Below are 72,089 nucleotides of genomic sequence, written 5' to 3'. Positions count from 1 at the left end.
ATTTGACATTTTTTTCATTGAAATTTATCATGATTTTATATGGATTACAAGTAAACTGTTCCAGTATATACTGCTGTCCCATTCATTGTTCTTTTTTAGGAAACATATTCCAAAACAGAAGCCCAAGGGAGAGTTTAAGACACTGCTTCCTCAGATGGGTATCATTACCCAGCTATATCACTAGCAACTGAAACAGTGTACAAGGTCTATGACCCGGTAGAGAGTATTGGGAAGTCATGTAGTTGGCTTGAGATTGATAATGCCACACCTAGAACTTTGTGCGTTTTAGTGAGAATTCCATACGCCATTAAGCTTCTGAAATTACATATAGTTTATAATGGAAATCAAGAACATCATATGAACCATCTTATTGTATACAAGTGATTTATTTGTTTGAAAGTATGACCTTTCAGACATCTATGACTTGGGACTTTCTTCCATTCTGTTTTACATGTTAGTTCTGGTCGAAGACACTATTTGTTAAAGATGAGGAAAAGTGCTATAAAAATGAGCAACAATACCGACACATCTGCATAAACTTCATTTAGAGTAGTATTGTAGGAAGCAGGACTGCTGTAACAGAAGATCAGCCTTCAGGTTAATCATACTACTGAGAAGTGAATGGAGTATCTGTTAATCATTGGCTCTGAGGGTAATACTTGTTAAGTGGAAAGGTATGGCAATTATACCATTGGTAATACCACACTGTAGATCAATAAGTCAGCACCAGAACCAATGTGTTGTTATGTTTTGAGTATCCTAAAGGAAAAATTCTCAAATGGAGAAACAAGCAATTGAATGGGTTCAGCAGTTAAAGACTCCAAACAGTCCAAAACAGTTGTAATAGTTTTCTGTACATATTTCAACAATTGACTAATACACAGTAATTTGATTATACCTGTTTTTACAGTTTTCTTGAATAATTTTCAGGGTAGTGTTTATCAAACTCGAGAAGAATTATGCTTTTAAACTTCAGAGGGATGCAAAGAAATGACAGAATGCAAACAATTTAATCTTAAAATACCACACTAGGGACAGCCAGCAATGTGGATATAATATGAATAGCTTATCACAGGAACAGGAAATTCCTATTTTGCTAACAGATTCATGTGAATCTATGAAACATCAATCATATGAATTTACTTTGATGAAAATATAATTGATAACCCCTACAAAAAAAACCACACTCACTCAATGCGATTTTGTTTTAGGAATGAATTAAGAATGAGGACATATTTAAATAAGACTTTGTTGTTAATTATCCTACTATCACTAGTGCTGTCATAACAAAGAGCATCAAGTGTAAGTCTATTTGTAGACAGCCACAATCTAAAGACTGGCATATATAATTACTCAGTTATCAGGGGTATCGATTGTTGAGACTTTACCCAGGATGGTAAGAGATGTATTACAAGAAACAGTTTGTAAGGTATCTTCCTTTTTTGCATATTTTTTTGTACTTGTTTCATTAATTTGTATCTCTTAAAGTTAGTAGCACAACTTGATTTTAAACTACAAAGCCACAGTTGACTCACTTGACTTGAATTACTTAAATGTGTTTAGTTTTTATAGTTTAATGTTCAGACCTGTCTGTCTGTGCCTTTGTTGTGTACAGAAGTAAAAAGGAAAAATAATCATCCTTTAAATAATTTGTAGGCAGTAGTCTGTCTATAGTTTGTTACTTAGTTTTTTTAATTGATGGAGTAAGTCCACTAGGGCAAAGACCTCTTTTTAAAAGCTATACCCCAGTGGTTTATGATCTTATATGAATGTTTGACCAGGCTTCTGGGGAAATGCATCTACTTTTTCTCTAGAGTTCTTGCAACTGGTTAGAAAAATATCAGGATGAATCCTATAGATGGAGAAGATATGCTGTGCTAAACCAATGGAAATGGCAAACCAAATGTGACTAATACTAGTGGTGTATTTCTAACAGTCCTGAATGATTAGAGACTGGACAATATAATGTTGGAAGACAGACAGATGGGATTGAACTTGTTAAGGAGAGTCTAACAGAAAGGGGTGATGCAATGCAATAGGTAAATGAAGAAATGAAGGGAACAGAATTTTCTGTAGCTGCTATTTCCGTGGTCCCTCTTTTGAATTCAATCATGCAGAAGCAGCTTCAGAGAAACTTAGCCAAGGAGGGGTGTGAGTTCAGGCATCAGTCAAAGATGCAGAAAAGCAGGCTGCATGCATATGATATATGGCATTTTTTATTGGTAGACAAAAGTGTGTGCAACAACATTTGTGACAAAGAAAGAGACCTGTTAGAAGAATTGAAAGGAAAAAGAAGCATGCTATTAATAGATATTTTGTGTGGTAGAACCTAGATGTATTAGAGGGCAGAGCAGTTTTGTATCATTGCATTCAAATCTTTTCAGTTACTGGAGAAAAGCTGTCTGTCTATGGAATGGGTATGCTTTTTTGAATGGGTAAACTTACTTAGAGTGAACTTAGAGCTCTATCTTTTTAGGTTTTGTTTACAAAGTGAAATAATATAAATAATTCATTGAAATACAATTGTAGACTGGGGCTTGGGAAGTGTGGGCAACACTGTAATGTGTAAATAATGAATAGCAACTGGCAGCACTGCAGTGCATAAATAATGAATTGTAAAATAATCCCTATATTCTGAACTCAAAAAATGGATGCAAGGAAACAAATGAAGATTTTAGCACTTTTGTTCTATTTTAATGCATTCAGAACTTCATCAGAAAAACAAAGATGACTGTAAAAGCAGTGAAGAAATCATCCTTCCCAAGTCAGATGATCTTACTGATCAATCACAACCAGAATAGTTAACAAGTCCTTAAAATGATAGGAAGCTTTTACTAATACAACCAATACATAAAACTGTATATGTAGAGAAATATATATATATATATATATATATATATATATATATATATATATATATATTTATCTGCCATTCAGCCTCATGGCATTCAAGCAGAACATTGTAATTACCCACAAATCCTTCTATGCTTACTTAGTTCAACTCAAAAAAATAAAAGTTTTTTAAAGCATCACAACACAAAGAATGCTTTGCAAGGGCATTGTTTACATCTCTCATTTTAATATCCAGTGGGTGCTCATATATACATTTGGAAAGTTTCCTAACAGTCATTCCTGTATAAAAACTGGTACATGATTGACAGCTCGCTATGTAAACAACACAGCAAGAGTTGTGGTCATATCTGTTCCTAGCTGTAATGTTTTTGTCCACATCTTCAATGAACACACTTGAACAGTAACTTATGTATCTGCAATGCCTGTACTTTCTGCATTTAAAAGTGTCAAGTGTACCTGTTGCAATCGATGCAGAATTTTTATGCCTCTCCATGAAAACTATAATGTTTAAAGATATTTGGTAAATAAAACATGGTTTACTACCAATGGTAGTTACCATCTCGTGGTTCCCTTGGATACTTTTCCAGTTGTTTAATATAATGTCTTTAATAACTCCTATGCCATTAAAAAGTGGGAGAGGCAATATCCCTGTGAAACTGTTCAACTGATCAAAAGCAGTTTTTTCAGATGGGTTAGTGCACAGGGAATCTCATTTCTCATTGGTGCATCTGAGAATAGGTTTGACTTTCCCACCTCTCAGCATAACCACCTCTTGGACTATGTTGTCCAATAGCATCAAGAAATAACCTCTGTTTAAAAATATGACTTTGAATTTTTGAGCCTCAGACAAAAAGACAGTGCCGATGCTTGCCAGCCTGCTAAGCCATATGTACTGACCTTTGATTACTGACTTTTTCATGTGGAAAGGATGTAAGGTAGTGTTGTGCAAATAATTTTTGATAAACGTTTCTTTTCTATATATTTTAGTAACACACCAGCACTTTCATTGATTTTTAAATGGACATCCAAGTAGTTATTGTCCCTACATTTGCCACTGATGGTGGACTTCAAAAAATTATTACAATTTAGGTCCTCAAGAAACTAATCAAACTCAGCACTTGTATCCTCCAAATGAAAGTCAAATCATTAATAAATCTTTTATAGAACACAATTTTTACAAAGTGTTAATGTGTAATAATGAATTTGTTTCCCAACTGGCCATCAGCAAGTTAGCAAATACGGGGACTACACAGACACCCATAGCAACACCACTTTTTTGTCCATATATCTTTCCTTCAAACTTGAAAAAATATTGTCAAGAACAAGATCCAATAATTCACAAAAGTTGTTGATCCAAGATACATCTAAAGAGGTGTACTTTGCAAGATATTCTCTGACCACCTCAATTCCTTCATTTTGTTTAATGCAGGTGTAGTAGGAGTCCACATCAGTGCTTACAAATAAACAATCCTAATCTGAGCTATTTAAATCATTTAGAAGTTCCAATAAATTCCAGGAGTCTTTGAGGTAAAATAATGGCATCCATACAATTGGGTTCAATATATGATCAAGAAAGATGGAAATTTGTTCTGTTTTTGTAAAAATCAGCAGCAACTGTAGTTCTGAAAGGTGGGTTGGTTTTATCTTTGTGCAGTTTAGTAGGCCAAAAAGGTGTTCCATCTTTGAATGATCCATTCTGAGAAAAGTGTATGTCTCATAATTTATCTCATTCTGACAGAGGTCTTATAAATCATGTATTGTGCTTTTTAACCATCTCCTCTGAGACCTCTTCATAACATGAATCATCAGACTGCAATGTGTAAATGGACCATTTGTATGCTACAGTATCTGTAAGCACTACAGTACCACTCTTGTCCGCTTTCATGACATGAATATTATTGTTGCTCTTTGATCTTTTAAAGCCATTCTCTTGCATAATTATTGTTGTAAAATTTTGATTTATGTCCGATTTTTCTTCTATGATCATTTTGATAAGTCTCACAGAACATATGAAATGTTTGGTGTAAAGTGGAATTTTAGGTGCTCTTAGTAAAAATACTTGGTGTTAGTGCCTTGGTCATTAGGAATATCTCTCAGTACTTCAAATTAAGCTAGAAGGTGAATAGTTTCAACTGTGTTATAACCTTAACCAAATTAGCATTCTGTGTTGGAGTAAATGTAAAACCTTTACTTAAACAGATATCTGATGTTCATTCAGTTTGGCTAAGGTTAACTATGCAGTTCCTATCATTTAATAACATTTCATCTGTTTTCCCCTTCTTCTCCCTCTCCCCCTGCCTATTCACCTCCTGTTTCCTTGGCATTGAAAAGTCTTTGTGTTCAGATTGGGGGTGGGGGTAAAAGGAGTAGGTAATAAAATTAAAGGTTCATTGAAATTAGAATCATTTGTTTCACCTGAGGTGTTCATTGTTTAGTCCAGTCCTGGGCAAACCATGGTTATTGTGGTGTCATTGACATACGTCTATGAAAATGGCTCAACCTTGTTTGTATTTTTTTTGTGGACCCAGAAGGACACTTGGAAAATGATATCTGAACTCATTCTGACATGATTGTAACTCATATTTATATATGTGTATATTGTATGTTATTGTTTTATTCTGTTATATTGTTTTCTTGTCTTCATTTGGTTTTGATATAACCCTAATAAAAAGGAATTGAAAAAAAAAAAATGTATGCAGTTTCCATATGGTAAGCTTCAGCATCTTTCGCAAGAATTTTTTGCTTCCTGTTGATAATTGTAGAAGTAAACCTCCCAATTTTTGCTCTGATGCCATCAAACAAGCCCCTAAATAATGCAAATTCAACATCATGAACAATGGTTTCATTTAGTTTAACAAAATAGACTTAATCTGTGTTTGATATTGGCAACCAAAAGTTCCATTGTGTCAACCCCCGATCTATTAAGAAGCATATATAAATCACTGAAAAGCTTGTCTCCAGGGTTGACACCATTTGGAAATTTAAAATATGAAGACCAAAAGGTACTTGCTTAATTTTAATACATTCCTGCATGTACTGGACCTCATATTGTAAACTCTCAATTCTCAAAGCAAGCCTTTCAAGTTTAAACATGTTAATTTTACAACCACCAGGTTTAACTTGCACTGCCTGGTTAATATGTGACTTGCCAAGCAAAACACATACTGGCTTCACAAAATGGTTGGAAACATTATTAATCAACTCTTTAACATCAGTGCTCATACCTGGAAAGGTACCATCATTCCATTCTGTTGACAAATTGTTCACTGCTTTCTGAATCACACAATTCCGTAAAAATTTACGTTCCGTGTTACAACCATTGGAAAATGGGTGCGATGCTACTAAACTACCTTTGAAAGCTTTCAAAAAAATACACACCTCAGAAACAGCTGATGTCAAAAGAAGTCTGGGAGGAAGAATCAAGGAACATGTGAAAGATATTAAAAATAATAAAATAATAAGTCCACTTGCAGAACATTGTAATAAAAAACATGGGAGAAATTTCATGAATTTTAAAGTATCTGTTTTGGAACAAATTAATTCAAGTTATATAAGTGAGAATAGGATGAAATATCTCCTTAGGAAAAAAGGAATCAATTTTAATATTAAAATATAATACACTACAACCTATAGGAGTTAATAGAGAATGTCATTGGAAAAGTTTTATTTAGACTTGTCACTTTAAGAATGTATAATTTTTATTTAGGAAGTGTTTGTTTTAATTTATATATTTAATTGATTGCATTTGTTTTTGGTGAGTGTTCAATAGATTGATTAATTGGTTATGACATAAAGAGTGAATCTTTTTAACATGCAAAGTACTCTCTAAAGGCTGTTTCAGCCGAGCTGCAAGCAGATATCGTTCGTAATATGTTATGGTCAAGATTGGTTTGCTGCTATTTTATAAGCATATTGTTGGAATGAGTTTTCATGCTGCTATTTTGCAGAGTTGCACTAAATAATTTTGGCTGCCATCAATTCAAAAACTTCGAACTAAGAATAAACGGAATTATTCCCAGTTACAAGGAGTGTGGAGTCTTCTGGTTTGAGTGGTTCATTTTTTGGTGTCTTTCAAGTGGTTCATAAAGTTTTCCATGACCAGCAACTCCTTCATCTCCTTACCTCGCATTTTTCAGGAAGTGGGTATGGATCCGTCACAACGTGAAGGTGAAAATAATTTGCTACAAGGGACTAAAACAATGGTCAACTGTGAAGTGGACAATACAAATGCCTCTAAGTAATTTACTTGATATACAATCTAGTATTCTGAATAAATGGGATAAACATAGATGAGCATGACCACAAATTTATTTGCTACGGTAGGGAAATGGACAGAATTGTCAACTTTGTCGGCAGTGCAAGAACTTTGTAATCAAATAGAAACAACTAGTATATAAAGAGACATCAGTGTTCTATAATATACATAGCTCGCAAAGTTACCAAGAACTTAAATTCACACTCAGAGGACTTGAGGCTACTTCTACCCCTTTCAAACTCTCAGATAAGCAGTATTGCTTATTTCATGATCGGTGGATAGCGGCAGCTCATCGGTGCAGTAGTGAATGGGTCGCAATTCTAATTGAAAAGGATATGTTGAAAAGAAACCTGTTAAAAGAAGAGACTAAAAAGTTACGTATAGAAGTGGTCAAGCAAACATCTAATACTGCTCTTGAGTCTTTTTTGGGCAATATTAATGAGAGGCTTGCATCCCATGAGAAAGAACTGTTAAATCATAAAAAACTAAACTGCAAAGAGACTTACGTGATTATGACTGAAAAAAGGCTTTTTTGCTGTCTACCAATCAGCAAGCTTTACATGACCCTGTAAGATTTCAAAGAGATCAGGAAGTGAAGGGGCAACAATTTAGTTACTATATGTCAGGAGATAGTGTGGCGTCATCAATGGACGAAGGTGAAGAAGAAGAGCATTTTCCACAATTGCCAGCTCCGAAAGAAGGGGATTCCCATCAGAAAACATTTAGAGAACCAACTGGGTCCAAAAGTATGACTAAGAAAAGAACTTGGTTCAGACATAGGGCAAATAGAGAACAGAACTATGGACCATATAACAAACACAGTAAATGGACACATTAGTAAGGTACAGACAATAAATTTAGACTTCTATGTAGTAAATGTGCCTGGGTATATGTTGAATGATATTAAAGAATCTGTGCTACATAGGGGTTTGAAACTCATACCAACAGTTATGCTTAGATTATATTAATTAAAAAGCGATGTTTTTAAATTAGTACGAACGATGCATATTAAAGAGTACTTTTTTGGCTTAGGAAATGTTGATAGTAATATATTGAATGAGGCTATTGATTCAGCTTCTTATTGTAGTTTTTATTCCTGTGAATCGGAAATGGAAAGCAATGCATACAGTAAATTAGATACAAGTAAAATTAAAGTAAAAAGTAAGTTTATGCCGCCCTGTAAAAATGAAAGTATTTTGCGTTTTCAAACAGCAGTCAATTTAACATTAGATAAAGAAATATACGAGTTTAATAAAGCAAAGAAAATGCATAATTTGACCAAGCAAGAATGGTTGACATTGAAACAATTAAGTGAAAATAGTCACTTGGTTTTTAAACCTTCGGACAAAGGGGGAAAATTAGTAATTATGACAAATCAGGATTACTATGCAATGTGTATGGAAATTCTGGGAAACAAGGAAGTATATTGTACAGTTAATGAGGGGAAATATTATCAGGCTATTACTGAGTATGAACAATTATTACATAAGGGAGTGCACCTGAATTATTTCTTTATGACAGATGTTACTGACAAATTTTCTAGTAAAGCAAGTACAATAGCTAGATTTTATTGTGTCCCTAAGATATGTAAGAGCATAACACATCCCCCAGGTCAACCTATAGTGTCAGCCAGGGGCTATTTTACACATAATTTGGGTTGTTTCCTGCATGAATGCTTATTGAAAACAGCTGTTAAACTGCCATCTTATATTAAAGATTCATTTGACTTATTAAAGATACTGGAAAAGATATCTTGGGAACCAAACATGTATTTTCTGGTATTAGATGTTACAAGTTTATATACTAGTATACAACACAATTTAGGTAGGGAGGCATTGAGTTATTTCATGGGGGATAATCCAAAAAACACAATATATAAAAGAACTGGTGCATTTCTGCTTAGTTAAAAATATTTTTGAGTTTGATGGTATATTATACCAACAGCTACAAGGTACAGCTATGTGGGTGGCATTCACCCCTATGTATGCAAATTTGTTTATGGGGTTGGTAGAATATAGTCATATATATATATATATAGAAGTAAATTTTACAGAGATCATGTTTTAGAATCATAGATGACCTTATATTTATTTGCAAGGGGGGAAGAAATGAAATGAATACATTTATGGAATATATGAACAACAATAGATTTCAAATCAAATATGATGGATTACAGGAAGTCATAAGAGTAAATTAATTAGACTTAACCTAAGAAGGATTGAGTGATGGAAAAATAAAAACTCAAATTTATAGAAAGTTTCAACAGCCCAGTCACATGTTCCATGCATCAAGCTGCCATTCCACACATACATTAAAAGCTTTGCCACATGGTGAAATTTTGAGAAGAGACTATGCAGTGATTTGAAAGATGCTAAAAGAGAAGCTTCTAAAGTAGTTGATATCTTTATAGATAGAGGTTATATTGAAAGAGTAGTGATGGATAGTTATAACAGAACATTTGGACATAAAGAAACAGATCCCAGAAATAGAAATTTAGATAGCAGATGTATAGAAACACATAAGGGATGGGCTCAGGAGCAAACAATAGGTGTTGTGTCCAAATATACTACATACTCATACAAGGTGCAAAAATTGTTGGAAGACATTTGAAATATTATAAGAAGAGAAGTTTCCTTACTTTCAGATATTTAACTCAAATGTTCCTACCAAAGGGGTAGGAGTTTAAAGGATTTTCTAGTGCATATTACATATAAAAGACCAAAATACATTATAACGATTATAGAAATGGGATGTGGAACTATAGTATGTGGCAAATGTACAATTTGCCAATATATAATAACTGCATTTGAACAAATAAATGGAAAAAGGTTTGACACTAAAGGATGCCACACTTGCAAAAGTGTAGGAGTAATTTAAGCCATAAAGTGTGAGTGTAGTACATTTTATATTGGTGAAACTAAAAGAAGTCAGGGAGAAACAATCAAGGAACATGTGAGAGATATTAAAAATAACAAAATAATAAGTCCACTTGCAGTACATTGTAATAAAACACATGGGGGGAAATTCATGAATTTTAAAGTATCTGTTTTGGAACAAATTAATTCAAGTTATATAAGTGAGAATAGGATGAAATAGCTCCTTAGGAAAAAGGAATCAATTTTAATATTAAAATATAATGCACTACAACTGATAGGACTTAATAGAGAATGTCACTGGAAAAGTTTTATTTAGACATATCACTTTAAGAATGTATAATTTTTATTTAGGAAGTGTTTGTTTTAATTTGTATATTTAATTGATTGCATTTGTTTTTGGTGAGCGTTCAATAGATTGATTAATTGGTTATGATATAATGAGTGAAGCTTTTTAACATGCAAAGTACTCTGTAAAGGCTGTTAGCCAAGGGGCTAGGAGATATCAGTGTTGCCTTTCATTATTTCTTATGGTCAAGATTGGTTTGCTGGTTGGAGTGAGTTTTCTTGCTGCTATTTTGCTGAGTTGCACTAAATAATTTTCGCTGCTATCAATTCCAGAACTTCGAACTATGAATAAAAGGAATTATTTCCAGTTACAAGCAGTGTGGAGTCTTCTGGTTTGAGTGGTTTGCTTTTTGGCGTCTTTCAAGTAGTTCATATAATGGTTTCATTTAGTTTAACAAAATAGACTTAATCCTGTGTCTGATATTGGCAACCATTGTTTCAACCCCCGATCTATTAAAAAGCATAAATAAATCACTGAAAAGCTTGTCTCCAGGGTTGACACAATTTGGAAATTTATAAATATGTAGGCCAAAAGGCACTTGCTTAATTTTAATACATTCCTGCATGTACTGACCTCATATTGTAAACTCTCAATTCTCAAAGCAAGCCTTTCAAGTTTAAAAATGTTACTTTTACAACCACCAGGATTAACCTGCCCTGCCTGATTAATATGTGACTTGCCAAGCAAAACATATACTGGATTCTTAAAATGGTTGGAAACATTATTAATCAAATCTTTAACATCAGTGCTCATACCTGGAAAAGTACCATCATTCTGTTCTGTTGACAAATTGTTCACTGCTTTCTGAATCACACAATTCTGTAAATATTTCCGTTCCATGTTACAACCATTTGAAACTTGAGTGAGCTGCTACTAAACTACCTTTGAAAGCTTCCAAATAATTACACACCTCAGAAACAGCTGATGTCAATTTCTGGGTCATGATAACAAAATCTCAGGCACAGAATGAGTAGAAAGGTCCAGATTACAATCATGAGATGTAATGTCTCCCATAAAGCATGTCATTCTGCTGACCACAACAACCAGAACTCAAAAAAAAAAAAAAAAAAAAAAAAACAATGAAAAACAAACTTCTAAACTCAAAAAATGAGTGCAAGGAAACAAATGAAGACTTTAGTGCCTTTGTCCTATTTTAATGTGTACTAAACTACACTGTTATATCACAATCGCCTGCTTAACTGTGGCTGTAATATCAAATTTTATTGCTGTTTTCACTGTTTGGCAAACTTTATTTTTGTTTCTAATGTTTGTTAATTATTTACTGGTATTTTTTCACCATTTAAACACTATCTTTTTTGCCTGCTGTGGTTTTCCCACCAAGCAGTACTTAATGGATCTGTTAACTGTTTAAACTATTCTTTAGAGACTCCTGGCTAACTTTCTGCCGATTTAAATGTTTTTTTAGTATCTCAATGCTATTTTTATGCTGTGTTAAATATTCTTTAGTATTTCCACTGAAGCTGGGGTAGCTAGTAGCTGCAGCATAGTCCAGATCCAGGCCTGCTGCTTCTGGAACTGTTTGTAGTAGTTTGTTTGTTCTGAGCACTTTTTCTAGGTCATCTTGGATTGGAAAAGGCCTATCTGCACTTATAGGTTCATAGGTTCATAGGGGTTTACTAGGCTAACAGCCACAAGGGCCTTTTCAAGCCTAGTCATGCATCCAAAATCTCTGACAAGTTCTGATACCCTTAATAGTGTAAGCATGGCCCTGGAAGATGAGCCATTTACAGATTACCTGTGTCCATTAGAGAAATAAGTGCCAAATCAGGGATACATTTCCGATTTCTCATCCAGTTGTCCAAGTTGACTTGAATTGGTTAAGGAGGAAATCTGTTTCACATGGATAGGGAGCCTATTCCATAGACGGGATAGTCTCTGGGATACATACCTATCTCTCCAGAAGGTCCTCTTTATATCACAGGCAAGGTTTAAGGCTTTAGAACAGATAATTCTGGTGCTGTTTGTTTTGTGGATATGCAGGAGGTCCATCAGAGTGGGGTCTGACAATGCCCTGTATTCCAGGCATTTATCACTACTCAAAAGCCTGCAGGAGACAGAATACAAGGATAGGGCCTTGAGGCGGTCTGCGTAGGTCATATTACTTACACCCTATATTCTTTTAGTGAGGAGCCTCTGTGGACAGTCCAACTGTTGGATATGCCTCTTTAGGAACATTCTAAAGGGGCATTGTACTCAATGATAGGTCTGATGAATGCCGAATACAGTGGAACGATGACTTCCTTGGACTTAGATGCCATACCTTTCTTTATAAGTTGTGCAACATAGAATGATATCCTCACCACTGTAGACATGTGATGGTCAAAGGCTAGATTATTATCTATGTGTGTCCCTGACTACAGGGTCAGCTTGTAGGGGTGTGTTGTCACTGTGATAGTTACCAGAGATGAATGACTTCCCAAAGGGTATTATTATGCATTTCTTGGCAGTTAGTTTTACTCCATGGCTCTGACACCAGTTGTTTGTCTGTGTCAGCCCCTCCTGGAAAACATTTGTGTCAGTGTGCGATTCAATGACAGCTCCTAATTTGCAATCATCTGCAAATTTAGTCAGACAGACCACTGACATTGGCCTTAACTTCTGAGACGTAAATGCCAAAAAGGAGAGGTCCAAGGACTATTCACTGAGGCACTCCAGTCATGACTGGCCTCTTTGTAGAGGTGGACTCCCCAGTTCTAACTTCCTGGGTCCTCTCTGTGAGCCAGTTGTCTATCCACCAGGTAACATACAGGTTTGTACCTAACCTCTTGTCAACAATGCCTGAGTGGAGTATCGTGTCAAATGCCTTTGTCAGGTCAAGGTAAGCAGTGTGAGTGATTTTTCCCTCATCCATTGCTTTGGTGACCTTCTCAAAGAAGTCAACCAGGTTGAGTAGGCATGATCTACCTTTGACAAAACCAAACTGGGTTAGGTCCAGTGTCTGGAGGTTTATTATATCTTTGTGGATCATCTCCATGACAATTCTTTCCATGACTTTACATATAAGATTAGTCCAACTTATGAGTCTGTAGTTTCCATGGTCTATAGATGGCCAACCTTTGTGCAGAGAGATGACTGATGCCTTTCTCCACTAATGAGGCATGAAGCCTGGTTGGAGGCTACAGTTAAATAGTAATTCCAAAGGCCCTGATAGGTCATGTTTCATGCAATTTAAAAAGTCATCCTGGGATACTGTCTGGGCCCATTGATGGAGTGTTCTTGGTCTTAGAGAGAGCATTAAAGACCTGTTATCTATTGATAGCAGCAGGAGTTATATTGAATGATATTTCCTCAGGGAAAGTTGAGGGGGAGAGAGGGGTAAAGTTGGAGCTGAATTTATCAACCAGAAGGTCTGCTATATCTTCTGGCTCAGTATACATTTACAATGAGATCTGCACATAATTGTGTATTGCCTTTGAGGTTGTGGACAAGCTAAAGAATGCTTTGTGGTTGTCCTTGCCATTTGGCTTTGGCAGACTTTATTTGTCCTCTGAGTTGTTTTTTTTTTTTTATTTTTGGATTAGAGTACTTGTATCCTGCTGGGTGCTGCACCTCCTAATTTTTACCATGATTTTCTATCCCCTGTTTTTTTTACACTCCTATCACTGAGCAGTAATACCTTTAGATTTTCTTGGTTTTCATTTACTCTGTCAGAAGTGCTTTCAGTTTAGCATTGCCTGAAAAAGGCACTACAGGGGAGGACAATGTTTTAGATAATATTCAAAAGCCTAGAGAGGAGAGGTGCTGACCATCCTTGGCAAAGCTGTGTGTTCTGTTGACCATCTCCTTCCATGCTGACAAATACTGCACCCCCTTAAAATGACACCAGAAACTAAACCAAAAACTAAACCAATTATTAAAGTCAATCATCTTTTCTTCATATTGTGTGATCATCCTTGTAGAAGGCAAAATCCTGTTCAATCCTAGGCTCATACCAGCCTGAGAAACATATTTTGAGAGCTCCACAATGTCTCTCTTCATATAGTCCAGGGAGGTACGTCTCAGGTCATTTACTCCCACATGGACTATGACTGAGTTATTTTGGTAATTATGGTCCTATGACCTGAGTGCATGTTCATAGGTAAGTAGGTAGGTACTAGGATATCTGCCCGAAGGCATTTATAAGCCTAGCCAGAATGTGTTGGCTTTTGCCGCCCCCTTAGATTAGTTCCTTTTGCCTATCTCCAGCAGAGCCATTGAAGTGATCCCTGGGGTAAACTTTTTGTTTCCCACCCACTCGCCAAGGTTTCTCTTGAAGAGGGTTAGCGAGAAGCTCTGCCTAATGTAGAATGGAATCTTGTTCCAGACCATGGGAAGTCTCTCGGACAGGAATCTACCCCTCCAGCATGTCCTATTTATTGTTGTGGTGAGGTTTAGATCCCTGGCGCGTGTGGCTCGAGGGGATATGGTTTTCTTTACGTGGAGTATGTCCATCAATTCTGGGTTAGACATGGCCTTGTATGTCAAGCAGAGATCACCTCTGAGTAGGCAGTATGCAACCGAGTACAGCTGGAGTTTCTTCAGTCAAGCTGCATGGGGCATCTGCTTGAGGCCAGTGATCCTCTTGGTGAGGAACTTCTGTGGTCTTTCCAATTGTTGCAGGTGTCTTGTAAGGTACATCCCAAATGGGGCATTGTACTCTATGATGGGTCTGCTGAGTGATGCGTAGAGGGGCCCAATGACCTCTTTCGATCTGGATGCAAACCCTTTTGTGATTAGGTGGACCACATAGAAGGATTTTCTAACCACTTTGGCAATGTGATTATCAAAGGAGGGGTTACTATCTACTTGAGTCCCCAGATCCCTTATTACGTCTTCCGTATTTAGGGGGCTACCACCACCTATGTGGTAGTTTTTGGGTAATTTGTTTTTTCCAAAGGGGATGACTATGCACTTTTTGGCATTTAGCTTGAGACCATGGTTTTTGACACCAGGTATCTGTCTCTGTGACACCCTTTTGGAGGATGTCTGTGTCAGCTGGAGAGTCAATTATAGCCCCTAGTTTGCAGTCAGCTGCAAACTTGGTGAGCCATAGTCCTCCTGTGCTTGCCTGTAACTCTGAGAAGTATATGCTGAATAGGAGGGGTCCTAGGACTGAGCCCTGGGGAATGACACTTGTAACAGGTTTAGAGTCAGACCTAGCTCCTGCAACTCTTACCATGTGGGTTCTGCCCATGAGCCAGTTGGCAGCCCATCTCGTGACATAGGGGTTTATGTTCAGGCTGGTGAGCTTGTCTATAATACCTGAGTGGGGAATAGTGTCAAAGGCCTTTGCGAGGTCTTGGTAGGCTGTGTGGACCACCTTTCCCTCATCTATAGCCTTGGTAACTGTCTCAAAGAAGTCCACCAAGTTTAGGAGGCATGATCTGCACTTAACAAAACCGAACTGGGTTGCGTCCAGTGTTTGGAGGTTTCCAATGTCTCTATTAATGAGATCCATGATGATGCACTCCATAGCTTTGCAGACCAAGCTAGTCAGGCTTATAGGGTGAGGGTTCCTGGGTCCATTGTGGCTCCACCTTTGTGGAGTGGAATAACCATTGCTGTGCGCCACTCTGTGGGCAGGTACCCTGCGGAGAGGCTGAGTTTAAGCAGTGTGTTTAGGTGAGGGGTTAGTTCATCTTTGAGCTCATGTATGACGCAGCCTGGGACACCATCCGGTCCCATTGATGCTGTGTTTTTGGCTTTGGAAAGGGCTGTCTGTGGTTTCAGGGGCACTACATTCTTCTGATAAAGTTATGGGCTTTTTTGGGGGTGAGAGAGGGTGAAATTTGCACTGAACCTGTCTGCCAGGATGTTGGCTATATCAGTCAGTTCAGTGTATTTTGTGCCATTCTGCACTAACTCCGAGCAGATCTGAGAATTGCCACTTAGACTTTTGACATAGATAAAGAATGCCTTGTGGTTATCTTTGGAGTCCATGGCAATTTTTCTTTCGAAGCTAGCCTTGGATGATTTTGAGGGAATGTAGTTTCTTGCTGATACTGATCAGGGATGTCTTCCCTTCTTGGGATTTTACTCTTTTCTGTACTAGTTTCGTCCTTCTGTTGTATAGCTTGTTTATGGCAGGGGTCCACCAGACGGGTCTCCTTTTCTTGGAGGAGTGAGTCTTGGTTTTGTTTGGGATAGCACAATCCATGCATTCTTGTAGGTGCCCGTAGAATGCATTAGTAAAGGATTTTGCAGCTTGGACAGCGTTATCCTTTAGCATGGGGGCTTTGAAACTTCCTACCTCAGTCTTAAGTAACGTGAAGTTTGCTTTTGGAAAGTTTTTCGCGGTGGTTTTGTTGACCAGGGGTCATGGCAGAATGTGGATATCCAGAGTGATTAGTTTATGGTCAGATCTAACCAGCGAGGGGTAGACCTCCAGTGTGGAACACCAGTCGCCCATGTTGGTGATGACCAGGTCCAATATGTTGTCACCTCTGGTGGGGGTGTTAACCACTTGATCCAGGGCATTTGAGTTTATAAATTCTAGAAAATGGTGGGCCAAGGAGTTTGTACTTGAGTAGTTCTCCAAGTTAATGTTTGGATAATCGAAATCACCCAATATCCAGGTGTTTGGTAGGACCTTTGTTTCCCAGTGTTTCCAGGAATGCGGAGTGGGGGTCCTGGGACATGGTGGGTGATCTGTAGCAAGCTATAATTTGAATAGCAGTTTTGTCCATTGTTCGTTGCACCTGGATGATCTCTGAAGCATTGTGCTGTGCCACTAACTTGGAGATGTGGGTATCCTTGATGAATATGGATACTCCCCCATCTTTTGTATTTTGGTCCAGGTGTTGTGGCCAAAATGTATGGTATGAGTTGTAGCCTGGTAGTGCTGGAGTGCTCTCTGGATCCTTAAACCAGGTTTCTGTTACTGCACATATATCGATTTTCTCCATACTGAGGAGTGCCTCAAGTGCATGTATTTTGAGGTTTAAACTTTTGGCATTGAGCAGCATTACCCTCAGTTTTAACTTTTGTGTGACTCCTTAATTGACCTGATATAATTTCTGTCTGACTCACAAGAGACAGAGCTGTTGTCTCGTTTCAAGTATTAATATGCAATTAAAAGCAGAATACAAGTAAAACACAGTGTAAATAAAATAAATCACAGTATACAAAACAGAAAAAGGCAATAAAGTAATACAAAATACAAGAAAACAAAAGCAAACTAAACATTCCCTCACAGCAAGCTGTGCAGTGTCTGGGTGAGCCTTTCCAGTAAAGTCTTTACAAGTAACTTTTGTGACAATTGTGTTTGGTACCTGACTGGTAAAGGGAGGCCAGTGTAGGGCTTGGAATAAGCATTGTCATTGTGCTTTTGAATTTTGTTAAAGTTTTTTTCAAGTTTTAACTTCTGATATTTAGGCCCTTCATCTGAGCAGGCTTTTGCTTGTTTCTACCAAGCTGAACTTAAGTGGGCTACCAGCCACAACTATGAGCTGAGATCCCAGAAGTCTTGAGGTTTCTTAGTCTCCAAAAAAAAAAAAAAAACAACAACATAAGTTGCCTTCTTTTCTTTCTTTATTTTTTTTTTTGCTTATTTATACTGTTTACTGCACTTTTTTATTGCCTGCCACCTATTTTTATACTCTATTTACTGTGTACTAAACTACACTCCTATACTGCAATTGCCTGCTACACTATGCCTGTAAAATCACATTTTATTGCTATTTTCACTGTTTAGCAAGCATTCTTGTTGTTTACACTACTTAAGTATTTACTGATATTTTGTCACTGTTTTGAAGCTATCTGTTCTGCCTGCTCTGGTTTTCTCACCAAGCAGTGCTTAATTAACTGATCTGTTAACTGTTTAAATTATTTTTCAGAGTCTTCTGACTGATTTTCTGCCATTTCAAACATTTTTTCAGTGTCTCACTGCTATTTTACCTGCTGTGTTAATACTCTCTAATGTTTCCCACTGAAACTAGGGTAGGTAGTACCTGTAGCATAGTCCAGATTCAGGAATGCTGCTTCTGGAACTGTTTGTAGTGGCTTGTTTGTTCTGAGCATGTTTTTCAGGCCATCTTGGATTGGAAGTGCCTTATCTGCACTTTTGTGAGAGAAGTGCATTTGATTGGCACCTCACTGGTAAAGGGAGGCCAGTCTGGAGCTTGGAATAAGCATCCTCATTGGTTCTTTTGAATTTTGTTTGAGTTTTTTTTCCAGTTTTGTCTTCTGGTATTTAGGCCCTACATCTGACCAGGTTTCTGCTCACTGCACAATGCGCACAAACACGCACATTGCCATACAATTGTGTGTCAAAGTCGGACAGTTAAATTCAACCAATTTTTCCTTAAAGCCAAGGCAGAAATATCCATTCCCTGAGCTTCTCTGTGATTGTTTCTGAAAATCCACTCCTAGCGACAACAGTTTTCAACCTAGCATTATGGACTGGACAGTTAGACTATCATTGTTTTTCCTGCCAGCCTTGTTGACTTGGGTCTCTTGAGGCAGTGTAGCAATTGCCTCATGTACACAGACAACCCTGTAATAATAACACAGTCTAGGACAGAGTGGGATAGATGTATTTACACCAAATATCTAGAATCCATGCTCTCTCTCTCACTCAAAAGAATAAAACAGAGAAGGTTGCCAATTCACCCACCACTACGCTTTCACATAGTACCAGTACTCATATACATACCACTACTCATATACATAGTACACATCAAACATGTAAATCCACATATGCAGACATTCTCTCAAAAACATACTGAAACACTAGAGATCTGTAAAACACAAGCCGACTGCAGCTAACATAGTCTCCACAGCACCCATGAGACATAGCAACACCAATGCCTGACCCACCAAGCCTGTAAAGTGTAACACTCAAAAAAAGTTTTCTTGTCATTGGAGACTCAACAGTGAGACACACAGATGTCCCACCTACCCAGTTGGACAAGAAGAAAGTCACAGTCATCTGTCTGTCTGGTGCCAGGATTTTCCAAATCACACATGCACTCAGGTCTCTCAGCAACAAGTACCATTATGACTCCTTCATAGTTCTTGTTGATATGAATGACCTGATATGTAGCTCACTGGACTATATGAAGAGAGACATAGTCAAGCTCTCTGAGAATGGGTTCCATGTGAGTATATCTCTAGCCTTGAGCAGTATCCTACCCTCACCTAGAAAGATGCCACAGTATAAATAAGAAATTATTAATTTCAATAACTGGGTTAGGTTTTGTTGTCATTCCAAGGGGATCCAGTATATGGTTGCCTAGGAAGCCATGGTCGACAAACCACACTGCTTTGACAGAGACAGTTCACACCTGGCACACCTAGGCTTTCAGCTGCTGGCAAATGCTCTTGCCTGCCCATAGTGCCTTTTTAGACAAGGTCTCAAACAACATTAGTGACATGAAATTAATCAATCAGAAGAAAATAAGGGTCATGCTGCTAAATCCTAGGAGCTTAAACCAAAGCTGCAGTCCCTGGAAGCATTTCTATCACTAGAAGATGTAGATGTTTGTGCAGTCACAGAAACCTAGTTTAAGGCCTCAGAGAGTACCCCGGCCCTGCAAGGCTACATTGCCTTCCACACCTTTACACCACAAATGGAACATGTGAAAACCAAAAGAGACAGTGTTTCAATCTATATTAGAGATACATTCACCTCACGTCTAGTTAGACTGGACAACTTCATGGAGATAGTCCAAGTCCAGGTTACAGTGGATAAGAACCCCATTCAAGTCCTACCAGCTATAGATCCCCCTCCATGAGTTATGACACACATGAAGCCTACTTAAACAAATGGAAGACAATCTAAATTTTACCGAACAGACTGGTTATGGGGGATTTCATTTGACCCACCATCAACTCGAATCCTACTCTAGCCCAAACTCCATAGCACAAAATTTCCTTGACTTTGTGAATTCAAATGCCCTGGAGCAAGTTGTCCATACCTTGATAAGATGAACACAAATTCTAAACCTTGTCCTCATCAACATTTCAAACAGGTGCACTGCTGCAACTGTTGGACCCTCATTAGTTAAAACTGACCACAAATCAGTCACCTTTGAATTGACACTAACATCAGAACTCACAAAGGTGAAATCTGATTAAAAAATTTCACCAAGGCAAACTATGCCCTCCTAGGTGAAGGTATAAATGCATTCCATGCCCCACCCCAAGCTGAAAGTGGTAACTATGCCGAAGCATACACTAAAACCCTGTAGAATCACTTGCAGTGTATAAACTTGGCTGTACCAGATAGAATCAAAGCCAGAGCCCCAAGTAAAATCAAGCTGCCATGGTGGACTTCTTGTATCAACAAACCCCACAATAAATGCAAAAATTTGTTGTCCAACAAAACAGACAAAGACCCAACAACGGAAAGGCACCCTCCTCAACCATAACAGGCAAATAAGACAACTTGTCAAATTGTTCAAAAGCACTTTTGCAGAAACATAGCAAGTACTGCCAATGATAACCATAAGGCATTTTACAGATATGTATGTAACCTAAAGGGTATGACCCAAGCATGTACAGAACTGGTGGCCAATGGTATCACACACACTGACCCCACAGAGATAGCAAACCTGCTAGTGGATAGGTTTGGCAAAAATTTCACTCCCTTATCCACTCCTAACTTCCCCCCACCTTATATATCTGAAGAGTAAGTCCTCAAAACCCTGTCCAAGGAAAATAACATGGCCTCTATGATACCAGATGATGTCCCAGGCTTTCTTCTAAACTGGCTAAAACATGAATTAGCATCACCATGAAGTACCCTTTTCAATCATAGCCTAACCATAGAGTTTGTTCCTGCAGAATGGAGAAAAGCTACAGTTATTCCCCTCCACAAAGGTGGCCTAGCAGCAGACACAACCAGTTACAAACCCATAAACCTGACCAGCCTCATCTGTAAGGCCATGGAACGTATCATTATGGACCTCATAAATAAAGACATACGTGACCTCCAATTCCTGGACCCTACCAAATTCGGCTTCATGAAGGGGAGATCCTGCCTGTTAAATTTGATGGATTTCTTGGAATGTGTGACCAAGGCCATTGATGAGGGTAAATCTGTGTACACAGCATACCTCGACTTGTCAAAGGTTTTCTACACAATCCCACATGCAGGCATTACTGATAAATTTAGCAAACTGATTGTAGCCCCTTTGTTGTAAGATGGCTTGCCAACTGGGAAACAAACCAGAGACACACTATAGAAGCAGATGACTACATATCAACCAGCAGACCTGTTAACAGCGGAGTGCCACAGGGGTCAGTGTTGGGCCCCCTACAGTTTGGTATATACTTCTCAGAAGTTCAGGTCAAAACTAAAGGATTGTGGCTGGCCAGGTTCGCAGATGACTGCAAACTAGGTGCAATCATTGAATCTCCAAATGATGTCAGTATACTCCAGGATGGTCTCACACAAACCAACGACTGGAGTATTAGTCAGGGTCTTAAACTGAATGTAAAGAATTGCATCAGTATTATATTCAGCAGAAACAATGTACCTTCACACTATCAAATCAATAACAATACACCAAGTAACTCATGAAGTGGTAAGGAATCTGGGATCACAGGTTGACCACGACCTTGACCACCAGTGTCTACCATTGTAAGGAAATCTTTCCACATAGCTCACTTGATTAGTAAAGGTATCCCCTTGAGAGCAAAAGATGTTATAACACCCCTATACTTGGCACTTATCCAGCCCATAATTGAGTATAACACCCCATTCAGTGCATACTGTACTAAGCATCTACAGCAATTAGAGAGACCTCTGAGGTTTCTGACAAAGAAGATCAAGGGCCTCCAGCATGTGCCTTACACGGACCGACTAAAATCCCTGTCACTATATTCCTTATCATATAGACTTCTTAGTGGAGACTCCAAAAAAACTGAATACAAGGCACCAAAAAGTCACCAATAACAAAATCCAAACAAGTGCCCTGGAAAGATGGAAAACAGCAGTGCACAGCTTTGATGCCAATATTTTAATAATAAAAACACCAGCACATAAATGCCTCAGAAATCACACCGTGTTTTAATCCCTAGTCTACAGACTTCATCAGATGCAGACAAAAAACCTTAACCCAACTTTTATACCCCTCTCATTATTCAGTTGGAACAGTAACATTAGTAATATAATCAGTTAAAATAAAACATGTTAAAATGCTGTTAAAAAGCCATTTAAAAACTTTTATAAAAAACATACTGACAAAATACATCCTAAATGTGCATCTGCAAAAACATACATTTCTCTAGTTAAAACAATGTTTATATAGTTATAAAAATGTTTTTGCATGAAACCTAAAATGCATGGTTAAAAAGTATATTAATATGTACGCATAAAACATATAAAGCTTCCATGTTGAAAACATTGGTTAAATGCACAGCATGGCCATACAGTGTCAGGGCTCTATGGACTCTTTATTAAGAATTATTCATAGAGAAAGGTGGATGATGTCCATGACTACAAGGATGACAGTAGCTAGACATGGAATAATAATGGCCAACAAGAAATTGGGATGGTTTTAAACTGCAGCTATCACAGTCACTATTCCCGAGAGCCATCTGAGTTGTGAAGCATGATGATTATTATGGGTCACAACCATGAATTTATCCCCAGTTCAGTGAGGTGGCTTCCACATTCAGGGATTCTAATGAATCAGTCTCCAAAGCAGTGTGTACTATCAATGTAAGCCAGACCACCACTCATCTGGACCTTTGCAGAAAAATAGCCAGACTAGCTTGTAGAGGTACAATGATTGTCATTTGCCAAAAGCCTCAAAGGTGCACTGTCAGATGCCATTTGAGTTACTGATGATCTTACCAGGTCTCCTCCAAATTCTTATATGTCATATCAATCTGTACAAACTGCAGGCTTTCCCACAGTTACCAGAGTGATTGCAAATCTTCACACATGCCACATGTTATGCTCAACTGCTTGTTGTACTGACATGCTCATCTGTTGATTGATTCCTAATGTTGACCTATGTCAGGGAAAGACCTGAGTCATGCTGGTGACAGCCACCAGCACAGCTAGACTCTATGGATGCTCAGTGCATTTGATGGATGTCTTCTATTGCTGTCATTACTGTGTAGCCAGGGAAGGGGTCACCCATCAATTATAAATACATATTCCAGATTAACAGAAACATATATGCTCCTCCAAAAATAATCCATACATGGACATTGTGTGTGCAGCCTCCATTGTTAGCATTGTTGATGGTGTAATTGTGCCATCTTAGTGTGCCATGTGTTTATTTCCCTCATTGTCAGCCACAGGTCACCTGTTAATCTCAGTCATATACTGTCTTATTGTGTTGGGCCCCATCCACCAGTGGAACCTGAGAAAGCATACAGTTAAATGCCTGTGGCAGTGGAGTAAACTTGTGCCTCACTGCCTCAGGCTGTGTCATTACACTCTGGTACAGGCAACTTACAGTATGTGAATAGCATATGGGCACATACACAGCTTGTGATGCAGTTTGTCACAGTTACACTTCTGATACACCTAGAGAACAGAATGTGCAATTGTTCTGCTAAATAACTCAATGGCTCATTTGGGTTAGTATACAATTTGAACTGTTCATGCTCTTACTAACCTGGTGCATGTCCTACAGACACTTGGGCAGTCATCCTGAGCCCTATTATAATATTCAAGCCACTACCAGGTATGAGGGTTTGCTCATCTGTCCCAGAAGGGGTTATCAGAAAATTTTCCACCTCTGTGAACAACTTTTATATTTTTGGTCTACAACCTCTATGAGACGCTTCTGTTTTGGTGGTCCACCTGGTAATGTCTTGTGCCTTTGTTTTCACAGAGCTATAACATCAGTGCCCTGCATCTCCCCTTTACACGGTCCTATTATGGCCTCCCATAGAACATATGTCTTGCACCACTCCCTTACTTTCTTAGCTCTGGAATGCCTTTTAAGATTTATTTTTTTAACAATGTGCATGCCACATATGCATAGGACCTATAGTACCATTTCTGTTTGCTGGGTGATGTACCTTTTCAAAAACTGCCATTCCGTATGACCCATGACAGGTGTATGTCTGTGTGTTATACAAGTAAGACAGTGTATATATGCTGACAGGTGTGCTTGGATGACCCTGTATCTCAAACCAGCTACATACTTGTCTACAATTTTGACAATTCCCACGCTGTCCCATATGTAACAGCAACAAAGTGTATGGCACACACTTACTTCCTTTTTACAGCAATGTGCTTATGGTCAGTACTGCTTTTCACATACTGTGTCGCAGAACTCCATACCTGTGCATTCATGTGTTTTGACCTCTGTATTGAAATTAACCTTCCCCATTTAACATGTTTTGCAGTATTTGTGCATAGACCACAGCAGGGCATTAACTTGCCATATACATGGGCTATGTTCTCTGTCATGTTGTGTTTCCACCAGTTGGATATTAACATGCAATGCCCTTAGGCTTATAGAGTAATAATTTGCTATTGAACAAGTAGAACATATGCAGCCTAGCCTCAAGACCCTGGTTCATTAGTACTCTATGACATGGATAACTAATTGTATCCCTTTTCAGTGAGAGTTTGAGAGGCAAAGGGCAAGACCAGTTACAGATGGAACAGTGTCTTCTGTGTAAATCTGTGCAATATTCTTAATTGTGGTGAGCTCTTTGAAAATTAACCCTCCATGCCCTTGTTCTAGGTTACTCCACGCATCTACAATTTCCTGCTTGCATTAATGATGCTCAGGACATTGAATATTTATATTACTAGTTGTTTTATCTTCTTTCACTACACCTATATCACATTTTCCACTAAAACATTATTACTGAACTTCTCACCTTAATGAATTCTTCCATAAGATGCTGACCTTACTTTTTATTGTACAGTAGTGGGATTCACAGTATGTAATTATGGTAATGATGTAACATGGCATAAGTGCCACTCAGTTGCTGCCATACTGGATTGTGCTATGGTGCCCAAATTGGGCAACCAATATCATCCTGTCTGGCAGCTGATGCAGAGGGTTAAGGTTGTGAGCTACAGCACATGTGGTATAGTTTGATTTTGTCAGCCCCCATTTGCCTGCTGTGTAATCATGAGTAAGTTACTTAACAAGACATTGGTCCTAGGTTACACCTAAAAATGGATTGTGTATCCAGTGGGCCTACCTGGTTATCAAATGAATATATTTATTAATCATGCTCATCCAGCCCATCCCTGTGCTAATAGAACATGTCCACACTGTGTTCATGCAAAGAGATTGCATTCCCATAGTGCCTTTCTGTGCTAGGGATACATTTGCAAATACAACATATACCCATAACTAAATAGATATATACCTCTCCCTCTCTGTAGTACACATTTATATATATATATATATATATATATATGTATATATATATATATATATATATATATATATATATATATACATACCCACAAATAGATATATACATATGCAGACAACCATACATCCACATGTCATTATATATATATATATATACAGCAATATATAGGTTCATAGGTAGGTACTAGGCTATTGGCCCTAGGGCCTATATAAGCCTAGCCAAAAAATGTACCCTGACTTTCGCCACCCAAGAAAATTATTTTCCTGTGCCCCTGTCGAGCAGAGCCACAGAAGTGATCCCTGGGATAAATTTCTGATTTCCCATTCAATCATCAAGATTTTTCTTGAAGAGGGCTAATGAGGAGCTCTGTTTGACATAGATAGGTAGTATGTTCCAGAGTATGGGAAGTCTCTGGGACAGGAATCTATCCCTCCAGCATGTTCTGTTTATTGTGGTGACAAGGTTTAGGTATCTAGAGCATGTAGCTCGAAGAGATTGGGATTTCTTTACGGGGAGCATGCCCAACAGCTCTGGGTTTGACATAGCTTTGTATGTTAGGCAGAGATCGCCCCTGGGTAGGCGATATGTGATGGAGTAAAGCTGTAGTTTTTTGAGACGGTCTGCGTAGGGCATCTGTTTGAGGCCAGTAATCCTCTTTGTGAGGTATTTCTGTGGTCTTTCCAGTTGTTGTAGATGTCATGTGAGGTACATACCAAAAGGGGCATTGTACTCTATAATGGGTCTAATGAGTGATGAGTAGAGGGGAACAATTACCTCTTTTTTTCTGGATGAGAATCCTTTTGTGATGAGATGAGCCACATAGAAGGATTTCCTGACCACTGTGGCGATGTGATTATCAAAGGAGAGACTACTGTCCACCTGTGTCCCAAGGTCTCTTATCACATTTTCAGCATTAAGTAGACTACCAGCTATGTGATAGTTTGTGGGTACAGAGTTTTTACCAAAGGGGATCACAATACACTTTTTGGCATTGATCTTCAGGCCATGGCTTTGACACCAGGTATCTGTCTCAGTGAGGCCCTTTTGTAGTTTGTCCACATCGTTAGGAGTTTTGATTATGGCTCCTGGTTTGCAGTCATCTGCAAACTTTGTTAGCCAAAGACCTTCTGTGTTAGCCTGCACTTCAGAGAAGTAGATACCAAACAGGAGAGGACCCAGGACTGAACCCTGTGGTACTCCACTTGTCACTGGACTGAAGTCAGATTTGGCATCTGCTACTTTCACAGTGTGGGTTTTGTCTGTGAGCCAGTTGGCAACCCATCTTGTGACATAGGGATTTATACCTAGTTTAGTGAGCTTATCTATAATTCCAAAGTGGGGGATGGTGTCAAAAGCCTTGGCAAGATCTAGATAAGCTGTGTGAACCATTTTACCCTCATCTATGGCTTTGGTGACTGCTTCAAAGAAGTCAATCAGGTTTAAGAGACATGATCTGCCTTTTACAAATCCAAACTGGATAGGGTCCAGAGTTTGGAGATTACCAATATCTTTGTTTATGAGTTCCACAATGATACGTTCCATGGCCTTGCAGACCAGGCTCATCAGGCTAATGGGGTGGTAGTTCCCAGGGTCCATCGTGGCTCCCCCTTTGTGGAGTGGGATAACCGTCACGGTAAGCAATTCAGTGGGTACAAAGCCTGAAGTGAGGCTATGATTGAACATGGTACTTAGGTAGGGTACCAGTTCATTCTGTAGTTCGTGTAGAACACAGCCTGGGATATTGTCAGGTCCCATGGATGCTGTGTTCTTGGCTTTGGAGAGTGTGTTTTTTACCTGTGTAGCCATGATTATAGGAATTTTGCATTCTTCCGGTATAGAGATGGGCCCTCTAGGGGGTGAGAGGGGGGTAAAGTTAGCACTGAACCTATCTGCTAGGATGTTGGCAAAATCAGTTAGTTCTGTATATTTAGTGCCATTGTGCTGTAACTCAGAGCAGATCTGAGTGTTCCCATTCAAATTCTTGACATAGCTATAGAATGCTTTATGGTTGTCTTTAGAGTCAGTGGCAATTTTGTTTTCGTAACTAGCTTTGGAGGATTTTATGAGGGATCTCAGCTTCTTACTGAGGATGACCAGGGAGTTCCTCCAGTCATGGGATTTTACTCTTTTTTGCAATAATTTCTTTCTTCTGTTGTAGAGTTTGTTTATGGCAGAGGAGCACCAGATTAGCTTCCTTTGTTTGGAAGATAACATCTTGGTTCTATTAGGGATAGCATGATCCATGCACTCGTGTAAGTGCTTATAAAGTGCATTTGTGTAGGATTCAGCAGTCATACCTCTATTGTCTGTCTGCATGGGTGTCATGAAGTTTGCAACTTCTGTCTTAAGAAGTGTGAAGTTCACTTTGGAGAAGTTTTTTACGATGGTTTCCGTAATTGTGGGTGGAGGTGGGGGTGGGATGTCGATGTCTATGCTGATTAGCTTGCGGTCGGACCTGACCAATGAGGAACTGACCTCTGGTGTGGAACACCGGTTTCCCATGTTGGTAATGACCAGGTCTAGGATATTGCTGCCCCTGGTGGGGGTGTGAATAAGTTGATCCAAGGCATTGGAATTTATGAATTCTAGAAAACGTTGAGCAAAAGAGTTGGTACATGAGTAGTTTTTCCAGTTAATGGTGGGGTAGTTGAAATCACCCATTATTAGGGTGTTGGGTTGTATCCTGATACTTTCCAGTGTATCAAGAAATGCAGAGTGGGAATCCTGGGGCATGGTGGGGGGGGGGTTTGTAGCAAGCTACAATTTGGATTGCGGTCTTGCCCAGAGTTAGTTGCACTGGATAATCTCGGATGCATTATGCTGTGCAACTAGCCTGGAGTTGTGGATATCCTTAATGAATATGGGCATGCCTCCGCCTTTAGTGCTTTGTTCTGGGTTAGGTGGCCAAAAGGTGTGGTATGAATTGTAGCCTGGTAATGCAGAGGTGCTCTCTAGAGCTTTGAACCAGGTCTCTGTCACAGCACAGATGTCAATGTTCTCCATTTTAAGGAGTGCCTCGAATGAGTGCATTTTGAGGTTTAGACTTCTAGCACTGAGTAGCATTACCCTCAGATTTTGCTTTCTTGTACCTGTTATGGTGGTGACTTTGTCATTTGAACCTTGCCTAAAAAAGGCACTATAGGGGTGGCAAGAGCCTTAGCCAGTATCTGGAATCCTAAGGGCGACAAGTGCAGGCCATCTCTGGCAAAGCATTGTAGTCTGTCGATCATGTCGTCCCAGGCAGACAAATACCAGATCCCCTTAGAATGACACCAGAAGCTTAACCAATTGTTGAAGTCAATCATTTTGTCCTTGTACTGTGGTATCATTCTGGGTGATGGCAGGATGCTATTTAGGGTTAGGGTCATACCTGCCTGGGATACAAGATCGGAGAGCTCCTCCATGTCTCTTTTCATGTAGTCCAGGGAGGTACATCTCAGGTCATTCACACCAACATGGACAATGACAGTGTCATATTTGTACTTATTGTGGAGTGACCTGAGTGCATGCGTTATGTGGTGGATCCTGGCACCTGACAGGCAGCTGACAGTAACTTTCTCCTTGTTTAGTCTAGTGAGTGGAACATCAGTGTGCCTGACTATAGAGTCACCTATGACTATAGTGTTGGGTACGTTGTTATGCCTTATGGGCTGTAGTTGATTGGCACACTGAGTTTGTGGGCTGTGTGTTATTTGGGTTGTGTTGGGGGTGGAATTTGCTTGCGTTTATGCTTTGGATGTCCCTGATGCTTGGGCAGGTTTTTATTGAAAGCCTTCGTGAATGTAGGTGTGTGTTTTGTGTTTCTATGTTTGTGTTTTGGCGGTGTAGGTTTTGAGGGACTATGTGATGAGTTTGGTGTGGTGCAAGTGTTTACCCTCTCCTCTTGACTGTCTAGTCCAGTCTTGGGTGAAGAGAGCTTTGCTTCCAGTTTGGCTATATAAGTGCATCTCTCACAGGTTGTAGTGTTGGGTGGTAGGAGAACAAGGTTGTCTGTGTACATGAGGCAATTACTGCATCCAACACAGAAGGGCTTGGGGGCTCAGAAGCCTACAAACAGTCTAGACCACTTAACAGAAAAGGCAGGAAACAAGCTTACATTTTTTTTTGTTCTCTTTCCTGCACCCAGAGTAAGGATGAGTGCTGTAGAGGAGGTGCAGGGGGTAACTATGGGTATGAAATTATGGACAGAGGTGTGCAGATGTTGGCTGGAGTGGTTCTATTTGGACCACCCCATGGATGTAAGTAATAGTGTGCATTGGGCAGAGCTTCCACCTAATGAGCAGCCACTCCCGGTATGAATCCCACTGCAGCACAGTCTATTTTAAATGTCAAAATACAGTATAACCAGATGTGTTGTTGCAAATCCCACTAAATGACACCAAAGAACACATGGTCCCAACACCCCACTGTAGGCATGTAAACCAGTCTAATTGGCATCACAAGGTATTATTGTTGTCCTCACCCCAACCCAGGGGTGTGAGTGTCCAAACCTACCTCCAAATGCAGTGTATAAACAGAGCTGTTGCTGTAGAAGAAATGGCCAGCTGGGGACCTTCCCGTCAGCCTTCCTGCACATCCCTGGATATTTCCCCTACTATCTGTCCCTCTTTGTCCCCCATTAACACCACTTACCTATCAACCCCTTTATCAGAACTATTAATGTTCACAGTTATAAGTAGGTGACACCCCCTTCCCAAACTATATTGGCAGAATCTGGAACCCCCTACCCACATGCATTACTTCAGCTTTCCCACACGACACATGTAAATAACACATGAAGGAACACCTCAATCACACTTGGATTGGCATATGCTCACCACCTGGTGAACCCCCCCCCCCCAACTTACACTCTATACCCTTACATTAACTAGTGAAACTGACACCTCTTGTCCTGCATCACATACAAATCCCAACATCCTTCAAACCTTCCCTATTGCTCCCCTACCACTCATTCCAACAGCCTACTATACAGTGACAATGTCCCCCCCCTCTACCTACCTACCTACCCACCTACCTACCCCTTCACTTCTCTCTTCTACTCTACCACACAGGTATGGCATAATTAAACCAAACCCGAATACCTGATTGTAACCTTTCCAGAACAGTAACACTGGAATATAGCTTCACCTTAAACTGACCTTTGTCAACATTCATACCTGACATGTAAACCTGACCTAAGCATGTATAATACCGACATGTTAACGTAAACTAAGCATGAAGAATGAGGTACATATGTTAAGTCTGTTACTCTCTAGGAATGTGTACACCTCAGTATTACTTGTAATGTGTAGCTGGGGTTTACTGTGGAGCTCCACTCCCCGGGCCACTGATGACAATGGAAAAGCATCCAGTCGGATTGTCCTGGTCAACAAATGTGAGCTAAATGCATGAAGTAGCGCAGAGGTATGTGGGAGCAAGCGAGTTTAAGCCTGAGTGGGTAAGCAATGCCCACACTGGTTAAGCAATGTAGAGGCCAATTCAGTGTAAGATGCCATAACCAGAAGTCAGCAATGCTGAGCCTCATGCAAATCAGTGCATACCCGCCTACACTTGCTCTACAGTGCCTTAGGCACTCTGTAGCCAACAGCTCTCATCATGGCCATTAACAAAATATTCTGCACTCGCAGGTTGAAACCCCCCAACCCTGCACACTATAGTCTAACTGAGTTACCAATAAGTCATAGCAGATACACATGCAGATGCTGTTATCACAAACATATCATCCAGCACAGTCATTCAACAGTATAGGAAATGTATGTATGTATGTTCTTAATACCAGCAAACATGTACATTGCTCACCCACAGAATTCTGAGCAGTCCATGTGTATCAAAGAACAGTGCCTGTCTAATCATACTGTGAGAACAGTAGTCTTGCATAATACAGATGAGAATAATGAAAAAGGGTGCATGCCGTGGGAGCATGAGGGCATGCTTCATGCACAGAATGTCACATCTGGGGTGTCGGTTCCGTGGAGCTGGGAGATGAGGTTGGCCTGGTGTGTGAGCAAATCACTACATCTCAAACCCATGGCAGGATGCTACCAGTGGGGGAAACAGTGTAGACTGGCAAAGTCTACTCTTGACACAACAACAGGTCCATCCCTGGTAGGACGAACCACAAATTGTGAGTCATATAGATGTTTCCAGCAGTATTGGAGGAGGATCAAGGGAAGGTTTGTACTTACGTGGCATAAACGGATGAAGAGCCTGCAGAAGCTTGAGTCGAGACTGTATAATGGAGTACCGACACGTTCAGAGAAGGAAATTTGTGGAGGTGTGGTATGGCTGGGCTAGCAACTGGAGAATGGATGGATGCTGTGTACGTGGAGCACAGGGGCGGGGGAAGGAAACATGGATATTACATTATGGTATAAATATGCAAATGAAGCAAAACAGCAATAGTGTAGTGAGTAGAGCATCTGACCAATGAGCAGGCATTCTTGGTTCGAGTCCCACTGTAACACAGTCTTTTTTACATGGCAAAGCCCATTATAACCAATATTTTTGTTGCAAAACCCACTAAATAGCTTATTATATATATATATATATATATATATATATATATATATATATATATATATATGAACAGGAGTACCACAAGAAATGCACATGTGAAGTATCAGTGTCAGACGGAATAAGGCACTAGTAAGCAGGTGTAAGCACAAATAAGCAATAGTAAGCATATGTACACACTAGAAAGTGGGCTTAAGGCCTTACAACTGCTTTAAAGTGCCTTAATCACTCTGTATCCAATGGGCCTTTGTCATCACAGCAACATAATATACAGCCATGCAGGTCACGAACCCAGGAATCTATACACCATAGTCCCAGTAGCTATACACCAAGCCATAACAGAAGTACAGAAGAATGGGGTAGTCGTAATCATGTCCTCACCACAGTATAACCAAACTGAACCTGTGAAAGGCATCAGTATACAGTCATATGTGCCATAACTGACTACAGAACATACATATGTGAACTGGAGTACTGCAGTAAGTCCAGATGTGAGGTGTTATTGTAATTAAGTGTAGAAGTTCCCAGGAGCCCATACAGTGTACGTACACATGTGTCAAGGATACATGACACATATATAACAAGTGATGAAGGGGAAATCAATGCCAAAAGGCAAATATCATGCAAATCTAATAATACGCACTGCTAAGCGTAGCACAGCACTGGCTCCCAGACTACTGGCAGGATACTACCAGTGGGAGAAGCACTGTCAACCTGCTAAGTCTATTCTTAACCAAATGCACGTCCATCCCTGGTGGGACCCCAAACCTCTGCTAAAAAGAGTCCTCAGGGTAACATACAATACCTCAAAGGTAAGCAAAGACGGTAACATATGTTCGTGGACTAAATGTGTGGGAAGCCTGAAGATCCATGGTTTGGGACAACATACGCGAAGGGTCCCGAGAAGTGTAGAGTGAGCAATGTGTAATGTTGTGGTTAGATTCAGCTGGAACCTGTAGGAAGGATAACTGATGTGGTGGGGGAATGGGGGGTGGTGGGTATGACATTATGGACCGAGGCATGCCGGCGTTGGATGAAGCCGTTCTAATGGGACCGGCTCATGGATGTCAGCGAGAAAGGAGGGAGGGACACAGAGAAGGTACTGGGACATACCATTTCCCATGGCAAACCATGTTATGGGTAATATGCATGCTGCATAACCCACGGAATAACATATATATATATGTATATATATATATATATATATATATATATATATATATATATACATATATATATATATATATATATATATATATATATATATATATATATATATATATATATATATTGAGTACTGCAGGAAATGCACATGTGAGGTGTCAGTATCATAATGCATAAAGCAGTAGTTAGGTTAAGCAGCAATAAGCTGTTGTAAGTATATGTCAGCACTAGTAAGTGAGTTTATGTTTACAGGCTCAGCAAATCTGATGCAAACTGTCTGTAGGTATATGTAACCGGAGGTTGTTTTTTGTGTGACGGTGAGCACTTCGTACACAAAGTAAACAATTTCGAGGCTAACCTGGTGTAATTGGATATTATCTGCAGTTGGCAATGCTTACCATTGTGCAAAAACAAGAACTCAGGACCCTGCATACCACAATCATAGTGAATTAGCAATACATCATGTTGGATATACATACATCACACGTATTCCTAGATAATTCATGCAGCACAGTCAATCTGCATAAGGGGAATTGTACTAATATCAAAACACTCAACCTCTTATTGCAAACATTCTGGACACAGTGTGACAAACGTGGGGTACAAATTGGGATAAATGTGAAATATTGTTCATATACATGCATAACATTGCTAGTTAAACAGTGATCTGTTTTAATACACATAATCTGAACAACATGATGTCTGCAACTGTAATGTATTGGCATTCCTGACTGACCACATACCTGACATCATCCATGTCAATTGCCAGTGGGACAGACCAATATTGTGAGCTAATCATGCATGGACATATGGACAGTTATAGATCTGTAAATGTAGAGAGATACACAGGTACATATAAATCTATGAGTCACACATACATCATATCACATCAATGGCATATAGGTAGATGGATAAATATGTACACATATATTCAGATATATATATATATATATATAGGTATATATATTTAGATAGATATATAGATAGGTAGATAGATAGATAGATAGATAGATAGATATGTGAATTGCAGCACCAAATAGAAATAACAACCGGAACCTTCGTCACAAAATAACTGTCCTTATGCACAGTTAATAGGGTTGGGGGCTGAAATGAGGGGCACCTGGTGATAACTGCTATGGTCCCCCTGCCACAGTTGAAACAGATATGCTGTGCAATACAATATCCAGCACATGCATTTCTTGACCCCAGGACCCACTGCAACACATCTACAATGGTACAAAGCTATTACAACTGTATAAAGTCAGGGCAATATCTGAAACATATCATCCAGTCCAGTCATGCAACTGTACAGAGAATGTATGCCATCATCTAGATGTATCTGTGTGTAAATATATTAATATCTACACTGATACAACATACACACACACATATATATATATATATATATATATATATATATATATATATATATATATATATATATATATATATATCCAAGAAAATACTAGACAGGAAACAGCTAGGATAAATACTCCACCAAGGTACAATAAAGTCATAAAAATCCACAAAGAAATGGTGAAGTAACCAAGGCACAGAATGTCCTAGTTTAAACACAGTCCAAGAATAAATAAAACGTAAGTGAAATCCAAGGTAAATTTATTCACTCAGGTAAGCGCTTTCATGATACACGTATCACTTCTTCAAACCTTCAAACAAACACTTCCTACCCAAATATAGTTAAATAGTATTCAAACCAATCATATCAAACCAATTAATGCTTGAAGTAATTAGTACTTAAAGTAAAGCCGGTCATTCTGCAATATGTACAAAGTCATACTGGAAAAACATTTCAAGTATAGATAAGTAATAAACATTGTAACATAAAATGCATTAGTTAAAAACAATTAAAATATATATTTAATATGTTTCTCTGTCTTTCATTAAAATAATTTAATTTAATTTGAACAACCTCTTATTCTTCAGAACTGGTTTCAAGGGTATTCTATCATTAAGGCACTTTCCTTTATTAGCTCTTAATCTGATAATCCACCTAGTTTCAGAGGTATCTGTATGGTTCCTTATATCACCACCTCTGTCATTAGGAATAATTCTCTCAATAACTGAGAACATAAAATTATGGTCATTGCCTTCAGAGGACACATGTTTGCCTAACGCATTAGTGGCAACACCATTCCTAATATTTAATAAGTGTTACCGAATTCTAAATCTTAGCTGTCTGGCAGTCTTGCCCACATTACATAGATATATATATATATATATATATATATATATATATATATATATATATATATATATATATATATATATATATATATATATATGTATGTATGTATAGCTTTCTAACACTATATACACATATATTACTATATATGAACATATATAAATGCTAATGCCTACATTGACAAATATATATGTCTACACCTATATGTCTACATATACACAGCAAGTTACATATGTGTATGCAGATATATATATACCTTTATAGGTATATATGGACATATATATATATGTCAGTGTGTATATATATATATATATATATATATATATATATATATATGTATATATATATATATATATATATATATATATCTTGCTATATATGGCCATACATCTGTAGAGAGCAATGGCAGATTAACAAGCACACATATGTCCACATGCACCGTTACTGGGGTTGAGAGTCCCCACACACTATATGTCTTGTACAACAAGGCACCCCCCCCACCATGGCCAAACACATCCACCCCGCAATACGCTACCAAGTGTTGCAGATCCCATAACCAGGACCTGACATGACATGGGCACAGGAAGTTAACAGTACAACATCCCACCTGTATGATGTCAGGCTGGTATTGTTGACATATCATGCAGTACAGTCTGCCTCCCACAGGTAATGTAAAATGTGGTAACCATCAACATCCCTAGGATACAGATACACAGACACAGATATGCAGATACATATATACATATGTATGTATGTACACACACACACACACACACACACACATGTATGTATATATATATATATATATATATATATATATATATATATATGGATATACATGTGACTAGACATACACACATAGATATATGTACAGTAAGATACATATGTAGAAGGTGCACACAATATGGAACAGCCACTATGCCTACAGTTAACTCCTGAACAACTGGACACTGTATGGGCCACCCATACAAATGACAACCGTTGCCTGCAACATATACCCACAGAGAGGTCATAGGGAAAACTCCACACACAGGTTTGCAGACATGGAATACCTTTCACTGTGTACTATTACAGTTCTACATGCCATGTCATATGGCTGTTCAGACACTGGCATCCAAATAAACAAAGGAATGCAACTGTGAAACAGGTATACTAATACAGTAGTCTGGAAAGGTTCACACCTGTTGCTGTCCAGGCCAAGCCCTTAAAATTGTACAATAGTGAGGACAGACTGGGCCACAGGATACCAAACAATCAACAGTATGTAATGCAGGTCTATAGTTCAGCAGCCTCTATCTACACTCTGTACAACAGCAGTGGGTGGTAAAGTCATCATGTGACCAAATGGGTTGTAACTGTGACATAACAAGGCATAACTGACACCATCACATGCACACTGACAAACAGAACAGTCTGTCTGGCAGGAGGCAGTAGGCCTGCAGTAACCGAATATAAATAAGTGATGTAAATATAGATTAAGTATACGGCACTTTACATCCAGATACCTTAAGGCAGCTCACCCCTGATACCCCCACATATTTAACAGCCTAGGTCATTTATGGTGCCCCCCCCAGACTCAATAATACAGGGCCATATACCACTGTTAAATGCACTGGTCTCTGGAGTGCATAAGAGCACACATGTATTGTGTATGTGACGCCCACACATATATGGCCCCAGCCCCACCATATGTGTGGTGATACAACAGAAGTGGACTGATGGCAGTAAAGGCAGTGTGAAATACTCAGAGCCCATTATGGAACATCCCCCACAGCATGTCATGTGTGCAAAGCTTGATATGTAGATCATGTACTGATAGCATGCAACACATACACGGCCAGTGGAATATCTGACACAGGACCTGTGTGGTGGACAGACAATACATGATAGGCACACCTCTGGCCACCAAGAGGATAGGCCCACAGTTGCGAGCTATGCAGACAGACTGCATTCCATTGTAAAGTAGTATGTACACACACATCTAGTAGCATCAGTACTATACAAAGCATAACACAACTCTACTCACACTCTGATTGTAGTTCCTGACCCTCCTACAAATATGTACCTGCCCTGAGTATGCTGGTTCTCTTCTAAGAAGTATTGCTACCTGCTGTCTGTAACACTGATGCCCACACACACGTAGGACTGTACAAACATCCACAGAATGTCCAGGTTATGTCATCAAATATAACTCCTACTGTACATAATATGTGAAGCCGTCTGATATCTCACTGGCTTGTTAGCAGATATGATGACACTAATTATGGTGTACAGCACATACGCACCACGTCATGCATGGCATATGTACACAGGTTGGCAGAGTTTTGGCTGGCAGCACATACACGGGGCCAATACTGACATGCTGCTGTGACATCCTCATACATTTACTGTTGTAACAGGGTTTGTGGCAACATATGTCCTTTGAGAGATAAGACGCCAGTAACTGTCACGGCTTTCACCATCTACAGACTGCAACCCTCACACTACCATCTGCAGTCCACTGATAGATGCTCCATTGGTAAGACATGAAACCAAAGGCACAACACACTTCCCTGTCTGCAGATGACCCTGCAGATGGGGATTCCACATAAACATGGAACTGACATGGCAGGTATGGAGACATGTAGGAAACACATAGCCACACACACACACTGTTAAACCAACAATACACCACATGCAGTCTAGCAGCACTAACAGTCTGTAGGCTAGTCAAGCACATCCCCCTCCTGTGTGCTGTCCTGTTTCCACAGTGTATGTTGTTAGAGGTAAATTTCCAATCCATCTCAGATGCTGGTTGCCAACCAACAGATCTAGTTCCTGCTCACAGGGAATGACAAGGGTGAACACAAACAGGTTGTTCCTAAATATCAGAGTGGGTTTCCATGCAATTGGCTATGGGAATGTTACCACAGCTGTTCCACATGCAGTCGGCTAGGGGAGAGCTGTGATTCATGCAGAGGCCATCAGCTGATCATGAGCATTACTTAAAATACATATGCTGCTGCCTAAGCAAAGCAGGTGTAGGTCTCCACATCCACCAGAAAAGGAGTGGGAGAGGCAGAAAAAGACAAAGACATGTTAGAGAGGGGTGGCAGAGTAAAACTGCAGTTTGTTTGCGTCACACATCTACCAGCACAGGGTATCAAACCCCTGACAACTATGTACTGCTATCACAGTTTGATGCAGTTATTGGATGCGCCACATGGGTTACCTGTTGTGGAGCCCTCAGAACATATCCACATTGGCCACAGATGTCAGATGCACAGGATGTGAGTTGCAAACACACATGCACACCTGTTATGTCTGGGAGTAGAACCCATACCTAACTAGTTTATTACACCACAGCACTACACAGTTATAGTACACACCACGCAAATTATTGAAATACTCCTTCCTCAAAGGTGTATTTCACAATGAATGACATCAGCAGGATTGCCAAAGTAGGCCATTTGAAATGTACTGCGGTTGACTACCCTAAAATGCATTGCTCCCTAAACAGACAGTGAGACACACACAAAACCCGTGACAGAGGTCTATACCACACTACAGCATGGAGCTGTTATAGGACACACCACCGGGATTATTAGAAAGCTCCTTCCCCAAAGTTGTATTTCACAATGAATGACATCAGCAGGATTGCCAAAGTGGGTCAATTGAAATGTATTGCGTGTGACTAGCCTATAATGCATTGCTCCATATACAGACATTGACATGCACAAAACATCCGGCACTGCCATGGGTGGGGATGGAACCCTACCACAGTTGTAAATTACACTCCAGCAGTATGCAGTTACAGGACATACTATGGAGATTACTGGGCTACACCCTTCCCAGAAGTGTATTTCTAGGTGGGTGACATCAGCAGCCTTGCAAAAAGTTGAGTATAGTAATTGTAAGAAGTGTGGCTACCCTAAAAAGCATTGCTCTCTACACAGACAGAGACAGATAGACACACACACACACACACACACACACACACACACACACACACACACACACACACACACACACACACACACACACAGTTGCCACATCTGGGGTTAGAAACCTACCTAGCTACTTTATCACATTACAGCAGTAGGCAGTTACAGGACACACTACATAGATTACTGGGCTACAACCTTCCCAGAGGTGTATTTCTAGGAGGGTGACATCAACAGCCTTGCCAAAGTCGAGTATAGGAATTGTAAGGAGTGTGGCTACTCCAAAAAGCATTGCACTCTACACAGACAGACATGCACACTAACACACACACAGTTGCCACGTCAAGAGTTAGAACACCTACCTAGCGACAATAGCACACTACAGCAGTACGCTGTTACAGGATGTGCTACAGAAGTTACTGGGCTATATTTTTCCCAAGGGTGTATTTCAAAGTGGATGACCTCAGCAGGCTTGTCATAGTAGGGCTATGGGGAGGGCAGTGTGTGTGCATGGGCCATAACCCATTCATATAGAGGTTGACACACCAAATGCTGGCACACGCAGAGTTATATTCCACAGGTATATGTATACAGCTGCTAGATGATTAGTTCCTTGTACAGTCATATTGCACAGCTAGCACTTGCACCACATAGTCCGTAATGCTGATAGATACCAGTGGCTAATGTCTACAGTGAGTGACATCTGAGCCCCATGTGGGTGTAGCCATTTGGTTGTGTGCTGGGTGGGACAAGCTTCATAATTGTTGGCTCCTATTCACAGTCCCTCTCTTCCACACATCTATGTACATCTACGTTTGGCTTATTATAGTGTATTGTCCTTGGATATATGCCTGTATTCCTATCCAATGTGTGTGCAAAGCTTGAATATTGCTTACTGAGGAGTGTCTGCACTAACATCTGTGACTGCCAGATATGTCTGGTCCACTGTTGTTTGCAGACATGGGCTTCATTTGTTTATGTGTGTGAGCATGCCCAGTATGACCTTTCAGTATGTTGTTGACTGACATTGCCTTCATTCCTCTAAGTGTGTGAGCATGTCCAGTATCCCTTCTGTATAGAATGTGTGGATCAATTCTAGGTAGTTTGTATTCCAGTCAGACCTTTGTGTTGTACACCTAGAGGTAGCAAAGTGTTTATGCAGGGTATCCGTTGATCATTTGGCAATATGGGGACAAACTGTGCAGGGGATAGTGTGTACTGTAAGTGATTGTGTCTGTGCTGCTTCAGCTGCATGGTACTGCTGTTAGCAGAGATATTCATACATCTGTACTGTTATACACAGTGATGTTTTCTGTCTTCATGTACTGTCAGGTGGACATTCCTGCTCACAGTGATGTCTTGGGAGACAAGGGTGACTGCAGCTGTGTCCAGTATTGTGGGCAGACACTTACGTATTCCTGGTAAGTTATGCCATTCTAGAGTGGGAGCTGCAGACACTTGCTGCTGGGTCTGTGTATCTGGTTCAGCACCTTGGTACAGTGCTGGCAGAGGATCCCATACTTGTACACCCATTGACATGACAGTATGGGCTTATCTTGCTGTGGCAATGTCTCACAGCTGTACAGATTCACACAGGTTACCCAGAGGCAGGGGCCATGGATCAGGACATTAACCCTATTGTGGTGTACATGCAGGTGTGTAGCCACCCATTTATGTGTTTGCAGCCAGGGATAGAGTGTGCACACAGCTTGGTGTCAGACCCTGCACATTTCATGCTGCCCATGCTCCCATCCCCCCCTTTTATTCTAACCTTTTCCATACATTATGCATGCATTCTCTGATACTTTCCCTAAGGGTATCACCCCATCACAGGTGTAACTTAGTGTTGGTCCACAGTTCATGCAGTGGGACATGGTGGACATATTACTGTGGTTTGTCCACATGGCCTTGAATATGGCTTATGCAGAGTGTGTTATGTTGTTATTTGGGTGTCCATGACATAACATGCATTGGCAGTACGTTTGAGACACAGGCTTTTGGCAGAGGCCTGTGGGGCATTAGGTGTTGCTGCAGGCCACATGTGGCAGGCTGTTGCATTCTGTCAGGCCTACAGTCTCAGAACACCATACAGTATATTCATCTGGGGTGACAGGGTAGGTGTGATAGGCGTTCATGCAAATACCTTCTATCAGTCTTGATCAGGTGGTGTGGATGCTGGCAGGGTGCTATGTACAGCTACTGACATGCCTGCATGGGGCACCTGCACTGCATGCTGCATTCTTCCACTATTGCCATATACAGGTTGGGTCATACTGTACCCATTCCCCACAGCAGGGATATGACCAGAGAGGTACCTGTGGGTGGTGTTTGTGTGAGCTGGGTGCATGTGTGCTATGGATATTACTTGCATCTGACACACAGATATGCATGGGGCATTCCAGTTATGCTGGCATGCGCAGGTACATCAGCTGTTTCCCAATACATCAGTCCTACCTACTTTGTAATCTGCAGGTGTTTAGGCAGACATCACTGTTATCCCCTACTACAGGACCAGTTACTGTGATGCATACCTGTATGTACAAATCCAAGGATGTCTCCATTTCACAGTGACATAATATATAGTATGTCTGGGGTACTTTCCCCTGTGTACTGCTTGTATATCTAGCCCAACAGCCATGCCATGTCAGTCTTTCAGATGGTGACACATATTACCACTATACATTTACAATGGCTTACTGCTAGCAAGTGTTATACTGGTGGGGATTGTCTTTGGCACTGCAGTTGTGAGGACTTGTCCCTGTCATCAGCAGTAGTGGGCAATGGCCACCAGGACTTACCTCAACATGCATACATACTGACCACTCTCACACAATATGATATACACAACATCCTAACACACACATACCTGCATATTGTGCAAATGCTACAACCTATCCTGCTACCTTGGCTACCTCTGGGCATCTCTGCACCACTCGTATTATACCTACTCATACATGTTACTACATTTCTACACAGGATTGGTGGGCACACCTGACTGTTACTACATTTCTACACTGGATTGGGGGAAGGGGCACATCTGACTGTTTCTACATGTCTACATATGAGTGGGGGGCACACCTGACTGTTACTACATTTCTACATAGGGTTGGGGGGACACACCTGACTGTTTCTACATTTCTACACAGGATTGGGGGGGCACACCTGACTGTTACTACATTTCTACGTTGGATTTGGGGTGGGGCACATCTGACTGTTTCTACATGTCTACATGGGAATGGGAGGGCACGTCTGACTGTTATTACATTGCTATGTAGGATGGGGGGCAAAAGTGACACTTGTACACATTTGCTATGCCTGTACTGGTATGTCATGTACTTCATTTAATTCTGTATTGCTAACTATCATGCTAACTAGAGGCACACCAGTGTACTTAAGATCATGGCTTTGGTTGCCCTACTTATTATTGACTGATGTCCTACCCTTCAGACCTAACATCCCACTGCCTGCCCTGCTGTGGTCTGTCTGTGTAGGCCTGGGGGTGGGGTTAACCTTAGCCATCATTCTGGGGCCTTGGCACAGGCCCTGTTTGGGTTTGTCTCCACCTGCCCTGCTGGCTGCAACTGCTGTTGGGTATATGAACCATCCTGACTGGCATGTGTGGGTCATATGGACACACATTTCACTCAGCACATTTCCTGCAGTGTTTTTTGTCACCCTGTATAGTACTGGCTACTATGGTGACTCCAGTATGTGTTACACATGTCAGGGTGCCACTGTGGGTGTCTACTGTCTGCTGCCATATCACTCAGCCACCCAATTCCCTTGTATGCTCACATCCATGCTATCACTACAGGTGACAACACATTCTACTCCTTTTGGCATTTGGTAGGTTGATTGACTTACCTTGTGGGTGTGCCAGACTTGTTGATAGTGCTGGAGGGCTGCCTATGTTGGATGCACATAGTACACTCCCTATATATGGTTAAGCACAGGTGGTGTCATGCTTGGCATCCCTTTTACTGTATGTGTGAGTCAGAGAAAGGTGTCATTCCCTGGGACCCTACTGTGTCAGTGTATATGCTATGCGTTGCCTCTTTGCCAATACCAGGACATACTGGGCATGCCTCCTTCTGCCTACTGGGGCAGGATCAGGTTCTTCTTCCTCCGGGTCACTCTGTGCCTGTGCAGGCCTTGGCATTGGTGGGGGGCTGTGTGGCCCTGCCCCATGCTGTTTGTGCTGCAGCTGTTCCCGCAGGATCATATTGTGTAGCATAGCACATACCATAACAATTTGGGTGCATGTAGCTGGTGAATACTACAAGGCTTCACCGGATGTGCCCAGACACCAGAACCATGGCCTGAGCATCCCAAATGCATGCTCTATTATATGTCTGGCCTGTGCGTGTGCCTCACTATGGCATTGTTGTTCTGGTGTGTGTGCATTTCTGATGGGTGTCATCAGCCACAGCTCCCGTCTGTAACCAGCATCCCCCACTAGGTGACCATAGGGGATGTCCCCAATGGCAAATCACTGGTACAGCTGTGTCAGATGCCATATGTGGGAATCGTCATAGCTTCCAGGGCAGCCAGCACACTCATTCATTATAATGCCCTGGACATCACATACGACCTGGCAGTTGATGAAGGGGATGCCCCGGTGGTTGATGTAGGCCCTACCCTGTTCACTGGGTGGTGCTTTGATGCATATGTGCATGCAGTCTATAGCACCCACTACCACAGGGTATTCTGCTATTTGGTGGAAGACACATATTGCTGGTCAACACCTCATGGGTGTTGAGGAAATATACATGCTCACTGTCATGTGCTGACATGGCATCCAGGAACTGGTGGAATAATAAAACAACCAAAGAAGAAAGCCACTGATGTGAAATAAATGACCATGGATCCAGCACCAAAAAGTTTTATTGCACACAAGTCACTAGCGCCTCGGCCTTCGCCTTCAAGGAGAATAACTTCAAAAAACTGACAAACCTTTTTATACACATCATTAATAGAATAATTAAAACATTCAATTATCAGTTGAGCAATTAATTATTAAAAATTCTCCAATTACATTCTAAATTCATGCCTCTTGGCTCCAAAGTGTCATACTTTAATATAGAAACAGTCTCCTTATACAACAATCTTTGTTTTGTTTTTTCTTCTACTCTGGATGCTGATGCCTTTGAGATCCCCATGATATCCCCAGTTGTGCTTTGGGAGGTACCTGTGGCTAGTATACCTAGGCCTACACATACCTTGATATCCACTGGGATGGGTTCCCCTCGGTCAGTTTGGTGTGTCAGGTGTGGCCAGCAGAGCTCAACTACTTGCTGTAGGAGGTCTCTGTCCACACTATAGCGCTCTACTATCTCCAGCTCACGTAGCCCCTGGTAGGTTACCCTGGGTCTGTACACTCTTCTCTGTCTCCTCACTGTGGGTTGTTTGGCAGCATGCACATCCTCACCACCTTCAGCTTCTTGTACATGATCAAATGAAGGAGGTAAATACGCCACAACTATCGAAGCAAACCAGGTAGACAAACATAAAAAATTAAATCCTTTATTCAACAGAAGTAAGCGCTTTCACGTCACATAGAACGCTTCATCAGACTTTAACAGAACAAAGAAAGCTCATTCCATTTAAATATATAAGAAGCACCAATAACACACCTTCCCCATGTCACATGTGTTCCACATAAAATCACATTAAAAGGCACAGGAAGAAAAAAAATATATATATATATATATATATATATATATATATATATATATATATATATATATATATATATATATATATATATATATATACACATTAAGTATGTACAAAAAATATAAAAAAATCTATATATATATATATATATATATATATATATATGTATACTAGAGATATACATAAGCATAAAAACACATATAAAAGCACATATAAAAGCATATTAAGCATACAAGTAAAGCTTAACGTTTGAATGGTCTATCTAATAAAAAAGGTTTCAATGATAACTTATCATTGAGACCATGACCTTTATCTGCAGCTAGCTTAATTATCCACCTAGCCTCCGTTCTCTCTGTTTTATTTCCAATATTGCCTAACCTCTCTGTCTCTAACAGCTGTCCTATAACCATGAATCTAAATACATGTGTAATGTCATTCTGCAGAGTGTGCTTAGCCAGGGCATTTCCCTCATTCTCCCTGTGGATAGCATAAAGATGCTCCCTAACTCTTTCCCTCAATGTCCTATTAGTCTTACCTACATAAAAACATTGACACTTTTTACAAGTAGCCAAATAAATCACATTCCTCGATTTACAGTCTGCATATTCATTAAATTCATATCTGATCCCAGTGTCAGGATGTATAAAAACATTGGAATTCATTATATATCCACATTGATTACAAGTGCGACAGGCATAATTACCCTTCCTCTGTGAAGTAACCTTATTCATAGGTACCTTATCATAACAAAGCATCCGTTTGAGGGACTTAGTATTTTTGTAACTAAAGGCTGGTCTCTCACCAACTAAATCCTTAATACCATCATCCAACTGCAGGATGTTCCAATGTCTCTTAATAATGTCGACAATGGATGTGTTTTTATTAGTAAAAGGAATAACTACCCTTCTTCTATCTCCTTTCTTTTCAATAGGTCGCTTATAGGTATTTCCATTCTGCTTAATATATGGTAGTCCTGTCTGCTCACGTTCTATATCATCCTTTAGAAGAAAATCATTACTACGATAACCTCTATCCATAAAATCATGTTCTATAGCTACAACTGCTTCTGAAAAAACTTGATCGTCACTAGTTATATGTGAATAACGTTTTATCTGATTCCTGACAATATTCTTGTGTACATGTGGCGGGTGCATGCTACTTTTATGCAGGATAGCATTTCTCCTACATGATTTCTTAAACACTTTTGTCTCAAAAACACCATCACATTCACTCAATGTGACATCTAGAAAGTCTATTTTATCCTGTGAAACTGTGCTAGTTAGTGTAAGAAAAGTGGTAGTTCCATTTATATAGGTAACAAAATCTTCTAAACTTTCTAGATCACCTCCCCAAAACAAGAAAACGTCATCAACAAAACGTTTATAGCATTTAATATGCTTAGAGAAAATCAGATGTTCCAAAACATAGGCACTCTCCCAATAAGCTAACACTAGATTAGCATAAGAATTGGCACACGAGGTGCCCATGGCTACACCTCTAATCTGAAGATAGTAATCACTATCAAAGGTAAACACATTATAGTTAAGAACCATTTCTAATAGCATCGTAATCCGTATAACCTGACTACTGTTTAACCCTTTACTAATTAAATATAACAGTAAGTAATCTAAACCTACTTCATTAGGGATACAAGTAAAGAGAGACACTACATCCAGTGTTGCCATGTAATCTAACTCTCCTATAGTTTTATCTTCATTGAAGGGTGCTAAGGTTTCTAAAAACTGTTTTGTGTCATGTAGCACAGATTCCGTAGAGTCTACTATAGGTCTCAATTTCTTCTCTAAATAAACCCACATAGTCTCTGTCAACCAGCCTCTGCCCGACACTATTGGTCTAAGGGGAGGATCAACCATGGTCTTATGTATCTTAGGAAGACCTCTAATGGTTGGTATCACAGGTTTTTCAATTAAAAAAATACTTATAAAGATCATTGTCAATAATGCCACACATCAGCATGTCATACAGATCTGCATGCACTGTTTTAATTAATTTATCTAAATCTAACCTAGTCAGCTTCCTATAAGTGGTTTCATCTGAGAGCATCTCTAACATAGTGTTATTATAAAAGCTGGTGTCAAGTAATACAGTAGCTCCCCCTTCATCAGCTGGTCTTACTACTATGTCTGTATTATTCTGTAAACCCTGTAATGCTAACTTTTCACTTCTGGAAACATTATAAAAATCTGGTTTAACTTTATTCCCCTCAAAAAGTTTCAAAAAAATCATTACTACAAGCTTTTTCAAAGCTATCAAGTAACGGATGCAGAATAGGAGTATATACTGATGTTTTTTTAAACAACATAGTGTCAGCATTCATCATATCATTTTTACCAAACTATAAACCAAGTGCAACATTTCTAGTAAAACATTTAATGTCCACTACTAGGTTACTTACATCAACTCCTTGTGAGGGAATAAAAGACAGACCTCTATTGAGTATTCTCCTCTCACTGTCCGACAATACATGTGTAGATAAATGAACAATCAAGTCCTCACTACAGGTTCAGGGCTTTCTTCTGAAACTCGAACTGCCCTCCAGACATTTTCTTCTTTCTGGTTCCTTGTTGAGGAGTCCAATTCTGCCTTTGATCCGGGTGAAAAGGGAGTGGAAAACGAAGTGATGTGGTGTCATTATCCACAAGGTACGAACCTCCACCTGCTACTGCTGTCGTCTTTTTCCGTACTACTTGTTCCAATTGAATGACTGGATGTACATCACCTGTGGAAGAGGACTACACATTTGAGCATAGTTCCATGCTCAACACATCAGCAGGAAGAGAAGACGATAACGCAGAAGTGGTAGGAGCAGATAGATCCATACACGCAGCTGAAGGTGTTGAAGCACTAGCGCGTGTTACATCATAAGGTGCCCTGGTGGATTCCCTCGGCCAGGAGAAAACGTTCCCCCTCAAGAAATCCAGACAGTCTCTCTCTAGCTTCTTCTTCTTCGCTAACAGGAACTTGTTGTCTAGCGCTTGCATAGTGGTCATAATGTCTGAATAAAAATCTTCTCTTTGTAAATCGGTGAGAATAGCAGTTAACCTCTTCTCTAATGCAAGGGCTTCAATCTGTACATTTCTTGTACATGTTGTTCTATGTTGCCTGCTGCAGCCCTTCCCATTTTGTAGTTTTTTTTGTTAAAATTTCCCCACTTGTATACACCGGTGGTGTAGATTGTGGAAAAAAACAGTGAGGAAGGTGTTTACTTAGTTTATAGTTGTATTCTGGGCTGGGCTGCTGACTGTGTAATTGGCTGCTTCTGCTACATTCCACCTGCCAGATAAGCTAGTTCTCCTTGATTACCTTCCTACTGCTGTGTTCCTTCCCATGGCCCTTATGTTTAGGCCCAGGGCCACGCCACGCAAACAGAGTACTGCGATGTGCACACTGCTGCTGTTTCCTGGTTTAACTTTTTTTTTTCTTCCTGCAAAACCCGGTGTGTGGCACATACACCTGCTTACACTTTGTAAAGAGTGTTAGGCAGGTTTAGACACACCCCCTTCTTACCTTTAAGCATCCCTGTTACTAGCACTTTCTCTAATACCTAAAAAGATCATCTCTACTTGACTCCAAGTAGACTTTTCTCTATCTGTTAAACCTAGCACTTGCTCCTACAGTACTTATTACCTTGATACGGCACTCTTATAGATAGCACCCCAAAAAGGCAAACCACCATTTTTTAAAGTTTTTTTGTCTAGTCCTTCTAGCATGTCGAGGGATCAGTTGCTAGTGTCCTCTCCTGCTCAGCTGGTGAACCTGGGAATATTGAGGCAATGTTACAATTGCCTCATGTACACAGACAACCCTCTCCTCCTCCCACAAAACACAAATACATGCGAGAGATGCAACTATACGGCCAAACTGGAGGCTGAGCTCTCTCAACATAGGACTGGCAAGACCAGTCAGGAGGAGAAGGTTACCACACACACTATAGACCCAGTCTCACATAGTACCATCACAACCTCAAATCATACACATAAACACACAAAGACATACTCGGCTCTGATCAAAAATCTACCAAAACAGCAGAGGCCACCAAAGCAGACACCCAAACAACCACCACCTCAGAACACAACACCTGCAACACATAGACCTCACAGTCAGAGTGTCAAACAGTCACAGTCCTTAAGGCCAAACACAATGCCAGACACACTAGTCATTGGTGACTCCATAGTCAGACACACTGACGTCCCGCTCACCAGACTGAGTAAGGAGAAGGTCACAGTAAGCTGCCTGTCGGGCGCTAGAATCCGCCACATAACGCAAGCACTCAGGTCTCTCAACAGCAGGTACAATAATGACTCAGTCATTGTCCACGCTGGTGTAAACGACCTGAGACCTCCTTGGACTACATGAAAAGAGACATTGAGGAGCTCTCTGATTATGTAGCCCAGGCAGGTATGACCCTGACCTTGAGCAGTATTCTACCTTCACCAAGAATGATGCCACAATACAGAGATAAGATGATCAGCTTTAACAATTGGCTTAAACTCTGGTGTCATTCAAAGGGGATCCAATGTCTGTCTGCCTGGGATGACATGCTGGACAAGCCTGCACCTGTCACCCTGGGATTCCGGATATTGGCAAAGGCTCTTGCCACCCCATAGTGCCTTTTTAGGCAAGGCTCAAATTCTAAACCTACCACCCTAGAACACAAAAAGGAAAAAACTAAGGGTAATGCTGCTCAATGCCAGAAGTCTAAATCTCAAAATGCACGCACTCGAGGCCCTTCTCAGTATGGAGAACATTGATGTCTGTGCAGTGACAGAAACCTGGTTCAAGGCTCCTGAGAGCACCCCAGCACTATCAGGTTTTACCTCTTATCATGCCCCCAAAATCCGGACAATACCAAGAAAGGAGGGGGTATCCATATTCATCAAAGACACCCACACCTCAAGACTGGTGGCAACGCACGATGCATCGGAGACCATCCAGGTGCAATTAACCATAGGCAAGACTGCTCTGCAAATTGTAGCATGTTACAGGCCACCCTCACAAACTCAGGAACCTCACATGACCTTCCTGAAAACACTAGAGGGGATAAATGTATCACCAAACACCATCATACTAGGTGACTTCAATTACCCTAATATAGACTGGGAACACTACTCAAGCCCAAACACCCTAGCCCAAAAGTTCCTGGAATTCATAAACTCAAATGCCATGGAACAACTAGTCACCATCCCCACAAGAGGAGAAAACATACTTGATCTCATCATCACGAACATGGGAGCACAATGTTCAACACCGAAGTATACCCCTCACTGGTGAGATCAGATGAGAAACTAATCTCGGTGGAGGCCCTCATCCCACCCCCACCTGAAATAAAAAAGACCACAGTAAAGATCTTCACCAATGCCGACTTCACGCCTCTAAAGACTAGTGTGGTCTCCTTTAAGGCCCCGAAAACAGTACTCAAGCCGCTGAATCACTTACAAATGCCTTCTACCAGCACCTGCAGGACTGCATGGATAAGGCAATCCCAAGCAAAACAAAGACTCTTTGTACAAGCTCCACTCTGGTGGACCCCAGCCATAAACAAACTCTACAACAAAAGGAGGAAGCTACTACAAGATAGAGCAAAATCCTTAAAAGGTAAGACACCCTTGATCACTATAAGTAAAAACTAAGAGCTCTCATAAAATCATCCAAAGCAAATTTTGAGAGAAAAATAGCTAAAGACTCAAAAGACAATCATAAGGCCTTCTTTAGCTATAAAGAAACCTGGGAGGAAACTCCCAGATATGCTCAGAACTAGTTCAAAATGATGTGAAGATTACTGATCCTACAGACATTGCCAACATACTGGCTGACAGGTTCAGTGCAAACTTCTCCCTCCCCCAAAAGGAGAGATATCTATACCAAGCGATTGCAGCCCCAAACATCTCCAACGCCCAAGTGAGAACTGCTCTCTCCAAAGCAAAACACAGCATCCATGGGACCTGATGGTGTCCCCGGCTGTGTGCTCCACGAACTCAACGAGGAATTAAACCCACAGCTAGGACAGCTGTTTAATCATAGTCTTACCTCTGGATCAGGAGTGGCGCACTGCAACTGTGGTCCCACTTCACAAAGGCGGTGCCTCCACCGACCCTGGAAATTACCGCCCATTAGCTTGACAAGCCTTATCTGCAAAGCCATGGAGAGGATCATAATGGACCTCATAAATAAAGACATAGGGAATTTGCAGACTTTGGATCCATCCCAGTTTGGCTTTGTCAAAGGCAGATCATGCCTTCTAAACTTGGTTGACTTTTTCAAACAGTCACCAAAGCCATTGATGAGGGAAAGGCAGTCCATACAGCCTACCTCGATCTGGCGAAGGCCTTTGATACAATAGTATCATTGAAAAACTCATCAGCTTAAATGTTAACCCATACATCACAAGATGGGTTGCAAACTGGCTGAGTGACAGAACCCACAGGGTCAGAGTTGCTGGCGCCATGTCAGACTCAAAGCCTGTCACAAGTGGTGTACCACAGGGCTCAGTCCTGGGCCCACTCTTGTTTGGCATCTACTTTTGACAAAGTTTGCAGATGACTGCAAACTAAACACATCTGACACAGATATCCTTCAGAAGGGTCTCACAGAAACGGATAACTGGTGCCAGAGCCATGGCCTAAAGTTAAATGCCAAAAATGCATAGTCATACCCTTCAAACAAGGTTACCCCTAGCTACCAAATAGGTGGCAATCCACTGAGTACAGAAGAAGTTATCAGGGACCTGGGGACCCAGGTTGATAGTAGTCTGTCATTCGACACCCATGTAGCTAAAGTAGTTAGGAAGACCTTCTACATTGCCCACCTTATCATGAAGGGATTCTCATCTAGATCAAGGGAGGTCATAGTCTCCCTATACTCATCACTCATCAGACCAATGATTGAGTACAATGCCCCATTCGGAATGTATCTGACCCGACACTTGCAGCAGCTGGAGAGGCCACAAAGTTCCTCACCAAAAGGATAAAGGGTCTCAAACATCTGTCCTATGCTGCCCGACTGAAAGAACTCCAGCTCTATTCAGTTCAGAGGTGACCTTTGCCTAACATACAAGGCCATGTCAAACCCAGATTTGATGAATATGCTTCACCTCAAAAATCTAGATCCATCAGAGCCACAAGACTTAAACGGATAGATTCATCACCCAAAGACTCCCTATGCTGTGGAATAAAATTATGTGAGGCAGAGCACCTCGCTGGCCTTGTTCAAGAGAAATCTTGACCAATGGATGGGACATCGCAGATATACCCCAGGGATTACCTCAGTGTCACTGCTCAACAGAGGCACAGCAAAATAATGGGTATAGTTCCCCATACTAAAGGGGTGGCGTAAGCCACAAAACTATGGGCTAGGCTTGTAAATGCCCTCGGGCAGATAGCCTAGTATGAACCTATGAACCTATGAACCCTAGCTTAGTTGTGCTAAGCTAGGAGCATACCCAAGCAACAGGGAACCAATCCACTTACAGTATGACTGACACACCCACCCATGATGTCACCTACCTCCTAGTCTTGCACTCAGCTATTCATACTCTTACACTGTTGGGACCTGCCTCACATGCTGGGGAAAACTGGGATTCACTATCCTTCCCCACTTTTGTATAGGATTGCCTGCTAATGCATAGTCACACTGTACATCCCCCTTAGCAACCACTATTCACTGGCCAGGTTGTCTTTTCCCTGGCATTGACTAGCATGGCAGAATACTGATTTTAGTTAGACTGCTTGTTTTAGGTTTATTTTCTTATTTTCCCACCTATCCTGTTTGCGCGCCCCTGCCCTATGCTTAAACAGCCATGATCACCGGAACTAAAATAAAAGTTGTATTTTTTACTTTTTGTATTGTTTGCAATGCCAGTATCCTTATACTTGGCCATTGGCATGCTTCCTCCATGATATACAGCCTTTATTTGGAGCTGTCATTTCTCCGTTTTGGATTTTTCATACCCGTACTCGGTTACTAACGGAGTACATTTCTGCAGGTTACGCTAGTCCTGCATGGCCTGATTCCAGTTCCTGGATAGCTGATTTACCTCAGTTGCATGGTTTTCACCTGCAAATGGGGTAATTGACATACGGGGGCTGGGAACATGCAGGACTAGTGCAAGAACGCTTGTGCACATCAAACAAGCACGTACATGGATCGCTCGGCCGCCATATTGCCAACATTACCTCTTCCACTAATCATGCACACCGTGCAATCTTTTGAGAATCCGGGGGAATATCTGAGATAGTGGGTGTATGTATGTATATATTAATATTGCTGTTACTTTAAGTCTTTTTATGTTATTTAAATCCTCTCAAACATTATTTTTTTAATACAGAAAGTATTGTGGATATGTATGTGTGCATGGGGTGCATATTAACATGTTTACCTAATCCAATTAATTTATATATACTTTCTATAATTATTTCAGGTATTCTGTTTTTTATTTTTGGTTATTCCATCTGGTGAACTTGGTTATCTTTGATAAGCTTTGTCTATGTGCATTGGGTGTTGTGTTGAGTATTTTGGGCTGCATGAAAATCATTTATATACATTACTTCACTTTCTTTTAATATTTTTAACTTGTGTGGTATTTGTTCATAACTTGGGCTCCTATTTAAAGAATTAGAGATGCTATTGACTGTTGGTACATTTATTTGTATAAGTGTTAAATCATTTTTTTTTTAAAAAAGTAGTCATTGTTCTTATTAAAAGCAAAAAAAATGGCTTTCCATTTAACTCATGAGTATTAAATGAGGTTGTGAGCCATTTTTTAGAGTAACTACTTCTTTTCAGACCCTTTTCCTGCCTAGTGTTTTTTTTTTTAATTATTTTAGAATGTTTTCTCACATCTCTGAAGCTGTTTTTAACTTATAACTGTCAAGATTCACTGTTCAAGCTGCCTGTGCTGCAAAAAATGCATTTTGAACTTGAATCCTCATTTACAGGAAGTGAACTTTTAGACTGTTAAAACCAACAGACGAAACACAAAAATAGAACATTTAAACTTGATCTAGTTAATTTTAAAACATATCCATGGAGTTTGTATGCTTATTGTCTTTTAAAAAGTAGAATAATGAAAAGAAGAAAAGGAAATAAGAATGCAATGGGAAAAGTAAAGAGAAGACAAATGCAGACATAGACACCTGGTACTAATTTTTGTTTATTGACATCTTGTGGTCATTCTAATTATACTTCAATAATGGCTGTATCCTTTATATAGGTACAGTGTAAATATAATATACTCATGCAGCAGATCACAGTACAGAGGAGTGTACCATTTATAATGATGAAAATGCTTATTTAAAATAAAATTACTGTTTTTAATGTGTCACAAAAGAAGTTGAAAAAACTAATATAACTTTAATAAAAATGAATTAGACAGTTACTGTTATGCAGAATACACCTGGTAAATGAAGAAGTACCTATTACAGTAATGGCATTTCCTCTACAGTTTCTCAGGTTCTATAACATGCTACCTGTTATATTGTACACACAAATATTTGCACCCTGTCAGAATGGATTTTTTATTATTCAGTCTAAACATTTCAGGGCTTGGCAATGTGAGTCCTAATGTTTTCAAAGGTTACTCTCCTTAACTGATCCCTTATTATCACTGACCTAATATATTGTTTCATATCCACATTTCATTTATTCAAGTACAAGCCATTAACTTCTTTGCTAGCTATATTTTATATTTCTGACATTTTGTAACTTTTGCATTGTTCAGGGGTTATCTGGTATTTTCTACCTGGGCTATCTCTGAATACAGATTCTTCAGAAAAATAGATAGTTTCATGAAATAAGATCTAATAAGTAAAATAACTGACCTTCTTTTTACAACAGACAGTGGCACACCTAAAGGTTTAATCTTATAAAAAATATAACAAATACATAGACCATGGGAGATCCACAAATAATGGAAGACGTGGATAGCATAGTAAACAGAGAATGGCATGTGCCATACATTATATCTGACCATGTATTAATATTGTTATAGAGAGCTATTAATCATCTGAAAGTTGATAAGTTGGTAAGATACAGATCAAAGATCCATATTTACGTAAATGATGCTACATTGCAATTCTATCTACATAAAGACATCCACATGAAAAAACACACTCAATTGGAATTACATTTTTATACAGACAACACTTGTCTATTCTAAGTAAGGGGTCTATAGATGTGTTTACACAAGATATAACCAAGTGTCTGCAAAAAACAAATACCCCCATAACCTTTTGGTATTACTTCAGTATACAGTTGTTTCAATGCTTTCCTTTAAATGCAATTGTGAAATCTAACACTTGATGTGATAACCAAAAGAGCTGTTCAATGCAACAAAACTGAACGTTTACACACAAGTAACATTCCATTACTAAAATGCAAATGAAAACAAGCATGCAGGAAGCTAGCATATCTTATATGGGATAACATATGGTTCCCACCTCTGCACACTGGTTGCTATAAAATTGTTTTTTTATATAAAATGATTTTTATAGACATTTGACTGGAACCTATTAACAGTGATTATAAACTTGCTCTGAGAGAAATATATTTATTGATTTTTCTGTAGGTATTAATGTGCATATAACTATATTTTAATATAAACTGCTGTCTTCTGTGCTATATGAAACAGTTTAGAGGAGAAGATGCTTTAAACACCTCAAGCTGCTCAACCTCTTTTGCCTTAATTACTCAGTTACTTCTCTAATTATTGGAAAATAATATTAACGAGCAGCTTCAACTCTTCTAAATGTTCTGCATTTGTTAGTGAAATATGTAATTTTATTTTATACTAAACTGACTTTTAAATTATTTCAAACATTTTTCGTCCTCCCATTGGTAGGATAGGTAGGATGAATACAAAAACTTGATCAGCACGTTTCAGAATATGGCAATGAAAAGTACTATACGCAAATTTGTAAGTAGATAATACTTAAAATATAATCACAAAAGAATGATTCCTGTACAGAAGTTAGATGTTAAATTTATATTCCAAGTAATAGAAGTACTGATAGTAACATGCACACATTCATAATACAAACGTTCACTTAATAACACTCACTCATTTGTATATTTACTCTCATGCATAGCTACATAGAACATATTCACTCTCTTAACTGTTAATATAAATATCAAACACCTACTCGTAATTTGCAAACACATGCACACAGTTATATGTATGGACATCCATGTAAATATGTTATGCATATGCAAGCACATACAATATACAAAATGTACTTCATATTCTGACTTGTTACTTTCAGCTTTTCACCCATGTTATTAAATGAGTTTTAAAAGTTTTGTGATATGTGATCTTGATATGTATTGGTGTTATAATTTCTATGGTTAATTTGTTATGAGTGTTGTCAGTTTTATTTATTTTCTCCATATAAATGTTTAAATACTAGGCTATTTATAGTATTTTCTATAGTAGGATTAATTAGAAGAAATGACTACATAAAATATCTTGATCAAATATGGACATTTGAAATGCATTATTTCAGGGATATTTTTGATATATTCAGAAATACATAATCTTCATTAATATTAACATTTCCAACTTTATATTGCTATGATCTTAACTATTAATATTTCTCAAATTAGTACTTTATATTATTTTTCCTTTTAACATGAATTGTGTGTGATCAAAATAGTTATAATTAATAATATTGTTTTAAATTAAGAAGCAATAGCAACTGTTTAGCCTGGTGACATTGGGATGGGTTGCTTGGTGAACAAACTGCAGTGGTGGTGCTACGGTAGCATTGTCGTCCCGCAGTAAGACATCCTGTTCGATTCTCAGCTAGAGCGTCTTCTGTGTGGAGACTTGTGTGAATGGGTGTACCTTCGTTGAACGTTGTGCATCAGGGCTGGCAACTCGGTATGTAAAAATCTTCTGCCAATCATTAGCAGACCGGAGTTCCGCCATGGCAACCCCTAACCAGGAAAAGCCAAAAGATACAACATATCATCAAATCAGGGAATTTTCATTACATGATGGGAGGTTGGAATATATTTTTTTGTATCTGTCCATAACAACAATTATTAGTACTTGGTTATTATATTTTAAGTATTTACATGTTCTTATTAATGTCAACATATATTTGTCTCTCATTAAATATCAATGGACTTAATAATCCACTGAAAAGGAGTAGCTATAACAAATATTTAAAATTGCATAAAGCTCACATAATTTTCTTGCAAGAAACACATTTGTTACCTGAAGATATACATAGAGTGATGTTAAATGATTATTCAATTCTTGTGAGCTCTAATTTTAAATAAAAAAGGAGAGACACTCTTATTCTTTTGAGAAATGTAGTATTCATGTGTAAAATATTAAATACCTATTCAGATAAAAATGGCATGTTGAGTTTATCGGTAGTAGAAATTGACAAAAAAACTTATACTAATGTGAATTCTTACTGGATACCTGGAATTGGAGCTAAAGTTGCTAAGAAATATTTGGATATTATAACCTTATATAGAAAAGGTGAATTGGTTATTGCAGGACATTTTAACTGCATTATTTTTAGTAAAGACACATCTACTGATAAGGTTCCTAAGCTATCCTCAGTAGCTAAACACTTTGATTATTTTATTAATTCTGAACATTTCAGAGATACCAATGGTATTAGATTCACTATCTCTCTTAACTTTATGCATTATTCTTATAAATTTGGCACCCAGGCAAATATTGATAATGTTTTTACTTCTAGTAGTTTGTTATTAAACTAAAATTGAAGATGTGTTGATAACTTCATGTCCTTTATTTGACCACAATGCTATTACATTTAAATTAATGTTAAAGTCAATTAATTTGATTTACCATCAGACAATCCCTGTTTATATAGTAAAATTAAAAGACTTTAAGGAATGGTGTCTAAATGAATTAGATCAATGCATTTTAATTAATAATAATGGAGAAGTTTCAGAAGGAATTCTCTGGGATTCATTAAATGCTTATCTATACTGAAGAATTAAAAATTAGTACATATGTAAAAAAGAATGGGATAATGAGTTGATATATTTGCAGTCTAACATAGATAAATTGAAATCCAATTTAAAATCTTATGATTAATTGGCAAATGCTGAGTTGAAAAAATTAAACCAGAAATAGTGTGATGTACTTCACCACATAATATTAATAAATCTGGAAAAATTAAAATTACAGACTTACTCAATAATCCCAAAAAAGTTACACAGGTGATAAAAATTAAAAAAAAGTGGCTGATCTAAAAGACATACTAGAATTCTTTAGGAAATATTATGAAGAAATTAATAACAAATAGTCAGATTTATAAATCAATGTAACCTATGACTCTATTTTATGAACAGGTTAAATATATGTTAACCACTCCACCCCCTGGAAATATTCCCTTATATCTCCTATCTTGAAACCCAATAAATATTCTAACTTATATTCTTCTTACCATCCTATGTCATTATTAAATACTGATTAAAAATATTTATGTATATTCTTGCAAAAAGATTAAACCTTATTATGCCAGGATTAGTAAATGATCAGACTGGTTTTATACTACATAGAAAGGTTCATTATAACATAATTATGCTTAATACTTTAATAGATCTGGCGAATAAAAACAAAATGAACTAACCATAGTAAGTCTAGCTATAAATAAGGCTTTTTATTCTATTAGTTAGAATTATTTGTTTAAAGCACTTAAACGAACTTTCCCTAGACTTTATAAATCATATAACTAATATGTATAGTAATTCATTCTATTTTATTAAATTAGTTATTTTCTCTGTAGGTCTTTTAAAATATCAAAAGGTACAAAACAGGGTTGACCCTTGTCACTTGTATTACTTTCTGTAGCAATTGAACCTTTTGTATACTTTATTAGATTTAATGGCAAAATTCAGGGATTCTCAATAAAATAAAGTGATTTCTATAAAATGTAATAATTTGCAGATGACATTTTAATAACAAGTGGTAATGTTGAAGCTTCAATAGAAAATTTAACTGAGTCCATTAATTACTTTGAAAAGTGTCAGGTTTAATGTTTAACCCTGATGAAACAAACTTATTTGTAAAAAGTTTATAATTATTTAAGAAACTATAAGAATTTTATTTGGGACAATTCACAAATGAATTACGTTGAAATTATAATTAAATCTACTTCAGAAGACTCAATAACAGTAAATTATAGTAATTTAATAGACATTGTTACTAAAATCATTATTAATCGGAACTTTTTTGCAGTGGAGTATATACTTACTTTAATAAAAATGATAATCATACCAAAATACTTTTCTATCTACAATCACTAATTATTCCCGCTGCTAAAAATCATTTAAGATATTAAATTCTATTCTTGTTAATTTTCTCTGTTTCCCCAATAAACCAAGAATATCATTTGATTGACATGGTAAAAGTTGGCAAGAAGGTGGATTAAGTTTTCCAAATGTTGAATTATATGCCAAATCCATAATTCTCATTTTAATATCTGTATGGATAAATTCCTCTTACCAATCCACCTGTAAATCCATTCAGGAAAGATTAATAAATAATAGCCACTATGTTATAGAATATTTCTATAAATTTGGAATGCATAACTTTTACTGGATTTTGAAAGGCTTATATTTATTTTATTTATTTTTATTTTTATTTAAAAATAAATAAAATAAACATAAGCTTTTCAAAATGCAGTGAAATGTATTAAGGTTTCAATGAAAAGAAAAATACAATTCCTCTCCCTTCACTGATTGCACCCTTATAACTTTTAAAGATTCAGGAATTCTAATAATATAGTTAAAGGTTTCTTGTTTGTTATTGTTCCCCATATCAAATACTGTCAGTTGTTTTGGAACTTTTATTATACACAAAATGTTAGACGTTAGAGATGTAAATTTAATCTTTTGCCATCAATTCTCAATTAGAAATAAATCATATAATACAGATTATCTTCTTGCAAGATATTGTTTAATAATTTGGTTGATTCTACAATCTTGTAAAGCATATCAAAATCTATATGGATTTTCAAACAAATCATTTTCCAAAGATACTTGAGTTTTTTTTTTTTTTTTTTATTTTAGAATCAATAGTAATTCAAATAAGAGTAAATTGTATATATCAATAATTTATAAAATAATAACAGAAGAGTTTGGTTCCACAGATTAATTATTTTGGAATTACTCATCTAAGATTAATGAGAAGTCATTTTCTGATGAATATAAATGCTTAATTCTTAAATCTGTGAGAAAATCTACTTTTTATCATTATTGGAAAATATATATGTGGTGATTTTTTCACAGAGCTTTTTAACTCCACATAAAGTAGCTTTAATGTATAAGTATGGGAAATGAATTGTTGGAGGTGTAATAAAGTCTCTAATGCAGATTGGTTTCATATGATATTAATTGCAAAATAGTAACACCTTTTTTGGATTATTTTAGAAAATTTTCCCAAGCTTTGTGGGCAGATAATTGTATCATTTCTAACTCATTGATCTTATTTAATGCTCCAGTTTTGGATTCCATTCCTAGGATACAGAAGCCTCTTCTTTGGTCCATTTTAGCTAAAGCAAGAAAAATAGTCACAAAGAACTGGAAATGTAAAACTACCATTTCTTTCACCAAATTCATTAATTTAACAGAAAATTTCAAAAAAAAAAAAAGAATTGCCAACTGCCAAAATGAGAACTTCGAATATTGCTTACCAGTTTACATTTTCATCAAAATAAATTGATTTACTTGATAAATTTTAATGATTTAGTTTTCTATGATTGATTTTGTTGTGGACATCTGTAAATAGTTATGTTTTTGTTCATGTTATCTTTAAATAATGTTGTACAATCTTTGTTTTAAAATTAATAAAAAGTTGTTTTCAAAAAAAGAAATAAGCCATCAAAATGAATGAACATACACATTCATAACCTAGTTGTGTCATTAAGAATACAGTTAATAATTTAATTTGTTATCACTTGATTAGTCTTTGAATAAATATCTGAGTCAGATAATAGGTCCATTCTCAATATCCCTGCAGTTAGAAACTTTTAAAACAGACATTAGACCTCACAAGTTTATGTAAGGACAAGGAATTAAGAATGAGGAAACTGATCAATGTGGGGTTTTGATACTTAATGCATATAGTTTGTTACATTCTACAAATATGTTTTAAGTTATGACAACCTTTATGAAGAAAGTATACTTTTTACATCAACAGGTCATATAGATTCACAGATTCAGATTTAATTGATCATTATGCATACAACAAAATGTAAATGTGTAGTCAAAGCACTTTAAACTAAATACTTTCTATTCAAAAAAAATGTGTACAACAAAGCCTCATTTAGACCAACATTTTCTAACAGAGAGTTCAAAATGGAGCCATCTGCTACTCTAACTAATAGGCTATTTATTGACATAGTATTGTTGGGTAACCTGTCATTTATTGGAACTAATAAGGCTAGTTGATGTGTGGGATATATGTTTAATCATTATGGAAAACAAAGAACTTTATGCCTCCATTCCACCATATGAAGGCATGAAGGCATAGAAATAATCATAGAATACCTCTACAGTATTAACTTTGAAAGTATTATCTGGATTTATGTTAGTTGTGAATTACTGGATATTGTTTTGCATAGTAGCTTTTTTTAGTTTTAATAATATCTTGTATAAACAAGTCTACAAAGTTGCTGTCAGAACCACCAACTTCCACATTTGCTGAGTGTTCTTAAGAAAATGTGTTTGACAGAATTTTGGAACTTTATATGATTTGCTCATTGTATTAGTATTTTGCTTATTTATTTATTTCATTTCAGGGCTAAGAAACAGAACTTGTGTTTGTTACACATTTACTTGATTCTACTTCCTTTTTGCATTTCAGTGCATGATGGTCAAGAGATGGTATTAACTTCCTTGATGTTATGAAAGACATAGACAAATAATGATGGTTCTTTTAAGTCTAAGGTTTTCAGGAAATCCACTTTATCATGGCATAATTGTATGCTAGAGTTTTCCATCCCAGTTTTATTAATGAAAATTCAATAAGGGTCAAGCTATATATTTAGTTAGACCTATCTCTCATGACACTGATTTTCTGAAAGAATAAGACACGTGTATGTTGACTAACAGGGATTACATTATAGACCTGATAGACTGGATTTTTGCTAGTTTTAGTCATAAGAACAAATATACCCATGCATTACTTACAGAAAAAGTCAAATTAATTTGTTTATCTTTATTTGGAAAATTCAGAAAAAATGTGTCAGTTTTGAAGCACAGTGCTCAAATTAATGCAATGCAAGGAAATGTGACTCAGCAGAAGAAAAAAAAATCTAGCCAAAACATCATTCATTCATTTGCCAATCAAATGTTCATACAGCAAAAAGTGATTCCATTAAATTTGATGTGAAGAAAAGTCAAGTCTCTCAAGTTAAACTCATAATCTGGCCACACTGTGTTACTGTATTTCTTTCTTTCTTTCTCTTTATTCTTTTTCCTTCCTTCTTTTGTTTCTTTTCTTACACCTTCTACTATATCATCACTAATCATTAAGTTGCACTATGAAATATCAGTTTATTTATATTGTATAATAATTTCATTTATTTCAAAGTAATAGCAGTCAACAAAGAAGAAATTAAAAACAAACAATTTCTAGATGGATAGATAGGTAGATAGATAGAAACATATATGCATGCATTATTAGTTACATAAATGCATAGATAGATGAACTTATGAGAAATTTAAGAAATACAAGTAATCTGTAAATATGAGAGATCTGCTGACTACTGACTCTGTATGAGCCTTTATTTTGCAGTGGTTATCCAACATCTTTATAGCTTAAGTCTTACCACCATTTTTTGCAATTATAGTTATAATTCAGAATATTTCAAAACTAAACAGTTCTTTAATTATTTATATGTGCAATAGTTCACCCCTTTTCTCATTTAATCTAGTGAAGTAGTGATTCCATACTGTAGGGCATCATTAAATATTGCTTAATAAGAATTGAGAGATGAAAAATGTTCCTGAGGTTTCATGTGGTAAAATGATGTTTATAATGTCTATAAACATCATAGAAGTCATATTATAAAAGTAAGACAGAAGTAGCATCGATCACTGAAATTGCTACACCCAGTGATTACAGTATCTTGCTCAGTGTTTGAATGGAGACATGGTAAAATCAGAAGACAAAGGACAGCAGTATTGCTAGAACTGAATTCATCCTCAAATCTTGTTTAGTATCTTTATGAGATGGATCATGTTTTTCTAAAAAATCTCACCAAGATCACACACACACACACACACACACACACACACACACACACACATATATATATATATATATATATGTGTGTGTGTAGCATATATCATGTACAGAAGTAGGTTAAGAAATAAGAAAAAGGCAGCTGGTCCCAGGATAAAAATGTCCAAATTCCTTGTAGTCACACTAGTGCCAGGACTGGAAAAAATGACAGTGCTGAATCATCAGGACACAGAAATACTCCTGCAGTAGGGTTAGGTTAGACTCAGGAAAAACAATTCTCCTATTAAGAGTGAACCTACAAGCTATTATAAAAACCTACAGCCCAATAACTTGCCTTCTAATTATGTTTAAACTACACACTGGAATCAATGCCAACTGAGTTTATAGTCATTTAGAAGAAAACTCAATCATGGTAACAAAGCAAAACGATAACAAAAGAAAGTCATATGGAACAAAGGATCATTTGTTGTTAAACAAAGTTATAATAGAAAACTGTAAAAAGGGGAAGAATCTAAGTATGGCATGGATAAACTACATAAAAGCATTTGAAAGTATTCCACATTTATGGATACAAGATTGCTTGCAAATGTATAAGATACAATCTACACTTATCAGTTACATTACAGTGACCATAAAACTGTGGCAAAACACCCTACACTGATCAATTACATTACAATGACCGTAAAAAAGTGGCAAAACACTTTGTAGTTAAGCCATGGAAAAGGAAACATTATTATTCTATGGATAAAAATTCAAAGGCGGGTATTCCAGGGTGACTCTTTGTTACTGCTGCTCTTTTGTCTTGCCCTTGATCCACTAAGCTGTCTATTTAACAGATCAGGTTACCACTTGGCTGCCAGAAAACAACAAAGTGCAAAGACTTCTCATCGCCAAGCTGAACTTACTTGATTTTTCCCCACCTTTGCCCAACCTCACATCTGCCCACCCTCAACCTCCTTTTCCACTTACTCCACTGATGTATATATAAATTTCTCCACAGATGTATAGATAACTAACTGTACTTCACTGATGTACATATAACTTTAGACAAAATAGTTGTAGAGTATATAATTTAAAAAAAAAAATACTTGTTGATTATTGTATGTTATTGACACACATTAGTGAATAGTAATTCCACTGTAAGTATGTTTTCTTTGTGATCCATATAATTCCTCTGATCTGTACATTTTTGTGTTTTTTACTGTGTTTTTTTATGAGGGGCTTTTCTCCCTAGGCCTCCACTGAAAATGGGCAACTAGCCCCGTTAGACTTCTCCGGTAAACAAATACTAAGTAAATTAAAATAAAATAAAATAAAATAAAATAAATCTTTTTGTGGATGATTTAAAACTGTGATAGTTCATCAGATAAGGATCTGAAAGCACAATTACAAGTGGTCAAAACTTTCTTAGAGGATGCAAGAATATATTATAGCAGGAAAGCTGCAAAACCAAGAAAATATCAATCTAGGACAGGAATGCAATATAAAAGACCTTGAGCAAGAGTGAGTGTATAAATATATGGATATTCATTAGGGATCTACAACAAAACATGAAAACATTTAAATAAAACTTAGGAATACTTCAGATGACTAAAATTAATACTGAAAACAGCTCTGACATCTAGGAACAAAGTCCAAGCTATAGACCAATTTGCTCTTCCTGTTTTAAGTTACAGTTTTTGAGTGACTGACTAGTCCCAAAAGGTATTGGATCAGTTGTAGAGGAAAACAAGAAAAATGCTTCATGCTTATCAAATAATATATAAAAATCAGTGTATACCAAGATTACATCTTCCCCCTTCTGAAGGAGGTATGGGCCTCTTCAAAATTGATTACATGTATAGATCTGCAGTCATAGGGCTGCATACATATCTACTGACCTCAAAAGATCCAAACTTAGTGAAAGTATTAAAACAGGAGAATAAGTCTAAGATGACTTCCCTGCTTAGCTTAGCAGAAGCATAGCAATGTCAAGTGGGAATGGAAATCAAACCAGAAATAGATAATAATCAGGCAATTGAATATGCCAAAACATAAAAGAAAGAATATAAGGTGAAGGATCCACTGAGGAGGCAAGAAATGTGGAAAATGCATAAATATAGTTGCAAGTACAGAAAACTCTTGGAAGAACCTCATGTCAGTCAGGACTGAATGCAAGAATGGTAAAGGAGAAGTGAATTTAAACCAAAAATTGAAAGGAAAATAATGATGGCCCAAGATAGTGAACTGCATACACATTGGTTTACAAAGTGCATTGAACGTGTGGGAGAAACAGACACATGCAGGTTTTGTAAAACAGAACGGGAAACAGTTGCACACCTTGTTGCTGGGTGTGATACACTAATGGCAGAGGACCTATATACTGAAAATCATAATAATGTGGCACAACTGTTGCACTGGAGATTGTGCAAACATTATACTACTGAAGTAGCTGGGAATCATTGGAACATGATCCACAAAATGTTACAGAAAATGATGAAATTTATATCACATGGGATCACCCATTACCTACAGTTCAAAAACAGATAAGAGAAAACCAAATATAGTAGTCCATAAAAAGAAGACAAAAGTAGTATTGGTCATTGAAATTGCTACACCCAGTGACTACAGTGTCTTGTGTACAGAGAGAGACAAAGTCATAATATACCAGGATTTGCAGGATAAAATGAGGACAATATGGAAGCTGGATACCCAGAGACTACATCATAGCCCTGAAAAGTCATGTCAGCGAACGGCATTTACATCCAAAATACCATTCTTTGAACTCACTCTTGTGGGGGACTGCCCCCCCACACCCCATGCTTATTATATATACCAACTCTGAGATTGCACTACAGTGAGGAAAGGGCACATTTTCCTATCTTCACTTTACCCCAATCTCACTATAACAGTTTGCTGAACAGCATTTTTTATGTAAAATGCCATTCACTGAACTGACTCTTCGAACATGTAATATAGACACAAATACCCTCACAGTTCTAATAGTAGTAGGAGCAGAACTTTCAATTGTACTTAGATATGTTTCTGATGCATGTAACTCCTATATGAAATGCAAAAGGAGTCAATACTGGGCACATTATGGGTGCTGCAAAGAGAACTTTTGGCTGACATTAAAAACTTAATATTAATTTCAAGAACTTTAATAAATAATTTGACTTGGACACCATTGCTGTTATGGTATTAGGAAACCCAAAACACTTGGAGAAATTAAACAAACAAAACTAAGACAGAAGTCATTGATCATTGACATTATACAGAGAGACAAACTCATAAAATACCAGGATTTTCAGGAAGAAGTCAGGGCACTGTGAAAGAAGGATACACATACAGTTCCAATACTAGTAGGAGCAATGCATCTCATAAAAAAGAATTTACAGTTGTATCTAGATATGCTAGTAATTAATGAGACTCCATATGCATTACAGAAGGCATTATTTATGGGCATATTACAAGTGCAGCGAAGAGCACTTTTGTCTGACACCAAAGACTAGAACAATACTAATATCATGAACTTTAATTATTCTTTTTTTCCAATTTGTTCTTTTATTATTTTGATTTAAGATGACCAAAATAACAGGCACAACATACACAAAAAGTAAAAAAAACAAAGTATAAAAATCAAACAGTAAAAACATTTTTATGAAAAAAACTATAGGAATAGATCTATCTAATGCATATCATACTGAATAGGTGTGAATGTAGCCCCCTAACTAGCTAGGACTACTGTTCCATGGTATACACTTGTTTATAATCACATAGTTTGTTGTTTAGAACTTTCTATTAAGAGATTTTATGTACACTCTATGAGTATTTAAAAGCAACAGTAAAAAAAAAGAAAGAACTATATACATTATATACATCATGGATGCCACTTATATGTAATTCAAAGGGAATTTCTATTGTTTTTAATCATTATTTGATTGGTAACTGATAGTAATATAGAAACTCTGTATTAAAACTAGTATGGAATTGTCTTCATGACGTTTTTGAAGGTAAAAAAAGTTTTTAATTAGCTAGAATGGAATGAAGTAGACTGCACCAGTAAGTCTAAAATTAAGATAGTTTCTTTGGGTTTTTAGTTGACAATTTATGTAAAGATATTTATTTTATTGCCATTTCCTTGATATCTTAAGTTTATTTAACCAATTTGTGGCTACATAGTATTTAAGTAGGGCACATATTATTATTAGGACATGTCTACGTATCCCAGACACTGATTTTGGAGTTATATGAAGGATTGTAGTACCCCACGAGAATGTGAGTTTTTTTATCCTGTTTTCTCAAGTTTTGTTCTAAGGGAGTATCACAGTTTGTATATAGTTTTACAGCTCCAAAATATGTGAAGTATGTCTGTGTTTACCAAGGAGAAAAATGGACAGGATAGTACTTTTTTATAGCCTAACTTGTTTAAAATGGCTGGAGTATAATACCATTTGTTTATCATGAGTTACTCTATACATTAGATTTTTAAAGGGGGTTACATTTAAAGTATTTTATATAGTGTTTGATTTTTGCTGAAATGTAATATTTTTATTCATGTCTTCCCAATATTTAGAAAAGAGAAGTGAAGACTGAAATGTAATCCATGTTATCAGTTTGTAGGTTTGGGGAATCATTTTTGGATTTATAGGACAGAGTTTTTATAATTCATTGAGTTGTTTTGATTTCTTGTTCATCTATTTTAGCATTTGGATATTTTCCTCTTATTAATGATTTTAGCTGTCAAAGTATGGGATCATAATTGTGTGTCACTCCTAATTGGGATCCTAACTCATTTATATTTAAATTATTTTAGTGGTATATTTGCCACAGCAATATATTATTGATTAGTGGACAATTGCTAATATTTAACATTTTATTGTTAATTTTGAAATTTGGGTTGAGATGTATTGGCTACATGAATTCAAGTGTGTTTTCTAGATGTAGAGATGTAATCAAAGTTTGGAAAATGTGTATTTTATTTTTAATTGTCAGGTAGATCTTTGCAGTGAGATTGTATTTTAGTTATATATAGGGAATGACCAAGGGATTACTGCCAAGAGAGCATAATTTATTGTACCAGATTCTTACCCAGGTTGGAGACCATGACTTTCACTTTTTATTATAGTTAGAGATTTGGATAAGTTGACTAGCATTAATAATGTGGTAATATGATTTGAAATCAGGAAGCCCCAGTCCTAATTTTTTGGGGATGTATCAGTTTTCCATAGCGAATTCTTGAATTTTTGCAGAACCAAATAAATTTAGAAAGTGCAATTTCCATTTTATTAAAGAAATTATTTGGAATATTTAAGTTAATAGGGTGGAATAGGATTCTAGGTAAGAAATTCGTCTTGATGGTGGCTGCTTTAGATAAGGGAACTTTAATAAATTGAACCAAAGATAGATGGTACGAGTGAAACACAAAACCAGGAACACTTAGAAATCACTCGTGGAGACCCAAATGAGGGTATGAGCCCAACAGCAATAAATCCAATGATAACAGTGAATCCAATGATAACGGTGGAAGAATACCACTACCGTAGTCAAGATAAAGCAAAAACACCAGGATTAAATCAGAAAGAATTTAATAACGCTTTTCTCCTAAAAATACGTTTTCGAGCTTCTTCATCAGATAAAACACACATCTGCTTTGAATACTGCCTTTATACAAAAAAATGGTAAATTGAATAATTGAATAATTGAATACATTAACTCATGGCAGTATAATGGTGATAACTTTAAAACATTTAAAAGTTGAATTTTAATTCCATAAAATTTAAAAATCCATAATTAATATGTTGTGTGTATGTAGATATTAATATAAAAAAACATTATGTTAAAAATACCTTGTTACAATGAAATAAAATAATAAATTGAATACAAATTACATTTTAAAATAGGAAGAATTTATGAATGAATGTTTAAATAGTGGTATACATCCCCATCTAGTGGACAAATAAAAAGATCACAATTTGGCAGCTCTCAATTTTAATACTGGAACAATGGAGAGCATGTCATTCAGACCTGGTTCCCTAGTGGCATCCAAAACTATTTGCCAATACAATTCCCTGTACTCTAATTTAGTTTCCCACATGCCACCCCTGATTTCTTTGGGCACTATCTCCAAAACAAAGAAATAAAAAATAGAATTGATACATTTTTGGGAATGTCGAAATAAGGCGTTGTTTAAATTTCCTTTTTTCATTTCATAATAATGCTCGTAAATTCTGGACCTTAATTTCCTTTCTGTTTTCCCTACATAAAAGGAAGAACAGGAGTGGCATGTGGCAATGTATACAACTCCCTGTGTATTGCAATTGGCAAAAGCGGAACTGGTTAAGGTTTTATTTCTGTCTGGAATCACTAACATGGAACCAGTTTTTATATAATGACACTGTGAACATGTACCACACTTAAATGTGTCCTTTTTATGGGTAAGAATATCCCTTGTGGTCTGTCCACCATGTTCAAAAATATTTTTTAAATTTGTGTCCCTCCGATATACAAATTGTAATGGCATATTTTTAAGGTATTCTAAATCAGTAATTTCCTGGAACCTATTCCATTCCCTATTTAAAACTTTTTTGATTAAAAATGAGTCACCAGTGTAATCCAATCCATAACGTATGCTGTGGAAAAATTTTTGTGATTGTTTTGGGTATTGGTAATAGGTGAACCTACTACTACTGGATCAGTAGTATTCAAAGGTTCATCTAACCCTAAAATAGGGGAAAATCTACCTTTCCTACCTTCTAGAACCACTTCGTATACCTCATCACATAAAAAGGATAGGTACCCTCTTTCCTTAAACATACCAGTGATGAATTTATCGAAGCCTTGGAATAGTGTGAGGATTCATACTGAATTGCATCCATCAGAACAGCACCACCTCCCTTATGTTCCCATTATGTCATTTCCAACTTACCTAATAGAGAACAGGACCTATTAGAATTTTTTAAGGGCAACAAAACCATTAGAATAATGCAACCAGACAAGGGAGGTGGTGCTGTTCTGATGGATGCAATTCAGTATGAATCCAAAATGAATGAGAGTTTACAGAATACCTCACACTATTCCAAGGCTTCGATAAATGAAATAAATATTTCTAAATCCAAAATTAATATATTATTAAACGATTTATTGTTGGAAGGTACTATTGATTTGGATACTTACAATTACCTTCACAATCAGAATCCAAGGGTTCCATCAGTTTTTGGGATCCCTAAAGTCCACAAAGACTTCCATGACCCCCCTTTGTGGCTTATTGTTTCTTCCGAGGGTTCCATTACTACCCCTTTAGCTAAATTTGTTGATGTAAAATTAAAGAATTTATCCAACCAAGGTACAACAGTTCTAAAGGATTCTTGGGATTTTTTAAGACAGGTCAAGACTAATTTATTTTCAAAGGACATAATTTTTATCACCCTAGACATTGTTGACCTTTTTGGTAGCATCCCTCATGACATTGGGTTGTTATGGCTTGAGGAATGTATGTTACACAATGGTGGCTTTTCAAGTGATATATTTAGGACCTGTCATTTGTTAATGGAAACCGTCCTTAAGAACAATTTTATGTTCTTTCAAGGAGAATTTTTTAGGCAAGAAAAGGGGGTGGCAATGGGGGCAAAATGCTCCCCTACATATGCCAATATTGTTCTTACATGGTGGGAGATACAATTTATTAATTCAAGTGAATTTAGTAATTGTTGGGTATTTTACAAACATTTTCTCGACGATATAGTCATTTTCTGGACGGATACGATGGAAAGGTTTTACGAATTTTTGGAATATATAAAAAATAGTACCACCTTCCTGGATTTTACCTACAGTATTAATTTTGATGAATGTATCTACTTGGATGTTTTGTTAACGAAGGGGGATGATCACTTTATTTCTAAAATACATAGGAAACCTACCTTCTCTAATTCCTACCTTCATTTTTCTAGTGGTCATCCTTTTGGACAAAAGAAAAACATTTTAAAGGGTCAATTGATCAGGTCCAGTAGGATGACTTCAGAGGACGCTGATTTTTTAGTTGATAGTAAATTCATCATTGGTATGTTTAAGGAAAGAGGGTACCCATCCTTTTTATGTGATGAGGTATACGAAGTGGTTCTAGAAGGTAGGAAAGGTAGATTTTCCCATATTTTAGGGTTAGATGAACCTTTGAATACTACTGATCCAGTAGTAGTAGGTTCACCTATTACCAATACCCAAAACAATCACAAAAATTTTTCCACAGCATACGTTATGGATTACACTGGTGACTCATTTTTACTCAAAAAAGTTTTAAATAGGGAATGGAATAGGTTCCAGGAAATTACTGATTTAGAATACCTTAAAAATAAGCCATTACAATTTGTATATTGGAGGGACACAAATTTAAAAAATATTTTTGAACATGGTGGACAGACCACAAGGGATATTCTTACCCATAAAAAGGGCACATTTAAGTGTGGTACATGTTCACAGTGTCAATATATAAAAACTGGTTCCATGTTAGTGATTCCAGACAGAAATAAAACCTTAACCAGTTCCGCTTTTGCCAATTGCAATACACAGGGAGTTGTATACATTGCCACATGCCACTCCTGTTCTTCCTTTTATGTAGGGAAAACAGAAAGGAAATTAAGGTCCAGAATTTACGAGCATTATTATGAAATGAAAAAAGGAAATTTAAACAACGCCTTATTTCGACATTCCCAAAAATGTATCAATTCTATTTTTTATTTCTTTGTT

This window comes from Protopterus annectens, chromosome 3.part1 (genome assembly GCF_019279795.1).
Source record: "Protopterus annectens isolate FY-2018-M chromosome 3.part1, PAN1.0, whole genome shotgun sequence".
Classification (NCBI taxonomy): domain Eukaryota; kingdom Metazoa; phylum Chordata; order Ceratodontiformes; family Protopteridae; genus Protopterus; species Protopterus annectens.
The sequence above is the reverse complement of the archived record's forward strand: the minus strand, read 5'-3'. Positions refer to the sequence as shown.